The sequence below is a fragment of the Melanerpes formicivorus genome, unplaced genomic scaffold, assembly GCF_026170545.1.
Source record: "Melanerpes formicivorus ecotype bairdi unplaced genomic scaffold, bMelFor1.0.p_v2 SCAF_132, whole genome shotgun sequence".
Taxonomy (NCBI): Eukaryota; Metazoa; Chordata; class Aves; order Piciformes; family Picidae; genus Melanerpes; species Melanerpes formicivorus.
The window spans coordinates 1,101,043-1,160,459 of NW_027142484.1; the positions used below are offsets into that span (position 1 = coordinate 1,101,043).

The following is a 59,417-nucleotide window of genomic DNA, read 5'->3' on the forward strand; positions in this document are numbered from 1 at the left end:
CTTCTCCTGGTCTCTGACCAGGGAGGCTCTTGTGCTGTTTGTTAATTGTAAATCCCTGTAAATATTGTAAATCCCTGGGTATTTTTTACATATTAATTGCACTCCATTGTAGATTGCAGTCCTGCCTGTAAATACAGCTTCCATTTGCTTCCATACTGAATTGGTCTGGCAAAGTTAATGGGGAGAGGGAGAGGAGAAATTTCAACCCACCGCAGCTGGTAAGGGCCATGTCTCTATCCCTGAATCTACAACTTACTACAGAAGTGTTTCAAGAGCAGAGATCAGAGATTTTCCACATTTTCTTGGAAGTCTGGACAATGGAGAATCTATGGAGGACCAGCATCCTTTGCGCTGGCAACCACCTATGGGGAATTCAGGCAGAAGAACTCTACTGACGGTCACAGAAGCGTCATTCCCACTACAGGAACACAGCATAGGGAACTTGGTGGCTTGTGCCATATAGGAGCCCTTCTGAGAGCAGCTTCATCATCTCTTCTTTCCTGAAAGCGTCTGAGTGTCACAGAGGTCTGCAGGGGTAATACAGATTAGCTTTTATTCTCAATTTTCATTTAGATGTGTTCCAAGGCTATCAGTTGCCTTTCGCTTCCCTAGACTCTGTTGTTTAGTTCACCCTATTCATTACTCTGTCTGCCCAAGGAAGTACTGCTTTTGGCATGTTCACACTGCCAGATATCCTCTCCCTGGAGCTTTAGAAACAGACTAGAGGAGGTGTGTGTGTACTGTGCATGCCAGTGCTTGTGGCTGTGTGCCAGCTCAGATATTTATCAAAGCATGGGGGCAGAAAACACATGATCATAGATCCCAGGATGTCAGGGGTTGGAAGGGACCTCCAGAGATCATTGAGTCCAACCCCTCTGCCAGAGCAGGAGCAGAGAATCCAGCTCAGGTCACGCAGGAATGCATCCTGATGGGGCTGGAAAGGCTCCCGAGAAGGAGACTCCACAACCTCTCTGGGCAGCTTGTTCCAGGGCTCTGTGACCCTCATTGGGAAGAAGTTCCTCCTCATGTTGAGGTGGAACCTCCTGTGCTGGAGTTTCTATCCATTGCCTCTTGTCTTATCCCAGAGTGCAAGTGAGCAGAGCCTGTCCCTCCCCTCTGACCTCCAGCCCTCAGCTATTGATAAACATTTATTAAATCCCCTCCTAGTCTTGTGACTAAGCAGCCCCAGGGTTCGCAGTCTCTCCTCAAATGCAAGTTTGTGAAGTAGTGAGTGGTGTAGTAAATGCCCTGGAGCTGGGAAGCCAGAGAGGTAAACCTTTAAAAGTCAACTTTGTATAGTTTTATGGTCTCTGTGGGGGAAGATTTAAAAATTCCTATTCACAGAGGCCTTGGCTGGGTAGCTGCTGCAAATTATTGCTGTTTTCCTTTGATTGGGTATGGACTTTAGTGTTCAGATCAGTTACAGTCCCTGTTAGTATCTGGGAGGCACAACCTCTAGTTCAACATGGCAAGGTAGGATTTCATTACAGCTCTCATGTTGGGCAGTTATGAGGCACAGCTCTAAATGGCAGATGCCTTAATGCCGGTGTCAGGGTCTGCAGTGACAAATAGTCACCACTGCACAAACACATGTAATTTACTACAAGATGCTTTCCTGGGGAGGAGGCAGTGCCAGTCAGTAACCACAGGCCTGCTGCTGGCTGGGACAAGCATTTTCCATGGTTCTATGCACAAGGAGGCATTCCTTGCAGGAAGAAAGGCAGCAACAATTGACAGAAGTGTTCTACTTGGGATTAGGCAAAAGATGAGGGGCATGAAATGTGATGAGTACAAGACACATCCTGTGCTATACAATCATATTTTTGCCACCACATTTATTGGTAATTACCTGAAAGGTCATTTCTGCAGACATCTCCCTGTTTGTTTACACTAGAAAACACCAGAGGTGTAGAGTGCATGTCACACTGGCTACTTTCCCAATATGATGACTGTGACATGTAAACCTAGCTGAAAGATCAATAGCTAAAGCATAGCCACTGCTGTTAATTAAAATATATATTAATTTTAATTGTGCAAGTGAAAGGAAGGAAGAGGAGAGTGGAGAGAGAGACTTCTGTATCTAGCACTCAGGCTAATCACATCCCTTCTGTATATGGACTGGAAAAGAACTTGGGGCTCAGACTGTGGTGGTTGTAGCCAGGAAGGGGTTGGTCTCTTTTCCCAGGCAACCAGCACCAGAACAAGAGGACACAGTCTCAAGCTGTGCCAGGGGAGGTTTAGGCTGGAGGTGAGGAAGAAATTCTTCACAGACAGAGAGACAGTCCATTGGAATGGGCTGCCCGGGGAGGTGGTGGAGTCATTATCACTGGAGGTGTTTAGGAAGAGCCTGGATGAGGCACTTGGTGCCATGGTTGAGTTGATTAGAAGGTATTGGGTGATAGATTGGACTGCATGATCTGGAAGGTATTTTCCAAGCTGGTTATTTCTGTGATGCTGTGAAAATCACAGCTTAGTTCTCTGGGGCTCACAAAAGGTTTTTGTGAAAGCCATTGATCTTTGTGCAAAGCTGTGATGACAGTGGCTTGGAAGTGGAAGCTGTGAAAACACAGTGAAGGTAAAGGATGTAGACAGCTTCTTCCTCAGCAATACCACAGGGATTCTTCAAAAGAATACATCACAAACCCATGAAATGATTATCACGGAATGTTAGGGGTTGGAAGGGACCTCAAAAGCTCATCCAGTCCAACCCCCCTGCCAGAGCAGGAGCATCTAGAGCAGATCACACAGCAACACATCCAGGCAGGGCTTGAATATCTCCACAGAGGAAGACTCCACCACCCCTCTGAGCAGCCTCTTCCAGTGTTCTGTCACCCTCACAGGGAAAAAATTCTTCCTCCTGTTTTCATGGAACTTCCTCTGCCTCAGCTTCCACCACTGCCCCTTGTGCTGGCATTGGGCATCACCCAGCAGAGCCTGGCTCCAGCCTCTGGGCACTCACCCTGCACAGCTTTATCAACCGCAATGAGGTCACCTCTCAGGCTGCTCCTCTCCAAGCTACAGAGCCCTCAGCTCCCTCAGGCTCTCCTCCTAAGGAAGATGTTCCACTCCCCACATCATTATGTTAAATGATTGACTTTTATGCATAAATAATATTCAATGGTTTCACACTTCATTGCCAAATAGTGTTTTGGTCACCTGGTGTGAGCTCTCTGACAGTTTAATCAACCATTTGGTTATAGGTACATGCCAGTGGATGATTAAGATAAAGTTAATAACCAGCAGTCAGATGCAGGCATTACTTGGTCTTGGTGCTGCATTAATTCAGTTCTCAATTATTCTATGCACATGTGGGTTTAAAATGCAGAAACAACTGAAATGGGAATCTCTTGAGATATTGCTGTTGCCAAAAATTTAACTACAACATTCAAGCAATGCAATCATGTCCCAGCCCTGTGGAATCCCCTTTTCCTCATGAGAGTTTGTATTTTTCTCTACTGTCTAATGATTTCAAGGTTTGCTCCTTTTGTTTTCAGTACTCTTCTTCTGCCTTTGTGGCCATTGACTTTAGCTCCTGATTTTGAAGACATGTTGATTTGACCACGATCTGTGCTTTGCAGATTTTTGTGTGATTTGTGTTTTGTCCTTCTCCTTTTGCATTGTGGCAAGAAAAAAAAAAATGTTTCCACAAATCTACCTTTTTTTATCCCTTAAGAATTGTTGATTGTCTTTTCACAATTCATTCTTCTTGCCATTGCACAGAACCACAGAATTGTCAGGGTTAGAAGGGACCTCAAGCACCATCCAGTTCCAACCCCCCCTGCCATGGGCAGGGACACCTCACACTACAGCAGGTTGCTCACAGCCACATCCAGCCTGGCCTGAAAAACCTCCAGGCATGAGGCTTCCACCACCTCCCTGGGCAACCTGTGCCAGTCTCTCACCACCCCCATGGGGAAGAACTTCTTCCTAACATCCAATCTCAATCTCCCCATTTCTAGTTTTGCTCCACCCCCCCCCCCCAGTCCTGTCACTCCCTGACACCCTCAAAAGTCCCTCCCCAGCTTTCTTGTAGCCCCCTTCAGATCCTGGAAGGCCACAATTAGGTCTCCTAGGAGCCTTCTCCTCTCCAGACTGAACAGCCCCAACTCTCTCAGTCTGTCCCCATAGCAGAGCAGCTCCAGCCCCCTGCCTATCTTTGTGGGCCTTCCCTGGACACCTTACAGCACCTCCAGATCCTTCTTGTAATAATCTCCACTTAGTTTATGCTGGTACACTAGTTAGTGTATTGTGAGGCCCTTTTGTGCCCCTTACATGCTCTACATCTGCTGTCTCCTTCCAATCACTGAAATACAAATGAACTTGGTGGTAACCTAGTCTGTTGCCCACCTGGAAAATACCTCAGAAGTCATTGAAGCTTTATCTCCCATCAAATACAGAGATGAAGTGCTCAGGGGGCCATAATAGTGACACCAAATCTGTCATCTGTATTGTCTGAGAAATTTTCTGAGTGCTCTGTGGCCTTTTCAGAAAATAAAGATGGCTCTGTGGCTTCTCAACAGAGAAGCTTCTTCCTAATCTCTTTAGTTAAGTAGTGTGAGCCTTCAAACAATATCAGATGATAACCTATATCACCTTCAAAATGAATGAATTTTCTGTAACACCTGTGGAACTAGAGGAAATGTGAATAGAGAATCCCCAGGTATCTTTTCTACATGGTTCTCAAAAGGAAAATAGCTGCTGCTTTGGGAAACCAGAAGCCATTGAGATGAAGTCCTGCAGGAAGAAATCTGGTCTGTATTAAACAGCAATAACAACCTTGTATCATGTTGTGCTTGGAACCTCGTGCACAGCTGCTAAACGTTCAGGCTTTGAAGGTCATCCTGGTTTTTGGCTGTGTGTCATTTAAGGTGCATGCCTGGTTACCTGTGACTGTCAGTGCAAGAACTGCAGCAGTCTGCAGTGCACTCCTTCACCTCTCCTGCTCTGCTCTCAGGATCTGTTCTGCTACAGAAAGAGGCTAGGCTCTTACTCTTTGGCTCTGTCATTATCAATTCACACAGAAAATCTTCTGACCTCAGCTGGGTAGTGTACTCAGGTAAGAGTGGTTGGCATGGTTGGGGACATGTGTCCACATTCATGTTTTCACTGGATCAGAGGATGTTAGAGGTTGGAAGGGACCTCTGGAGATCTTTGAGTCCAAGCTCCCTGCCAGAGCAGGACCAGAGAATCCAGCACAGGTCACACAGGAACACATCCAGATGGGCTTGGAAAGTCTCCCGAGAAGGAGACTCCACAACCTCTCTGGGCAGCCTGTTCCAGTGCTCTGTGACCCTCCCAGTGAAGAATCACAGAATCACAGAATCAGCAAGGTTGGAAGAGACCTCAAAGATCATCAAGTCCAGCCTGTCACCACAGACCCCTTGACTAAACCATGGCAACAAGTACCATGTCCAATCCCCTCTTGAACACCTCCAGGGATGGTGACTCCACCACCTCCCTGGGCAGCACATTGCAATGGCGAATGACTCTCAGTGAAGAACTTTCTCCTCACCTGCAGCCTAAACTTCCCCTGGTGCAGCTTCAGACTGTGTCCTCCTCATGTGGAGGTGCAATATATGCAAAATATATCATGCTCATTTCCAAATATTTAAGAACTTAGTAACTTCTACCTGCTTATAAACTAAGATTCACTTGCTTGGAGTCTCCTGAAGGCTCACAAATATGTGCTTTAGAATACACTGGGAGCTAGATGCCATAAGATGATTTCCTGAACACATCTTGAGTATGTGGCACAAAGAGAATCTGCAAATTGGTGATCAGTTGCTTCAGATATTTGAAAGAAGTAAATGGGCATTAAAAAAAGAGAAAGGATTTATTTCAGAGAAACCAGGCAGACTATCAATAGAACAAGAGGACACAGTCTCAAACTGTGCCAGGGGAGGTTTAGGCTGGAGGTTAGGAAGAAATTCTTTACAGACAGAGAGATTGGCCATTGGAATGTGCTGCCCAGTGAGGTGGTGGAGTCACCATCACTGGAGGTGTTTAAGAGGAGACTGGATGAGGCACTTGGTGCCATGGTTTAGTTGATCAGATGGTCTTTTAACCAGGTCTTTTCCAACCTGGTCTGGTCTATTCTATTCTATTCTATTCTATTCTATTCTATTCTATTCTATTCTATTCTATTCTATTCTATTCTATTCTATTCTATTCTATTCTATTCTATTCTATTCTATTCTATTCTATTCTATTCTATTCTTCCCTCTCTGCCTGGAAAAAAACCCACCAAAACAAAGCAAAGCAAAGCAAAGCAAAGCACTATCACCTATAACAACAATTCCCCCCAAAAACTCACCCCAATATATCCCAACTCCCCACAAAAAAAACACAAAACAAACAAACAAACAAAAACCCCAAGAAGAAGAAAGACTTCAACTGCACTGATGTAACTGCTAGAATACTTGGAACAAAGTGTATTAATTATTATGGTGGGGTGGGTGTGTGTACTTGGTTGTTTAATTTGATAATTAGCCATTGAAGAAAAAGTTCTGAAGAGAGAAATGCAGTCTCTTCCACTTAGATAAAGGATCTATGGAAGAGCAATTTCAGCCCTGTGTCCTGAAGCTGGTGAGCAGACCAACATGTAGGCTATATTTAGACTTAGAGAAAATAGTGAGAAAATATTTCTGGCTGGCTTATAACACAACCTGCTGACCTGCACTGCCCTTGTTTGCCAACAACATTCGGGTATTACTGCAGCCTAATGAAAATATTTGGCTGGAAGTGCTAAGCATTACAATTCCTGCTTTGAAATATTATTATTGATCATTATCATAACTGAAAGATCAGAAGTAATTGTGCCCTGTTGTTGTTCTACCCCTGGTTCAGGAGCTGTTGGGTTATGAATGAAGGCAGGAACCCTGTTGCCATACAGCAATGAGATTCCAGAAATGCAGAGAGCAGAGGATCTCAGAAGTCCTCCCACAAGGCCTTTATTGCTGCCTTGTAGAATCCCCAACATTACAGAGTCTCAGAGTGTCCTTAACAGCACAAGTTCTGGAAGCCCTTAACAGACAAAGCAGCTAACAGAAGTCCTGAGCAGATCCCTAGCAGCATCCCTGCACCCAAACCCTAGCCAGAAGTAGCTAACTGACAGAAGCAGAAGTCCCTAGCAGCCCTAACTCCCCTAAGCTGTTCCTTACCTGAGCCATTAACCCAGGTAACTCTAGCTCAGAGTGGCTGTTTCTATACTCTCTGTTATCATAGAATCACAGAATTGTCAGGGTTGAAAGGGACCTCAAGAAGCATCCAGTTCCAACCCCCCTGCCATGGGCAGGGACACCTCACACTACAGCAGGTTGCTCACAGCCACATCCAGCCTAGCCTTCAAAACCTCCAGGCATGAGGCTTCCACCATTCATAACCTACAATTTTCTCATTTAAACACTGAGCTTTTTACTAGTCCAAAGCACACAGAGGCTCCCATGACCAGGCTATGGACCTATCAAATTAGAACTAATTAATTATTTGTAATTTAAAGTTTACATAGGTACTGCTGGTGCATTGCTGCAGCCACTGTGCTGAGGGCAGCTGCTGGCCACCTGCAGAGTGGAGGATTCCTTAGCTGACCAATTCCTTAGCACAATGCCTAGAGCAAAACAACCACATTCCATGGGTGCCAAGAGCAACAACCTCATTGTGGCAGCTTTGTATTGAAAGATGCTGCAGAAGCCACCTTCTTGACACACTGGAACCTCTCATTGGGAAAAGATTTTAGCTTAGAGATGTGGTTGGGTTTTTCTGGTTAAGGCATTGATAAGTGATTCAGATTGGATGTTAGGAAGAAGTTGTTCCCCATGAGGGTGGTGAGAGACTGGCACAGGTTGCCCAGGGAGGTGGTGGAAGTCTCATCCCTGGAGGTTTTGAAGGCCAGACTGGATGTGGCTGTGAGCAACCTGCTGTAGTGTGAGGTGTCCCTGCCCATGGCAGGGGAGTTGGAACTGGATGATCCTTGAGGTCTTTTCCAATCCTGAAAATTCTATGATTTCCTTTGGCCTTCCCCAGTATCAAAACTTTCCAGTCAGAGGTGTTACAGGGTACACCCCTGCTTAGTTCTGTTGGTGTCCGTTTACAGACATGCTGTCCATGAATGCATCTAATCCCTTTCTGAACATCCCAACAGTGTCTCACCTCCCAGAGTATGTTTTGTAATTGCTTACATCTGCTGGTGCATGCAGGATCAGCTCCCAAAGGACAGGCCAGTGAAGGGAAGCCTAGATAGAGAATCCTTCTTGGACAAACCATGAGAAGGGTCTCTGAGCTGCCAATAGCCATCAAGAAATGTGTAGGTTAGCACATGCTAATTAGCAGCAAGGCCATCAAGGGAGTATTGTGTCCAGTTCTGGGCCCCTCAGTTCAAGAAAGACACTGAGCTACTTGAAAGAGTCCAGTGCAGAGCCACGAGGATGATGAAGGGAGTGGAACATCTTCTTTAGGAGGGGAGCCTGAGGGAGCTGAGGGCTCTGTAGCTTGGAGAGGAGGAGCCTGAGAGGTGACCTCATTGCTGTTGATAAAGATGTGCAAGGTGAGTGCGCAGAGGCTGGAGCCAGGCTCTGCTGGGTGATGCCCAATGCCAGCACAAGGGGCAGTGGTGGAAGCTGAGGCAGAGGAAGTTCCATGAAAACAGGAGGAAGAATTTTTTCCCTACGAGGATGACAGAGCCTTGGAAGAGGCTGCCCAGGGGGATTGTGGAGTCTCCCTCTGTGGAGATATTCAAGCCCTGCCTAGATGTGTTGCTGTGTGATCTGCTCTAGGTGATCCTGCTCTGGCAGGGGGTTGGACTGGATGAGCTTTTGAGGTCCCTTCCAGTCCCTGAAATGCTGTGATTCCACGATTCCACAAGGCACTCATGTGACTGTGTCTAAATTCACAGTGCAAGTTTTCAGACCCTGCTGCAAAAGCACAGAGATATCTGAAAATCAAATGTGCCATAGTTTCCTTAAGGAAATTTCCAGAGGTATCTAAACATCATCTCCTGGGTGCACACAGAAATACCTCTCTGTCTGCACAGCAGAGCAGCCAGGTGCATCATTTTGGTCTGCTTCTGCCTGGCATATTGATAGGACTTAAAACAGATGGATACAGAACACACTCTCTAGACTGGGCCTTGAGCACATCTTCAGAGGCATTTTACATAGTGGCTCAGGATTTGCCACAATGCCATTATCCTTGGTGGGATGTAATTGGATGGAGCATTCAGTAGCCACACCCAAAAGGTGGCTGTCAATGGGTCCATGTCCAAGTGGAGGTCAGTGACAAGTGGAGTCCCTCAGGGATCAGCACTGGGACCAAGCTTGGTTAACAACATTGTTGGCCACATGGACAGTGGCATTGAGTGCACCCTCAGCAAGTTCAGCAATGACACCAAGCTGTGTGGTGCAGCTGATAGATGGAGGGAAGGGATCCATCCAGAGGGACCTGGACAGGCTGCAGAGCTGGGCCCATGACAACCTCATGAGGTTCAACAAGACCAAGTGAAAGGTCTTGCAGCTGGGTTGGGGCAATCCCAAGGACTAATATAGGCTGGGCAGGGACTAGCTTGAGAGCAGCACTGAAGAAAAGGCTTTGGGGGTACTGGTGGATGAGAAGCTCAACAGGAGCCAGCAGTGAGCACTTGCAGCCCAGAAAGCCAGCCAGAGCCTGGGCTGCAGCAAGAGAAGTGTGGCCAGCAGGGCCAGGGAGGGGATTCTCCCCCTCTGCTCCACTCTGCTGAGGCCACAGCTGGAGCTCTGTGTCCAGTTCTGGAGCCCCTAATACAGAAAAGATCTGGAGGTGCTGAAAGGTGTCCAGAGAAGGGCCATGAAGATGAGCAGAGGGCTGGAGCTGCTCTGCTGTGGAGATAGACTGAGGGAGTTGGGGCTGTTCAGTCTGGAGAAGAGGAGGCACTGAGGAGCCCTTCTTGTGGCCTTCCAGTATCTGAAGGGGGCTCCAAGAAAGCTGGGGAGGGACTTCTGAGGGTGTCAGGGAGTGATAGGACTGGGGGGGAATGGAAAAAACCTTGAAATAGGTAGATCGAGATTGGATGTTTGAAAGAAGTTGTTCCCCTTGAGGGTGGTGAGAGACTGGCACAGGTTGCCCAGGGAGGTGGTGGAAGCCTCATCCCTGGAGGTTTTTGAGGATGGATGTGGCTGTGAGCAACCTGCTGTAGTGTGAGGTGTCCCTGCCCATGGCAGGGGGGTTGGGACTGGATGCTCCTTGGGGTCCCTTCCAACCCTAACATTTCTATGATTCCATGATATTTGAATATCCTCTAATGTGGCACTACTGGGACAAAACTGATCCCACACATGTGACTGCCTCAGCAGCCTTAGCTCAGACTTTGGAGTATTTGCCTGATATGAGATAAACGAGGACAAACATATTCCTGCTCTGAATCAGGCAAGAGGGTGAAAGTCAATCACTGTCTCCTGTGTATTACTTGAATGCTTAAAATACAAGCCTAGAAATTTAGTCACAGATTCTCTTTAGAAGGGGATATCAGAACTAGGCATTCCAACTGAATTAGACTCCAATTACATCATCATTGGATAACAATTCTCTGTCAACCAGCTACACTGTAGATACCTCCCTGGAGATATTAAAAACCTCCCTGAATCTGGTCCTGTGTGTTCTGCTCTAGGTGATCCTGCTCTGGCAGGGATTTTGGATTTGATGAACTTTCAAGGTCCCTTCCAATCCCAAACATTCTGTGTTCTGTGATACTTGTCTGCATCCTCAGTCCTTGCTATCTCCTAGATCCAATTCATAGTTCCTGACAGTGCTTAAGTGGCTGTTTCACCACACATATTTGTTTTGGGCACTTACTTGTCATCTAAAGATTCTGCTGAGCAGCAGGACCTCCAAGAGTTACTCACTTAAATGTCCTTGAAATTCTCTAGCACAAGCCAGTTCCTATTTGACTCCCTTGCTCTTTTCTCAAGATCTCATTGATTTCCAGATCAAAAAACCAAACCAACCAAAAAAGCCCCAACCAGCCCACCAACCAACCCACAAAACTCCAACTCAACCCTACCCAAACTGAAAGAAAACAACCAGCCACCAATGAAGCAACCAAAAAAGAACCCCAACCCAAACCAAGGAAAAAAAAAACAACCACCAACCAACCAACCAAGAAAAACCCCAAGCCAAACCAAAGAAAATAAACAACAACCACCCAGCCAAAAAAGAATCCCAGCCCAACCCAAAGAAAGAAAACAACCAACCAAAAAAACCCCAACTCAACCCAAACCAAAGAAAACAAACAACAACCTCCAACCAACTCAAAACAGCCCCAACCCAAAACAGCCAGCCACCAACCAACCAACCAACCAACAAAACCCCACCCCAAACCTAAGAAAACTATCACCAACCAAAAAAGCCCCAACCAACCAAAAAAAACAAACCCCAACCCAACCCAACCCAAAGAAAACAACCAACCAATCAAAACCCACACAATCCAGTGCAAACAACCACCAACCAACCTAAAGGAAACAACCACCAACCACCCAAACAAAATAACCCCAGCCAAACCCAACCCACCCCAAGGAAAACAAAAAACAACCACCCAACCAAAAAACCCCAACCCAAAGAAAATAGACAAAAGCCAACCAACCAAGCAATCAAAAAGCCCCCCATTCCAATTCAAAGAAAACAACCACCCAACCAAAATAACCCCAACCCAAAGAAAACAACTACCAACCACCCAACCAAAATAACCCCAACCCAACCCAAAGAAAATAGATAAAGGCCAACCAACCAAGCAATCAAAAAATGCCCCAACCAGTCCAATGAAAACAACCAACCAAGCAATCAAAAAATGCCCCAACCAGTCCAACGAAAACAACCATCAACCACCCAACCATCCAACAAAAATCCCAACCAAACTCAACCCAAAGAAAACAACCACCAACCACCCAAACAAAATAACCCCAGCCCAACCCAAAGAAAATAACACCAACCAACCACCCAACCAACCAAAAAACCAACCCAAAGAAAATAGACAAAAGCCAACCAACTAAGCCAAAGAACCAAAAAGCCCCCCATCCCAATCCAAAGAAAACAACCACCCAACCAAAATAACCCCAACCCAAAGAAAATAGACAAAAGCCAACCAAACAAGCAATCAAAAAAGTTCCCAACCAATACAAAGAAAACAACCACCAACCACCCAACCATCCAACCAAAAATCCCAACCAAATCCAACCCAAAGAAAACAGCCACCAACCACCCAACCAAAATAACCCCAACCCAAAGAAAATAGATAAAGGCCAACCAACCAAGCAATCAAAACACCCCCTAACAAATCCAAAGTAAACAACCACCAAGCACCCAACCATCCCATCAAAAATCCCAACCAAACCCAACCCAAAGAAAACAACCACCAACCACCCAACCAAAATAACCCCAACCCAAAGAAAATAGATAAAAGCCAACCAAGCAAGCAATCAAAACACCCCCTAACCAATCCAAAGAAAACAACCACCAAGCACCCAAAGAAACAAAGAGAAAAAATAAAGGAAATGAAACACTATTTTCTATTATTATTATTATTATTATTATTATTATTATTATTATTATTATTATTATTATTATTATTATTAAAAAAAGATTCTTTGTGTTCTATTTAGAAAATCAAGAGAATATTCAGTGCAGAAGAACTCGCATGGTTCTTAGAGAAGGACTGCAGGAATCATTGTAGCCCTTGATACCTCAGGAGAGCCTGGCTGCCACACACAAAAGACCTCTGTAGAATATGCAGTGGATTGTAAGCTGGAGTGAAAGAAAGGTAGAAATTATTTCTCTGTAAAAAACCACAGAGCAGCTTTCATGGGTGGGCAGGGAGGGGTAAAAGGATTGATGGCACTAGATGGCTGGGAGTCGCTTGCAATTCTAAGCTCTAGTCCTTCAGCCCCAAGACATGGAGAAATTGCACCAGAGTGGGAACAGAGTCACCACAGTTCACAGGCTCACAGGATGTGTGAGTGCCAGGTTCTACACATTGGCCATAACAGCTCCAGACAGTGCTACAGGCTGGGGTCAGAGTGGCTGGAGAGCAGACAGATAGAAAGGGACTTGGGGGTGCTGGTTGGCAGAATGTGAGCCCGCAGTGTGCCCAGCTAGCCATGAAGGCAAATGGCATCCTGGCCTGGATCAGGAATAGTGTGACCAGCAGGAGCAGGGAAGTCATTGTGCCCTGTACTCAGCGCTGGTTAGGCCATACCTTGAGTCCTGTGTCCAGTTCTGGGCCCCTCAGTTTAAGAAGGACATCGAGACACTTGAACGTGTCCAGAGAAGGGCAATGAGGCTGTGGAGGAGTTTGGAGCACAGCCCTGTAAGGAGAGGCTGAGGGAGCTGGGGTTGCTTAGCCTGGAGAAGGGGAGGCTCAGGGGAGACCTTCTTGCTCTCTACAACTACCTGAAGGGAGGTTGTAGCCAGGAAAGGTTTGGTCTCTTCTCCCAGGCAACCAGCACCAGAACAAGAGGACACAGTCTCAAGCTGCACCAGGGGAGGTTTAGGCTGGATGTTAGGAAGAAATTCTTTGCAGAGTGATTTGCCATTGGAATGTGCTGCCCAGGGAGGTGGTGGAGTCACCATCACTGGAGGTATTTAAGAAAAGCCTGGATGAGGCACTTGGTGCCATGGTTGAGTTGATTAGAAGGTGCTGGGTGATAGGTTGGGCTGAATGATCTGCAAGGTCTTTTCCAAGCTGGTTATTTCTGTGATGCTATGAAAACCACCACTTACTTTTCTGGGGCTCACAAAAGGTTTTTGTGAAAGCCATTGATCTTTGTGCAAAGCTGTGATGACAGTGGCTTGGAAGTGGAAGCTGTGAAAACACAGTGAAGGTAAAGGATGTAGACAGCTCCTTCCTCAGCAATACCACAGGGATTCTTTCAAAGAACCTGGTTAATTCTGCATTCTGTAAGTTAGGGGTTGGAAGGGATCTCCAAAGATCATCAAGTCCAACTTCCCCCTGTCCCCACCAGAGCATGTCCATAGAATCTAGATCTGTCTGGTCTGCATACTGAAACCTTCCTGTGCCCAAGAGCCACACAAGTGCCTCTGGAGCAGAAACCAGCAGGAGAAGAGTGTACATTTGGGAAGGCTGGCATGTAGGAGCTGGCACTGGTTGCCCTGCACTCTCCCTGCTCCACTGTGCAACAAGAGGGGGCTGGGTGGCTGTGCTATTTGGACGATGTTGGCCGTGACAGCCTCCACTGGCTCACTCCCAGAGCCAGGGGCTTGGATTTCCCGGCAGTGCCAGCAGCCCCTTGTTGCCAATCAAGTGATAGTCTCTTTGGCATGGAAAGGTTGTCTGAATTGTGTACAAGCTGTTGGGTGACACAAGGGCAGTCTCTGCTGAGATGTAAACGCTAAAATGGTTCCTGCAGCCCTTCTCTAAGAACAATGCAAATTCTTCTGCACTGGACATTAGGAAATGCTTTTTCAGGGCAAGAGTGGTCAGGGATTGGAATGTGCTGCCCAGAGAGGTGGTGGAATCACCAAGCCTGGATGTGTTTAAAGGTGGCTTGGATATGGAGCTTGGGGCTACGGTTTAAGGGTGACCCTTGTAGACTAGGGCTGTGGGTTGGACTTGGTGATCCTGAGGGTCTCTCCCAACCTGACTGTTTCTGTGATTCTGTAGATTCTCTTGATTCCCTGAGCATTATTGAAAATATTCTGTACAGAATACAAAGAGTAATTTTAAAATAATAATAACAGGAGATACAAATCCATTTTATTTGTAGTCTCTTAGGAAAAAAAAAAACCAACAAAAAACCAAACCAGGAAGGCTTTCTCACCCATGTACTTGAGCCAGACTTTGTCAGGCTGAAGACCTGGGCAGGGAGAAATGGAATGACATTCAACAAGGGCAAGGGAAGAGCCTTGCACCTGGGAAAGAGCAGCCCCATGGAGCAGTACAGGTTGGGGACTGACCTGCTGGAGAGCAGTGAAGGGGAAAAGGACCTGGGGGTCCTGGTGGATGGGAGGTTGACCATGAGCCAGCAATGTGCTCTTGCAGCCAAGAAGGCCAATGGCATCCTGGGGTGGATTAGAAGGGCTGTGGTGAGTAGGTCAGGAGAGGTTCTCCTCCCCCTCTACTCTGCCCTGGTGAGGCCACATCTGGAGTATTGTGTCCAGCTGTGGACCCCTCAGCTTAGGAAGGACCTCAGGGAACTGCTTGAAAGAGTCCACCACAGAGTCACAAAAATGATTAGGGGAGCCTGAGCGAGCTGAGAGCCATGTAGCTTGGAGAAGAGTCTGAGAAGTGATCTCATTCATCCTGATAAAGATGTGCAGGGTGAGTGTAGTGAGTTGAAAATTACCCTCCAACTAATTTGGAGAAAACGCCCCCAAAATAAAATTGCCAGAGCCCTGGGGCTGCTTAGTCACAAGAGGAGAAGACTGAGATGGGATTTAATAAATGTTTATCAATAGCTGAGGACTGGGGGGCAAAAGGGAGGGGACAGGCTCTGCTCACTTGCACCCTGGGATAGGACAAGGGGCAATGGATAGAAACTCCAGCACAGGAGGTTCCACCTCAACATGAGGAGGAACTTCTTCACTGGGAGGGTGACAGAGCCCTGGAACAGGCTGCCCAGAGAGGTTGTGGAGTCTCCCTCTCTGGAGACTTTCCATCCCCATCTGGATGCCTTCCTGTGTGACCTGTGCTGGATTCTCTGCTCCTGCTCTGGCAGCGGGGTCGGATTCAGATGATTTTTGAAGGTCCCTTCTAACCCCTAACATCCTGTGAGCTGTGATGCTGTGGACAGGATTACCAATGCATGAATCAAAGTAAAAGTGGATAAATTTTGTTTATCTGTAACTATCCCCAGCTGGTAAGCAGATTCAGATAGCAGACTGTGGGACAGAGAGAGACATAGAGGTGTTAGTTCTCTTTCTGCTTTTCCCTGCATTAGTGTAAGTTGATCCTCCGTTCACATTCCACAGGTGTGATATCAAAATATTTGTTTATATATTTTGGTGAAAGAATTGGAGAGATAAGGTAGACCCCTAGCACTAACTTGAATCACAAAGGGTGTTGCCAGCTGTCCCAAGAGGTGTTTCCTGTATTTGTGGTTTTTTTTCCAGTGAGCTAGGGATGTTTAACAGGAAAGCTTATTTCAATGGATAGCTGCATGCAGGGCAAGAGTGTCCTGGATCTTGCAGTGCTTAGCTGGGGAGGGACTTTTTACAGTGTCAGGGAGTGATAGGACTGGGGGGAATGGATCCAAGCTAGAAGTGGGTAGATTCAGATTGGATGTTAGGAAGAAGTTGTTCCCCATGAGGGTGGTGAGAGACTGGCACAGGTTTCCCAGGGAGGTGGTGGCAGCCTCATCCCTGGAGGTTTTTCAGGGCAGGCTGGATGTGGCTGTGAGCAACCTGCTGTAGTGTGAGGTGTCCCTGCCCATGGCAGGGGGATTGGAACTGGATGATCCTTGGGGTCCCTTCCAACCCTAACAATTCTGTGATTCAAGGGTGGTGTTACAGTGTCCCAGATATGCTCTGCATGTTCTCTGGGACACACTTCTTGCTCAGCAGGCTTCGTGGAATGCAGCTGGGAATGGCAGAGCTTTGCTTGCATATTAGGTTTCCAGAACCCAAGCATTGTTTTTATATCATTCAGAACTCCATCTCCTGCAAAATATTTTGGGAACATCCTTGTGAAGCCTCCTTCAGCTCATTACTGACTGTAAAGAGTACTGGAGCGGTTTATTCATGGTGACAGTGAATAGCTGGGTGCAGCTGTCATCCTACAAAAAGATCACCCTGGTAACACCAACCAACAAGCAGAGTAAGATGATCCCAATCTAACTGAAACCTTCTAAATGTTGTCTTTCAACTTAAATACAGAGGCACAGCTTCATGGTGAACTCTGCCTGATGATGTGGGGTCTGGAAAAGCACCATGGATGTTCTTCAGTGTTGAAAAGCCATTGATCTTCAGTTTTCTTTGCAGAGTGGAATCTGAGAAAGGGCCTACACTATAAAGGAGCTGTGAGAATAAATAAATAAATAGAGTAATTAGTTCAGCATTGCTTGGGAAAACTTACTGGGAAAAGAGAATCACCATGCAGAACACCAAACACTGGATCCAACTTGCTGTCTTCAGCTGACATGGAACAACGACCAGTGTCAAATTTTATATCAGGATTTGTGACAGCAGTAGGGAGAACTTCTGGGTAGGAAGCCTCTTTGTCCTCACAATGGTGTGCAGTACACGTGCTGCAGACATGCCAGTGACACCACAGTTCACAGAATCATAGGGTTGGAAAGGACCTCAAGGATCATCCAGTTCCAACTGCCCTGCCATGGGCAGGGACACCTCACACTACAGCAGGTTCCTCACAGACACATCCAGCCTGACCTGAGAAACCTCCAGGCATGAGGCTTCCACCAACTCCCTGGGCAACCTGTGCCTCTCACTACCCTCATGGGGAAGAACTTCTTCCTAACATCCAATCTCAATCTACCCATTTATAATTTTGCTCCATTCCCCCCAGTCCTATCACTCCTTGACACCTTCAAAAGTCCCTCCCCAGCTTTCTTGTAGCCCCCTTCAGATACCAGAAGGCCACAATTATGTCTCCTGGGATCCTCCTCTTCTCCAATACTGAGCAACCCCAACTCCCTCAGTCAGTCCACATAGCAGAGCAGCTCCAGCCCTCTGCTCATCCTTGTGGCCCTTCTCTGGACACCTTCCAGCACCTCCAGATCCTTCCTGTACTTGGGGCTCCAGAACTGGACACAAAGGTCCCTCCCCAACTTTCTTGTAGCCCCCTTCATGTACTGGAAGGCCATAGCTCAGCTCAGCACAGAAGTAGGAGCACATTTGTGTCATACCTTGTAACCACAACCACACAGGGGACAGGGCAGAAAATGTATTCTGGGCAAGAGCCAGCACACACAAAAGAAAATGCATCTGGCATTCCATGATGTCATCTGGAAGTCAACTCACAGGGAAAGGGATAGTGAGAAGCTTTGAAGAGCAGCACACATCTTACCCAGGAATGATATGTGCCTGTGGATCATGCCTGCCATATCTGAATGCAGATGATCCATACTACTGTCTGCAATTTCTTCTAATTCAGCCACATACAGACAAGCAACACAGCATGAGAAAACAGAGGAAAACCTGGAGAACAATGCTGAGAGGACTTGGTCTTTTCAACACCATACACAGAACTGTGATGAAACAGTCATGGCAAAGGAGGGAAACATCTTCCTTATGAGGAGAGCCTGAGGGAGCAGAGGGCTCTGTAGCTTGGAGAGGAGGAGGTGGTGACCTCATTCATGTTGATGTGCAGGGTGAGTGCCCAGAGGCTGGAGCCAGGCTCTGCTGGGTGATGCCCAATGCCAGCACAAGGGGCAGTGGTGGAAGCTGAGGCAGAGGAAGTTTCATGGAAACAGGAGAAAATTTTTTTTTTCCTTATGAAGGTGACAGAACCCTGGAAGAGGCTGCCCAGGGGGCTGTGGAGTCTCCCTCTGTGGAGATATTAAAAACTCACCTGGATGTGTTCCTGTGTGACCTGCTCCACGTGATCCTGCTCTGGCACGGGGCTTGGACTGGATGAGCTTTCAAGGTCCCTTCCAGCCCCCAATATTCTTTGATTATCTTTGTGGCTCTGCACTGGACACTCCCCAGCAGCTTACCTTAGTATGAAAAGTGATGGATCCATTGCTTTTTGCTTCTTTGTCTTAGTACTGCCTAGGAGCACACTTTGTGTTGCAGCAGCACAGGGCTGGTGTCACGCAGTTTACTACAGGCTACTAAGATTTCCTCTCAGGTTATGAAGTTAAATTAATGACTAGATGCACATCTACAATAAAAGCACGAGTTTGAACAGACAGTTGTTTTTATCAGTTTCTTTAGCAGTACAAAAGCACTTTAAATGCAACATGAAGGTGTTGTTTTATTGCCTTTCTACTACTTCTGTAAACAGAATGGATCAGTTTTTAAGGGCTCTGACAGCAACCTCTTCTAATGATGTCCAACAGAACTGGATACAAAGGCTGTTCCTTCTATTCATGGAGATACACATCCCAAATAATCTAATGCAGCATGACCTAATTTCAACGCCAATTGTAATCATCTGTGTGTACTGCTCCACTTTTTTTTCTCATAGAATCACAGAATTGTCAGGGTTGGAAAGGACCTCAAGGAGCATCCATTTCCAAGTTCTGTGCCATGGGCAGGGACACCTCACACCACAGCAGGTTGCTCACAGCCACATCCAGCCTGACCTGAAAAACCTCCAGGCATGAGGCTTCCACCACCTCCCTGGGCAACCTGTGCCAGTCTCTCACCATCTGCTTGGGGAAAAACTTCTTCCTAACATCCAATCTCAATCTCCCCATTTCTAGGTTTGTTCCACCCCACCCCAGTCCTATCACTCCTTGATACCCTACAAAGTCCCTCCCCAGCTTTCTTGTAGCCCCCTTCAGATCCTGAAAGGCCACAATTAGGTCTCCTGGGATCCTTCTCTTCTACAGACTGAACAGCCCCAACTCTCTCAGTCTGTCTCCATAGCAGAGCAGCTCCAGCCCTCTGCTCATCCTTGTGGCCCTTCTCTGGACACCTTCCAGCACCTCCAGATCCTTCCTATACTTGGGGCTCCAGAACTGGACACAGTGCTCCAGGTGTGGTCTCAGCAGTTTCTGATTTGGATAGAGTACACTCTTGCTCTATTGGTAGCACCAAGAATCTGTGTAAAATGGAGTGGCAACATTAAAAATGAAAACAGTGTGCTGCTTTATATATATATAATATTCTTAAAATAGCAATTGCACAAACTCTGCTTGCCTCCAGCTCTCTGCTTCTGTTAGCAGCATAGCCTTAGGGGCCATGGTAGAAAGGAAGAAGGGATGGAAGACAAGTGACTGTGTGGAAATTCTTTCCTCCAGACTGAATAGGAGTCTGGGGGATCTCCTGATGTACAGATGCTCCCTTATCCCTGGAAATCATTGCCAGGCACATGAGAAAGTCTGTGAGCTCCTGCTGTATTTGCACTGAAAACCACTTCTTTGAGAGAATTGCTTGGAGACATTTATGAGTTTTGAGCAGTTTGTGATGAATATTGACTTATTCTGAAGGCAATATAGAATCATAGAATTGTTAGGTTTGGAAGGGACCTCAAGGACCATCCAGTTCCAACCCCCCTGCCATCGGCAGGGACACCTCACACTACAGCAGGTTGCTCACAGCCACCTCCAGAGATGAGGCTTACACCACCTCCCTGGGCAACCTATGCCAGTCTCTCACCACCCTCATGGTGAAGAACTTCTTCCTGACATCCAATCTCAATCCACCCATTTCTAGTTTTCTCCCCCCCCACCCCCCCGAGTCCTGTCATACCCTGACACGCTACGAAGTCCCTCCCCAGCTTTCTTGTAGCTCCCTTCAGATACTGGAAGGCTACAAGAAGGTCTCCTCAGAGCCTTCCCTTCTCCAGACTGAACAGCCCCAACTCTAAACCCTAAACCCTGATCCAAGATGTGGCAAGGTAGCATGTATCATATTACTCACATCAAATTGTGCAATAAACCACTCAAATCACTTTCTCGCTTTTCACTTTGCCTCTACAGGAACAAGAGTCACATTTTCTAGTGCCTTAATAAGTTGTTGAAAGTAGTATTTGACCACAGGCAAGTCTCCAAGGGCAGGATGTAGGAATCTTCATTGGCAAGGATTTTGTAGACCAGAAAACACTCGAGCACATTTGGAACTTTTGGAGTTCATCTGTAAGTTGCATAAGGCTTAGATTTTTCCCTCCCAACTGAATGACACACCTCCAGGAATTCCACCAGTGTGGCTCTGAGATTATACAAGATTATGACTCTATAATGTCAATTTATCACAGTGCTGCCTGCTTCTTGCTACCAAGTACAAACACAAATCATGAAAAACATCTGTAAGCCCCCAGAAGCGATTTGTCAGGATACTTTCAAGCCCATGTATAATAAATGAAGAACACATGTTTCATAGGCACCCAATGAAACCAGAGCTGCAGCGAATGCTTTGCCAGAGACTTGAACAGCTGTGGACATCACCTCTCCCTCTGCCTCCAGGCAGCTTTAAAAGGCATTGTTTTCTTTACAACATGACAGGTGATGTTTACAATACCGGCGCTCCTTCTGGGAGACAGAGTGCCCAAAATATCTCCGGAGATCGTCGCCATCTCCTTCGCTGCTGTCTTGATTTCCACCTTAGGTATGTGGCACTTTTTGTGAGTTGCAAAGGGTCCTCCCAGTGCCATCCTTGCCAGCTCCTATGAAGATCTCAAACACCTACTTGCTGTTTGCTCAGGAAATGCTATCAGGTTACACACTGCGCTGCATTTGCTGACAGGACAGCTCAGGGATGGAGAGCTTTGCCCACGTGCTGCTCTGCTCTCAATCACACACACAGGTGCATCTTCCAAGGTTTTATGGAATGGGATGGGATGGGATGGGATGGAATGGGATGGGATGGGATGGGATGGAATGGAATGGAATGGAATGGAATGGAATGGAATGGAATAGAATAGAATAGAATAGAATAGAATAGAATAGAATAGAATAGAATAGAATAGAATAGAATAGAATAGAATGGAATGGAATGGAATGGAATGGAATGGAATGGAATGGAATGGAATGGAATAGAATAGAATAGAATAGAATAGAATGGAATAGAACAGAACAGAACAGAACAGACTAGACTAGGCTAGACTAGACTAGGAGTTAACCAGATTGGAAAAGACGTCAGAGATCATCAAGTCCAACCTATCACCCAACACCATCTAATCAACTCAACCATGGCACCAAGTGCCTCATCCAGGCTCTTCCTAAACACCTCCAGGGATGGTGACTCCACCACCTCCCTGGGCAGCACATCCCCATGGCCAGTCTCTCTTTCTGGGAAGAATTTCTTCCACACCTCCAGCCTAAACCTCCCCTGGCACAGCTTGAGGCTGTGTCCTCTTGTTCTGGTGCTGGTTGCCTGGGAGAAGAGACCAACCCCCTCCTGGCTATAATCTCCCTTCAGGTAGTTGTAGACAGCAATAAGGTCTCCTCTGAGCCTCCTCTTCTCCAGGCTTTTAAAGAGGTTTATCTGACTGCCTTGAGTTTGATGCTTTGATCCATAGATTTCTTCTGTCTAAGCAGAGTGTAAGAAAGCAGCTCCAAAGGCTCTTTGCCATTATATTTTGCATCTCAGATTAAGGTCACAGCTTTAATATTATTCAGAATTGTATATTTCTTTAAACTGAAAAAAAAAAACCTTAACAACCAACCTTTCCCCCTTGCCAACACTCAGGAAGCAGCAAGAGGCTACAAGAAAGCTGGGGAAGGACTTTTGAGGGTGTCAGGGAGTGATAGGACTGGGGGGAATGGAGCAAAACTAGAAATGGGGAGATTGAGATTGGATGTTAGGAAGAAATTCTTCGCCATGAGGGTGGTGAGAGACTGGCACAGGTTGCCCAGGGAGGTGGTGGAAACCTCATCCCTGGAGGTTTTGAAGTCCAGGCTGGATGTGGCTGTGAGCAATCTGATGTACTGTTAGGTGTCTAGTTCTGGGCCCCTCAGTTTAAGAAGGACATTGAGACACTTGAACGTGTCCAGAGAAGGGCAATGAGGCTGGGGAGAGGCCTTGAACACAAGCCCTATGAGGAGAGGCTGAGGGAGCTGGGGTTGCTTAGCCTGGAGAAGAGGAGGCTCAGGGGAGACCTTATTGCTCTCTACAACTACCTGAAGGGAGGTTGTAGCCAGGAAGGGTTTGGTCTCTTCTCCCAGGCAAGCAGCACCAGAACAAGAGGACACAGCCTCAAGCTGTGCCAGGAGAGGTTTAGGCTGGAGATGAGGAGAAAGTTCTTCCCAGAAAGAGAGACTGGCCATTGGAATGTGCTGCCCAGGGAGGAGGTGGAGTCACCATCCCTGGAGGTGTTCAAGAGGGGATTGGATGTGGCACTTGGTGCCATGGTCTAGTCATGAGGTCTGTGGTGACAGGTTGGACTTAATGATCCTGGAGATCTCTTCCACCCTTGGTGATTCTGTGATTCTGTGTCCCTGCCTGTGGTAGGGGGTTTGGAACTGGATGATCCTTGAGGTCCCTTCCAACCCTGACAGTTCTATGGTTAACAACTCTGTGTTATGAAATACATTGTCAGTCAATTTGGAGTACCCTTTCCAAACACAGAGCAGTGTTATACTGGAGAAGTGTGAATTCAAGTTATAAACATTCTATTGCTCAAGTCAATCCAACAGGCCTTGTAACCTGCAATAAATTTATAGTGTTGCTTCATTTTATCTTCATGAAAAACTAGCAGGAATGTAGATGTACTTTCTTCAGCCCTCAACATGTGCCATCACCGTTGTGGATTGAAAAACAACACACTCCAAACAACCAGCTGATTATAGAAGAGCTTAAAGAGCCCCAAGTGTCCCTACAGAGCTACTGTGTGCTGTGTAAAAGCTGAATAAGCCTGCCCATGTCAGAAGGTGACTCTTCAGCTGTTCAGGATCATGAGCTGCTATGTTGCCACTCATGAAAACAAAGAAGATTCAAGCCACAAGAAGGTGCAGTTAGGTAAAGGTCACTGTGATGGCCTTGGAATTACTCTGCAAGCGCTGACAACACTGAAACCAATCTAGCAAGGAGGATTCAAGGAACTGCAGCTTTTACTCAAAGCCAAAGCACAAAACCCCACAGCAATGTCACACCAAAATAAATTCAAGGGGAATACAAATGTTGTGGGTTTGGGTTGTTTTTTTACATATTTGGCTCACTTTTTTTCTTCTTTTACAAAGTTAAGCAGGAAAAAGGAAAAAAAAAGGGACTATGTTGAAGCACACTTTCTATCTCAAGCCATACCAAATGCAAGTGTTTCTGTAACACCAGAAGGGTGGTCTGTGCAACAAAGGACTCCAAATCACCATTGCTCAGTGATCTGAATGAGATGCTTGAAGGTGTATGAAGGCACATTGATAGAAGAAAAGAGATCTTAGTCCTCTGCCTTTGTTTTAGTCATCAAAATAGGGGAATTCACTTTGGCCCCTGCGCTTAGAAAAATAGGATTTTGACTTTCAAAAGCTCAGTATCTGTGTTATTTAGCCTCAGCATTTACATGGTGGTTTCTTCCCATTCCAGCTCCACATCACCTAAAAAAAATAAAAATAAATACAGAATTAACCAGCTTGGAAAAGACCTTCGAGATCATTGAGGCCAACCTGTCACCCAGCATCATCTAGTCAACTAAATTATGGCACCAAGTGCCCCATCCAGTCTCTTCCTAAACACCTCCAGTCATGGTGACTCCACCACCTCCCTGGGCAGCACATTCCAATGGCCAGTCTCTCTGTCTGGGAAGAATTTCTTCCTAACATCCAGCCTAAACTTCCCCTGGTGCAGCTTGAGACTGTGTCCTCTTGTTCTGGTGCTGGTTGCCTGGGAGAAGAGACCAACCCCCACCTGGCTACAACCTCCCTTCAGGGAGTTGTAGATAGCAAGAAGGTCTCTCCTCTTCTCCAGGCTAAACAACCCCAGCTCCCTCAGCCTCTCCTCACAGGGCTGTGCTCCAAACCCCTCCCCAGCTTTGTTGCCCTTCTCTGGACACCTTCCAGCATCTCAACATCTTTCCTAAACTAAAGGGCCCAGAACTGGACACAGGACTCAAGGTGTGGCCTAACCAAAAGAAACAACAAAACCTACAAAAGAAACAGACACATTATATTAACCTATAGCTTGTAAACACATCATAACTGCAGGCAGGTCACTATTTGGGCTGCATTTAAAAGTTCTTGTGGGGAGGAAAGTGGAAAACTTCATCATTGCCTGTTACTGTAAAGGAGACTAAAGAGCAGCAACATGCTGGACGTTTACACTTGTGTGGTAGTTTTAGGCTATGCCTTTACAATTTTTCACAGATCTTGAGCAGAAAAGTAGTAAAATGGAAATAAATCACTCTTGGGTGTGAAAAGGAAAACAAAGGTAATTCTAAACAGCCCCATTGGAGAGACATCTACCAAAGGATTGGTTGTACCAAAACAATTCCTCTTCTCTTCTCACTTCTTCACTTTGGAGAGATGCTAACTTGCTTCTGCTTGACCTTGGCTGCATTGCTTTGGTTAAGTTCAACAGCAACTGTCTCTGCTCCATTCTCCATTTTTGTACAGGGGAGTGGGGAAGGGGGCGGAAAAGGATAAGCTGATAGCTTCCCCTGGTCTTTGACCAGGGAGGTCCTTGTGCTGTTTGTTAATTGCAAATCCCTTTAAATATTGTAACTCCTGGATATTTTGTACACATTCATTGCATTCCATTGTAGATTGGAGTTCTGCCTGTGAACACAGCTTCCATTGGCTTACAACTGAGCTGGTCTGGCAAAGTTAATGTGTGTGTGTGGGGGTGGGGGTGGGGCAGGGTGGCAGGGTGGGAAATTTCAACCCACCACAAGTTGTAAAGCAAAAATGTGCATCTCAAAGTAATGATTTACTGCTGCTTAGTCTGCACAAGTCAATGCACCTGCTCTGAAGAGAGAATTTTGTGACAGTGTGTATCTCCTTACCTTCCATGGCATCCAGAGAGTCCATCTTCTGCAGTGCTGAGTAATTTACAAAACATATGGGCTGACTGCTTCCCCTGCTTGCCAACAGATCCAACACACATTGATGCAAAAATATATACTGTGCCTGCAGAGTGTGAAATGAGAGATGTTTGATCAGAGGAAAAAAGTTCTTCTGATATCAAAAACTTTCTGGGTTTGGTTTCTGTTTGTTTGTTTGTTTGTTTGTTTGTTTTTTAACATAGCATCTAGATGTTCTCCAAACAATTGCAGTTGAACTCAGCAATCTCAATACTTCAATGACTATGTCATATACATCTGATCTGATTTCAAGTTCTCCATGGGACAACAATGTGCCCTGGTGGCCAAGAGGGCCAATGAGATCCTGGTGTGAGGATTAAGAGGAGCGTGTCATAGAATCATAGAATTATCAGGGTTGGAAGGGACCTCAAGGATCATCCAGTTCCAACCTCCCTGCCATGGCCAGGGACACCTCACACTACAGCAGGTTGCTCACAGCCACATCCAGCCTGGCTGCAAAAACCTCCAGGCATGAGGCTTCCACCACCTCCCTGGGCAACCTGTGCCAGTGTCTCACCACCCACATGGGGAACAACTTCTTCCTAACACCCAATCTGAATCTCCCCATTTCTAGTTTTGCTCCATTCCCCCCAGTCCTATCACTCCCTGACACCCTCAAAAGTCCCTCCCCAGCTTTCTTGTAGCCCCCTTCAGATTTTGGAAGGCCACAAGAAGGTCTCCTGGGAGCCTTCCCCTCTCCAGACTGTACCCAGTTCTGGGCTCCTCAGTTCAGGAGGGACAGGGATCTCCTGGAGAGAGTCCAATGGAGGGCTGTGAGGATGCTGGACTGGAGCACTGAATGCTGAGGAGATGCTGAGAGCCCTGGGGCTCTCACAAGATGAGAAGACTGAGAGGGATATCTGAGGGATGGGAGTCAGGAGGGAGGGGACAGACTCTGACCAATTGTACCCTGTGACAGGACAAGGGGCAATGAATAGAAACTGCAGCACAGGAGGTTCCACCTCAGCATGAGGAGGAACTTGTTCACTGGGAGGGTCACAGAGCCCTGGAGCAGGCTGCCCAAGGAGGTTGTGGAGTCTCCTTCTCTGGAGACTTTCAAGCCCCATCTGGATTTATTCCTGTGTGATCTGTGCTGGATTCTTTGGTCCTGCTCAGGCAGGGAGGTTAGACTCATTGATCTCTGGAAGTCCCTTTCAACCCCTAACATCCTGTGACCCTGTGGTTATGAGGTATTACATGTTAATGATTGTGAAAATGTCTAAGATATATGAAATCAGAGTCATCAGACCTGAGCCTAATAGGCTGTCACAAAATTTTCTGTAAAGATGTGTTCTGTGAAAAGATTTATTGATTACTTTTTTTATTACTATATTCAGACTGAAGAAACTGAACTACACAAATGGGATATTTAGAGAAGAATATTTCCCTCTTTCTAGCTTCAAGAAAACCAGCAGGGTGCACTCAAATGCAAAAGTTCAAGTAAATCTCAATCTACATGTTCTAGGAGAATGCAATATTGCTAAGAGCAAAATAAACCCCCCACATTATTTTCTCCCTTATGAGGAGAGCCTGAGGGCTCTGCAGCTTGGAGAGGAGGAGCCTGAGAGGTGACCTCATTGCTGTTGATAAAGATGTGCAGGGTGAGTGCCCAGCAGCTGGAGCCAGGCTCTGCTGGGTGATGCCCAATGCCAGCACAAGGAGCAGTGGTGGAAGTTGAGGCAGAGGAAGTTCCATGTGAACAGGAGGAAGAATTTTTTTCCCTGTGAGGGTGACAGAACACTGGAAGAGGCTGCCCAGGGGGGTTGTGGAGTCTCCCTCTGTGGAGAGATTCAAGACCTGCCTGGATGTGTTCCTGTGTGATCTGCTCTAGGTGACCTGCTCTGGCAGGGGGATTGGACTGGATGAGCTTTCCAGGTCCCTTCCAGCCCCTAATCTTCTGTGATTTTTAGTAATACTTCTTGAGCTGTAGCATCACTTTTAACATACTATAATGCAAAGAGTGGGCAACTGAAGGTAATTTGACACTTTCAAGGACAACTTTGGGTAGTGATTGCTGAAAAAGGAAACCCAAAATAAGGCAATGTAAAACAATAAAAGAAAGAATGAAATGAATCAATGAAACCAGGTAGAAAGAAACCAAAGTGATGAAGTACCTGAAGAGAGGTTGTAGGCAGGCAGGGGCTGGTCTCTTCTCCCAGGCAACCAGCACCAGAACAAGAGAACACAGTCTCAAGCTGTGCCAGGGGAGGTTTAGGCTGGATTTTTAGGAAGAAATTCTACAGAGAGAGAGTGATTGCCCATTGGAATGTGCTGCCAAGGGAGGTGGTGGATTTACCATCACTGGAGGTGTTCAGGAAGAGACTTGATAGGGTGCTTGGTTGCATGGTTTAGTTGATTAGGTGGTGTTGGATGATAGGTTGGATGTGATGATCTTGGAGGTCTCTTCCAACCTGGTCTATTATTCTATCCTATCCTATCCTATTCCACTCCACTCCATTCTAAGTGTATCTCCACACAGCAGAAGTACTGTGTTTGATTAGATGCAGACAATGAACCAGATCATAGTATCACAGACTTGTTCAGACTGGGAGATGACCCTGGTGCAATCCTCCACTGCTCAAGGAGGGTCAGCTAAAGCATGTTGCCTGGGACCTTGTCCAGGTGGGGTTTGGATACGTCCACAGAAGGAAACAGCCAAAACAACTTTTGCTCCTTTGACTTTTGCAGGAGTATATAGATTCCTGTCTTTCCCCCCCTCCCCTGCCCAATAACTGCTATTTTGTTTCAGAACTGCCCTAAATTTTCAGCAGTTCAAGTGTCTCAGATACAGAAGAGACATTTGCTTACGTGGATATGTAATGGTCACAGCTCCAGAGCCCTGGGGAGTTAGAACAAACTTAGACAGACCCCTAAGCAAGAGCATGGCATTACAAACTGTGTCTGTACTAGGCTTGGGGACATGATAAACTTTGACATCCACTGCACAAAGATGAATTTCCAGAATGAAAGTCTTAAGTTTCAATGGACTTTAGACTGCTCATTCCAATCCAGAAGGCACATTTTGAAGGCTCAAAACCCTCTTGCATTCATACAGCTACTTGTGAGCCCGTAGCAGTGAAAACCTTTTGTGGTTTTCCAGGGGAGAAAGAAGAAGGGTACTTAGAATCAAAGAATGGTCAGGGCTGGAAGTGACCTCAAGGATCATCCTGTGGCTGAGCAACCCTGACAATTCTGTGATTCTATCACATTCTGCTGTCACTGCTTTACATAAACCCAGATCACTAGATCACAGCACAGGTCTTCTTTACCAGCAGGTCATCACCAGCTTACATCCGTACTCCATAAGTCTACCAGAAGGGCACTTTTTAAGACCTCAAAACCACCACTGCCTTGATTTTGCAAACTCTGAAGTCTGTGCTTGATTCCACTCCTATTTGTTGGTTTATTGGAAGCAATTATAAAAGAATCAATGAAGTATCAATGAGGCTAAAGGTAAATGAATATTTAAAACTTGGAAGGACTATGCTACACATATGCACACACACACAAAAAATACAGTTAAGTACTAAATAAAGTCAACTTAATTAGTGCATAAGCCATCTTTTGTTTAACAAGTGTTCTTCACTCACAGAGTCACAGAATCAACCAGGTTGGAAAAGACCTCAGAGATCACCAAGTCCAACCTAATACCTAATACCTAATACCTAATACCTAATACCTAATACCTAATACCTAATACCTAACACCTCCTGACAACTAAACCATGGCTCCAAGTGCCACATCCAAGCCTTTTTTGAACACCTCCGGTGGTGGTGATTCCACTACCTCCCTGGGCAGCACATTCCAATGGCAAATTACTCTTGCTGGGAAAAACTTTCTCCTCACCTCCAGCCTAAATCTCCCATGGTGCAGCTGGAGACTGTGTCCTCTCCTTCTGTCACTAGTTGCCTGGGAGAAGAGACCTACCTGGCTACAACTTCCTTTCAGGTATTTGTAGAGAGCAATAAGGTCTCCCCTGAGCCTCCTCTTCTCCAGAATAGCCTCAAAGCCTCCAAACTTGAAATTAACTTTCTCAGTGGTTGAGAAATCATAATTTAGGTTCTAATAATTAAATATCTCACCACTCTTTTCAGCACTTGTCAAGCACTGGCCCAATACACACAAATAGATACACACCATACATTTACACAACACCATAAATGCAGATCCAAGCAGGATTTGGTAGCAAATGCATTAGAAAGCTGATTATTCTAGCTTTTGTTCTCTTTTTTTTAGAGACCTTTTGTCCTAGTTTTGAGCCATGAGCTGCCCAGGGCAAAAGGACAGAATAGATATTTTACCCCTTCCCAAGGAGTAAGATAAAAATGCTCCACACTGGATTGGAAGTTCAAATAGAAATTCTATTTACAAATATATACAAAAGGCAGTTAGGTAAGAGGAATACATTCACAAATGAGGCTCAGTGCTTCCCCTGGGTTTACCAGCCCAAACCCCTTCAGAGCCTTCTGGAAACCTCCACCTCACTCAGCCTCAGCAGCCCCAAGTGCAGCCAAACTGCTTCCCCCTTAGACCCAGGCTCAGTGGTGCAGCTGGAAATTCCCTGCCAGCCAAGGGCAGGAGAAAGCCTCTCCTCCACACACCATCAAGACAAGGCACACATGACAGAAACAAAGAGAAGAGAGAGTTGTGGCTGTACACCCCCTTAAATATATAGAGGAAAACAGAATGAAATAACAGACGACAATATCTTGGAATGAGCTGCCTGCCCCCCTGGGACTTCCTAGCCTCTGGAGGACTTTTTCCTTGTGGTTATACCAATTAACTCTGGATTCCCCTCAACCTACAACAGCTTTCTAGTCTTGCTTTGCAGGAGATCAGGTGATCAGAGGACCGACTCCCCAACAGCAGGAAAACACAACAGGTAGCTATTGAAACCTTACCAGGTTCTGCACCATGCACATTCTTTCACTTCTTAGCTCTGCTACAAGTCCATAGATGTCCACAAAATCATGGTCATTTACATGCTGGGTTAAATGGTCAAGTGCAATATACACCCCTGTTCTTCCAACACCAGCACTGCAAGATGGAAAGGGAAGTTTTCATGTTAATGAATTCTTTATTTAATTTGTATTAGTAGTAAATATTCCCTCAGAATACTCTGGTTGCATTCAGCTTATTGTGAACAGGAAACTGCAGAAAAAAATGACCTTCCCTCCCACCCACCCCTGCCACTTAGTATATATTTTTGTGTTTCTGTTTCTGTGCGCCCTGGCTGAATGGGATCAAGTGATATCAGAGCTGCATTCTCTGGATGAGGGGTTTGAGTCCATCATCAGTAAGTTTGCAGATGACACCAAGCTGGGGGCAGGAGTTGATCTGTTAGAGGGTAGCAGAGCTCTGCAGAGGGACTTTGACAGGCTGGACAGATGTGCAGAGTTCAAGGGCATGAGATTTAACACATCTAAGTGCCAGGTTCTACATGTTGGCCACAACAACCCCATGCAGTGATACAGGCTGGGATCAGAGTGGCTGGAGAGCGGCCAGGCAGAGAGGGACCTGGGGGTACTGATTGACAGTAGGCTGAACATGAGCCAGAGTGTGCCCTGGTGGCCAAGAAGGCCAAGAGCATCCTGGCCTGCATCATGAATAGTGTGGCCAGCAGGAGCAGGGAAGTCATTGTGCCCCTGTACACTGCACTGGTTAGGCCAAACCTTCAGTCCTGTGTCCAGTTCTGGGCCCCTCAGTTTAAGAAGGACATTGAGACACTTGAACGTGTCCAGAGAAGGGCAACGAGGCTGGGGAGGGGTCTGGAGCACAGCCCTGTGAGGAGAGGCTGAGGGAGCTGGGGTTGTTTAGCCTGGAGAAGGGGAGGCTCAGGGGAGACCTTATTGCTCTCTACAACTACCTGAAGGGAGGTTGTAGCCACGTGGGGGTTGGTCTCTCCTCCCAGGCACCCAGCACCAGAACAAGAGGACACAGCCTCAAGCTGTGCCAGAGGAGGTTTAGGCTGGATGTTAGGAAGAAGTTCTTCCCAGCAAGAGAGATTGGCCATTGGAATGTGTTGCCCAGGGAGGTGGTGGAGTGACCATCCCTGGAGGTGTTTAGGAAGAACCTGGATGAGGCACTTGGTGCCATGGTTTAGTTGATCAGATAGTGTTGGGTGATAGGTTGGACTCGATGATCACAAAGGTCTCTTCCAACCTGGTTAATTCTATTCTATTCTATTCTATTCTATTCTATTCTATTCTATTCTATTCTATTCTATTCTATTACCCAAACAAACCTATAGAAGTGGAAAACTGGTCCTACAGCTTTTCTAGAGCTCAGAAAATTCAAATGAAATAAAATAATCTCAAGGGTTTTGTAAAATTACAGCTGGATTCTGTGATTATTTTGGTATTTGGGACCAAAAAAATTCCCCAAACCTTTGGATCTAGCAAAACACATAAAAGAAAATACATTGAAAAGGAGAATGAGTGTTCAAGACATGCTGGTAACTAGTGATGCTTTATTTAAAAGTTTGAAAATTAACAGGATTTTATCAAAATCAGTTGGTGTGATAAATGCAGAGGTTATAGCTGCAAATAATCACAGAATGTTAGGGGCTGGAAGGGACCCGAAAGACTCATCCAAGTCCAATGCCCCTGCCAGAGCAGGATCACCTAGAGCAGATCACACAGGAACACATCCAGGCAGGTCTTGAATCTCTCCACAGAGGGAGACTCCACAACCCCCTTGGGCAGCCTCTTCCAGGGTTCTGTCACCCTCACAGGGAAAAAATTCTTCCTCCTGTTTCCATGGCACTTCCTCTGCCTCAGCTTCCACCACTGCCCCTTGTGCTGGCATTGGGCATCACCCAGCAGAGCCTGGCTCCAGCCTCTGGGCACTCACCCTGCACACCTTGATCACCATGAATGAGGTCACCTCTCAGGCTCCTCCTCTCCAAGCTACAGAGCCCTCAGCTCCCTCAGGCTCTCCTGATAAGGAAGATCTTCCACTCCCCTAATCATCTTTGTGGCTCTGTGCTGGACTTTCTCAAGCAGTTCCCTGAGGTCCTTCCTGAACTGAGGCGCCCAGAACTGGACACAATACTCCAGATGTGGCCTCATTAGGGCAGAGTAGAGAGGGAGGAGAACCTCTCTTGACCTACTCACCATAGCCCTTCTAATCCACCCCAGGATGCCATTGGCCTTCTTGGCCACCAGAGCACATTGCTGGCTCATGGTATGAGTGAGATTATGTCCATTGCTCCTCATCACCAGGTATCACTGAAAAAGACTGGCTCCATCCTCCTGGCAGCCATCCTTCAGATATTTGTAGACAGCCTTCTCCTCTCCAGAATAAACAGCCCCAGGTCTCTCAGTCTTTCCTCCTAAGAGAGATATTCCTGTCCCTTAACCATCCTTGTAGGTCTCTGTGGAACTCTTTCAAGCAGTTCCCTGTCCCTCTTGAACTCGGGAGCCCCAGACTGTTTTAGTGCTCTACTGACAGCTTCCCTGGAGCACTAAGAAGTGCTTGATATTGCACTAAATGATGACTTGGTGACCATGCTCACCTGCAGTGAACCACCATGGGTGTATTATCGTGTGCTCGACTTGCGCGGATGAGCTTCACAAAATGGATAATTGGTGCAGTGGTTTCAGGCACTCCGTGTTCTGGCCAAGAAGTGAAGTTGCATTGCCTCACCATCATGCAGTCCCCGTGCTGGAAAACAAAAAGTGAGGCAGTGTTCACCAAAGAAACTTGACAGGAGAACCAGCAAACTGCATGCAACCTCCTCAGCAAGTTCTTGTCAAAAACCAGGCAAAACCAGAGAATCACAGAATCTGTCTGCCTGGGAGAGGCCTCAAAGCTCATTGAGTGCAACCCTCGACCTAGCACTGAAGGGTCAACACTAAACCATGTCTCTAAGTGCCAGGTCCACAGGCTAATTGAGCACCCCCAGGGAGGGTGACTCCACCACTGCCCTGCACAGAGCATTCCAAAGTTTGAGAATCCTTTCAGTGAAGAAATATTTCCTAATATCCAGCCTGAACCTCCCCTGGTGCAGCTTGGAACCCATCAAGATCAACGTGTAGCAAGAAAACATTTTGCTGTGCACAGACCTTATAGTAGGCCAAAAGAAGTGAATCACAGAATCATAGAATTAACCAGGTTGGAAAGGAACTTTGAGATCATTGAGTCCAACCTATCACCCAACACCATCTAATCAACTAAACCATGGCACCAAATGCCTCATCCAGTCTTTTCCTAAACACCTCCAGTGAAGGTGACTCTACCACCTCCCTGGGCAGCACATTCCAATGGCCAATCTCTCTTCCTGTGAAGAGTTTCTTCCTAACATTCAGCCTAAACTTCCCCTGGTGCAGCTTGAGACTGTGTCCTCTTGTTCTGGTGCTGGTTGCCTGGGAGAAGAGACCAACCCCCATTTGGCTACAAACTCCTTTCAGAGAGTTGTAGATAGCAAGAAGGTCTCCCCTGAGCCTCCTCTTCTCCAGGCTAAGCAACCCCAGCTCCCTCACCTGCTCCTCATAGAATCATAGAATCAGTCATAGAAAGGTCCAGGCTGGAAGGGACCTCCAAAGCTCATCCAGTCTGACCTCCCCAGAATCAGAGAATCACAGAATCATAGAATTGTTAGGGCTGGAAGGGACCTCAAGGAGCATTCAGTTCCAACCTCCCTGCCATGGACAGGGACACCTCACACTGCAGCAGGTTGCTCACAGCCACATCCAGCTTGGCCTTCAAAACCTCCAGGGATGAGGCTTCCACCACCTCCCTGGGCAACCTGTGCCAGTCTCTCACCACCCTCATGGGGAACAACTTCTTAGTAATATCCAATCTCAATCTACCCACTTCTAGTTTTGCTCCATCCCCCCACTCTTATCCCTCCCTGCTACCCTCAAAAGTCCCTCCCCAGCTTTCTTGTAGTCCTCTGCAGATCCTGGAAGCTCCAGCCCTTTGATCATCCTCATGGCCCTTCTCTGGACACATTCCAGCACCTCCAGATCCTTCCTGTAACAGGGGCTCCAGAACTGGATGCAGTAATCCAGGTGGGGTCTCAGCAGAGCGGAACAGAGGGGGAGAATCTCCTCCCTGGCCCTGCTGGCTATGCCTCTCTTGCTGCAGCCCAGGCTCTGGTTGGCTTTCTGGGCTGCAAGTGCACACTGCTGGCTCCTGTTGAGCTTCTCCTTCACCAGCACCCCCAAGGCCTTTACTTCAGGGCTGCTCTCAAGCCAGTCCCTGCCCAGCCTATATCTGTGCCTGGGATTGCCCTGACCCAGATGCAGGACCTTGCCCTTGGTCTTGTTGAACCTAATGAGGTTGGCTTGGGCCCAGCTCTACAGCCTCTCCAGGTCCCTCTGGATGGCATTCCCTCCCCCCAGCTGCCAGCTGCACCACACAGCTTGGTGTCATCAGCAAACCTCCTGAGGGTGCATAACCTTATGGGGTCACCACTGACACAGTTCCCTCACTGCTGGGTTCCTTTTGTCATGGGCACATGCCACAGGATGGCAATGGATGTATTTGGCAGCTGAGACCAGGCCCTGGGATCTGGCTGCATACATACAACACAGGTCAGTTGTGGGAGTGCCAAAGAAAGCTGACTTCATCTTGGGTTGCGGTGCCCAGTTTGCTTTCTGAGTCTACCTGCTGGTCTGACTTAATGCTGGGTACTATGTTTTCCAATGAGTGGAAACTACAGTTGTGGATCATGACAAAGATGAAGATCTATGCTGTACCTCCCACCTTCCTCCCCAGCACAAAGAGTGGGTATACTACTGATGATTCTCATTTATATTGGGTGAATCTCCTGGGGGTGGAGGCCACTTCAGCTGGTGGTACAATGCAAAACAGCTGCCCTGCACCAGAGAATCTTGCCCTTTAATCTGAGAGGGATACATTCAGAGGGATTTGTCTGATCCCAGAATGGTTAGGATTACTCCTTTCTGGAAGAGGCAACTGAGGTGTCCAAATAGAAACTTCACCTCCCACCAGACCAGAGGCTCAGTAACCTCAGTGTATGAGCTCTTTGTGACCAAAACTAGAGAAAATTCTCTGGGAAAAAACCCAACCCAACCCAACCAACCTCAAACAGGAATGAAAATAAAATACAGAAAAAAACAGGTGGTACAGTGCATACATACTGAAAGATGAAAAGAAGAACACTGAAGGGTAGTTGGGTGGGATGGAGCACAGCAGATGTTTTTTTGAGGCTTCAGATGGGTTTTATTCAGTCAGCTTCCAGTTCTGGCTTACCCTTTCAATTTTTAAATCTCTGATGGTCCAGTCTATTTGAATCTCCTCCATCAGTTTAGTAATCACTATATCCCCAAACACAGTCACTGGTTTGTTATCTTCGGGCCAGTACTGATGACATCTTATCTGCAGGGAGATGATTACTAATTAACAATGACCAGGTTATAACACTGACAGAAGCTTCCTATGGAATTTCCAGTGCTATCAGGTGCTGTTAATGAGCCCCCTGGTCACTTACCCGTCCTTTCTCAAAGCACTGTGTCAGCATCACAAGTGTTTTTGCTCTTGTCTCCCACACCATCCTCCAGAAATCCCCCACCGTTCCTGGTAATGGACCCTGAGTTGCAATAAACTCATTTGGACATAGGTAACCCTAAGAAAAAGAAAACAGTTGATACATAATGCTTGGCAAGGGAAAAAAAAGGGGTTGCATCTGACTCCTAGTGCTGCTGGTATCTACTGTGCCTGAGGCTAAAACTTTGTCAGGCTTACTAAACACATTGGCACAGACCTGACTAATCAGTGCATGGCAGATGGCCTTGGAAACCTAAGGATGGTGTGACATTTCTCCCACTGTGCGGATCAGTCAAGAACCAAGTTTGGGAAATGCCATCCTAACAGAAATGCATTAGGAGAGAAATTACAGGGGTGTCAGGTCAGCAGCTCCCAGTTAAAAAGACTTAGGCCTTCATGATACCCTTTACAGAATTACAGAATTAACCAGGTTGGAAAAGACCTTGAAGATCAAGCCCAACCTATCACCCAGCACCACCTAATCAACTGAAACATGGCACCAAGTGCCTCATCCAGTTTCTTTTTAAGCACCTCCAGGGATGGTGACTCCACCACCTCCCTGGGCAGCACATTCCAATGGCCAATTACTCTGTCTGTGAAGATTGTAGATCCAGATGGAGAACACCAAGAAGGATGTCACAGAGTGGCCAGCAAAGTAGAATTAAATAGTGCTAAGAAGCAGCGAGCCAGGAAAACAGCTAAGGAGAGGTCTGAGAGCTAGTGCAAGCTGTACAACACGCTGATGACCTGGACCTTCCAGTGATGGTCAGGGATCTGATGGCATCCTGGCCTGCATCAGGAACAGTGTGGCCAGCAGGAACAGGAAAGTAATTCTGCCCTGGACTCAGCACTGGTTAGGCCACACCTTGAGGACTATGTCCAGTTCTGGGCTCCTCAGGTTAAGAAAGATGCTGAGTTGCTGGAATGTGTCCAGAGAAGGGCAATGAGGCTGGTGAGGGGTTTGGAGCACAGCCCTATGAGGAGAGGCTGAGGGAGCTGGGGTTGTTTAGCCTGGAGAAGAGGCTCAGGGGAGACCTTCTCTACAACTACCTGAAGGGAGGTTGTAGCCAGGTGGGGGTTGGTCTCTTCTCCCAGGCAAGCAGCACCAGAACAAGAAGACAGTCTCAAGCTGCACCAGGGGAAAGTGGAGAAAGTTCTTCCCAGAAAGAGTAATTGACTACTGGAATGTGCTGCCCAGGGAGGTGGTGGAGTCCCCATCCCTGGAGGTGTTCAAAAACGGATTGGATGTGGCACTTGATGCCATGGTTTAGTTAGCCATGAGGTGTTGGGTGATACCTTGGACTTGATGATCTCTGAGGTCTTTTCCAACCTTATTGATTCTATGATTCTATTCTATGACTTAGGGATGGAGCATACTCAAATAAATGACCTCTGATAAAAAGCCTTCAAGAAATCCACTACAGAAGGTAAGTTTTGTTTTAGTGCTGCCTTGTGGTGCTTGGTTAATTTACAAATCGATGCCAAGATGGGCAAGACGCAAGTCTGTCTTAATGCTGTTTCCTCTAAACATTGTCAGGGCCTGGGTTCTCCTGGATCTGTTTTCTCAGAGAAACCAACTCCACCCTACAGGAATGTTTCTGTTCTTCAGACAGTCTAAAATAACAGCAGCAGCAATAAATTTATGCTGCAGAGCTCGCAGTCTGCAATAGCAGAGATCTCTGCTTACGGCACAAAGCAACTGACAGAGCTGCTTTATAGCGCCGCCGAAGCTCCTTGTTGGAATTATAGCCCTATAATTCACAGCTGCCTGGTACTTACTCCATCTGTAATATACAGAACAGGTGGCAGTGGGAAACTATGTTAATGCTCCCTAGCTTCAGAGTGAAGTGAAAAACTCTAATTCAGGGATGTAAAGCTTGCAGTTCAGTTTGACTTTCTCTTGTTTAACCGGTGAGAACAAAAGTAGCAGCCAAGCTCCCATTGGCTACAGGTGCATAACAAGTCCCCTTCTTCTCTCTCTTTATCTGTATATACACCTAGACAGGTATCTCAATACCTGCACAGGCACATATTGTACATTTACAGCTGTGTGTGCTTAGGCATTTACACACCCATAAACAGGAAAAGTGGGAGCACACAGAGGGTGAAGCTTTAGCCTCAAGTAATGGTAACACTATGGTTGTCTGCTCACTGGTGAATGGTGACCTAAAGTGAGACGTCTGTATGCAGCAAACACAAGCAAAATCTCACCAGGGAACACTCTCTGCAGCTGTCTTTCCCTGCAGCTTTTTGGAAGTAACCAGTGAAGGGCCACCAGGATAGGCAGAGGGCTGGAGCTGCTCTGCTATGGAGACAGACTGAGATTGTTGGGGTTGTTCAGTCTGGAGAAGAGAAGGCTCCCAGGAGACCTAATTGTGGCCTTCCAAAATCTGAAGGGGGCTACAAGAAAGCTGGGGAGGCACTTTTGAGGGTGTCAGGGAGTGATAGGACTGGGGGGAATGGAGCAAGACTAGAAGTGGGGAGATTGAGATCGGATGTTAGGGAGCAGTTGTTCCCCATGAGGGTGGTGAGAGACTGGCACAGGTTGCCCAGGGAGGTGGTGGAAGCCTCATGCCTGGAGGATTTTCAGGCCAGGCTGGATGTGGTTGTGAGCAACCTGCTGTAGTGTGAGGTGTCCCTGCCTATGGCAGGGGGGGTTGGAACTGGATGATCCTTGAGGTCCCTTCCAACCCTGACAATTCTGTGATTCTAATGTCAATTAGTTGCCTGGAAATAACTATTTTTCTAGTTACCACTGTGTTATCTGTTTAGACTGCAGTCTGCATATCTTGCTCTGTGTTTCAATAGTGCTTAGTGCGAAGCAAGTGTTGGGCTCACATCAGACTACCAGACACTGTTGCAAGTTAAATACATAAGTAACAGGTTGAGCTTTGACAGGAAAAAAGCCAAGATAAAAATATAGATAAAAATTGTGTTCTGAGAACACAGTTAGAAAATATAAGGTCTAGGAAGAAACCTGAGGATGAGAAATACAGTATTAGTTTATTCTCAGTATCACAGAAACATTCAAGTTGGAATAGACCCTCAGGATCACCAAGTCCAACCCAGAATCCTACTCTACAAGGTTCACCCCTAAACAATAGCCCCAAGCACCACGTTCAAACCACCTTTAAAGACATCCAGGCTTGGTGCCTCCACCACCTCCCTGGGCAGCACATTCCAATCCCTGACTACTCTTGCCCTGAAAAAATGTTTCCTACTGTCCAGTCTAAGCCTACCCAGTGGCAGCTTGAGGCCATTCCCTCTTGTTCTGTCACTAATGACCTGTGAGAAGAGACCAGCAGCAGCCTCTCCATGAGGTCCTTTCAGGCCTCTCCCTGAAGCCTATTTGCATTTGTCTCCCTCACATCTTTCATAAGATAGTAAGGGACATACCAGTCCCACTCACCAAAATTATTAGCTATGTCCATGAAACTTTTCAGTTCAGTTATCTTTACATTTTCCTGTTCATATACAATAGTTCCTACTCCTGAAGCAAAGAACCAGATAATGTCTGTCTCAGCAATTGTTCTCAGTGGAGTTTCACTGTTGCCTTTAATGATAATGGTAGGAGGCTGATTATAGAAAGTAATTTGCTGGACATAGCTTTGATTATTACTGGATGCCATTGCTGAGCAATGAAATTGGGATAATATATATTTTTAACATTCAATGGACATCCAACAGGAGTCACTTGAATAATGCCACAGCAAGAGCAGATGTAGTAAATGGAAGAAAAATTAGAATCCTGTTCTTCTTGCAAGTTATTTTCTGACTCTCTCATGTAGCAGAAAACAAATATAGCAAAAGTGTGAGAGACTTTGTACTTACAGACACGTAGCTGGCATTAATGTAGTCAGATCCAGGAATACCAGCATCAGGCATCAGCTTTACTCTGTTGTTGTTATCTACCAGAGAAAGAAAGTCCAGTTTACTGAAAGAGCTGTTCAGAAACCATTGGTGCTTGTAACAAGTGTGCCTGGAGTGCTGAGGAATCAAAAGCACTGTTTCTGTCTCTTATCTGACAATACTTGACACAACACAACTATGATTACAGAGGCTATTTGTCCAGCATGAGTCACCAGTGGGCACTTGCAGCTCGGAAAGCCAACCAGAGCCTGGGCTGCATCAAGAGAGGCAGAGCCAGCAGGGTCAAGGAGGTGATTTCCCCCTTTGCTGCACTCTGGTGAGACCCTACCTAGAGCAGGTTACAGGAAGGATCTGGAGGTGCTGGAAGGTGTCCAGAGAAGGGCCACGAGGAGGAGCAGAGGGCTGGAGCTGCTCTGCTATGGAGACAGACTGAGAGAGTTGGGGCTGTTCAGTCTGGAGAAGAGAAGGTTTCAGGAGACCTAATTATGGCCTTCTAGGATCTGAAGTGGGCTACAAGAAAGTTGGGGAGGGACTTTTGAGGGTGTCAAGGAGTGATAAGAGTGGGAGGAATGGAGCAAAACTAGAAATGGGTAGATTGAGATTGGATGTGAGGAAGAAGTTGTTCCCCATGAGGGTGGTGAGAGACTGGCACAGGTTGCCCAGGGAGGTGGTGGAAGCCTCATGCCTGGAGATTTTTCAGGTCAGGCTGGATGTGGGGTGAGCAACCTTCTGGTGTTTGAGGTGTAGTTTGAGGATTCAGGCTGGATGTGAAGAGGAAGTTCTTCACCATGAGAGTGGTGAAGCCCTGGAATGGGTTGTCCAGGGAGGTGGTTGGGGCGCCATCCCTGGTGGTGTTTAAGACCAGGCTGGCTGAGGCTCTGGCCAGCCTGCTCTAGTGTGGGGTGTCCCTGGCCATGGCAGGGGGGTTGGAACTGGATGATCCTTGTGGCCGCTTCCAAACCTGACAATTCTATGATTCTATAATTTCCATTGCCTTTAGCTATCTGTTATAGGTTGAATTATATTATCCTCCCCCCAGTAATTTATCTTTTGGTAAATCTGCCCCCAGACAGCAAATCTACCACACTCAGAATCTGGAAGTAAAAGTGTAATTGCATTTGCAAAAGGAACTAAATAGAACAGTATCAAAATGCAATAAACATGTACAAAATGTATTTACATATATTTACACAGTTTAACAGGTTGCACAAGTTTCCCTTGCCACCCCTCCCCCTTAGCGACAAAGGGCCCCAAGAAAAGCTTGGCCTCCCCCTTCCCCTTGTACCTCTTACAGAAACCAAACAGATAGGGCCCAAGGTCAGCAGGAAGATAGCACAGCCTGAACCCTACAAGTGAAGGCAGCAAGATCCAGCAGCCAAGAGCCCAGAGAGAGCAAAATAACTCTGCTGCAAGACACAAGGCTTTCAATACTCCAATGGGAATTATATTAACTTACTGTTATCACTCCAGATCCAATCTCTTCATTATTTTTCTTGCATTCAGAAGCCTCTAGAAATTCCTAGTGACAAGTTGGGGACTAGCTCCAAACTGCCACACCATCCTTTAACATTCCAGAGATATTTTAATGTAATAGTTTTTAAGTAAAGTGGTGAATGTGCCAGAGCCTCCAATTTGCTGTGTGGTTGAGAGGATCCTCTGCTTAAAAGTGGCTGTGTACTTGAAGCCATACAACAGACAACCTCTGTGTGAGTTCAGACAGCAGGGTCACAGGTCTGGAAGGCTTTCCTACAGCCTTGCTGCCTAGGTCAGAGATCTGAGCCAGATCAAGGCACTTTTCCATACTTTTACTTCTTTTACATAAAGTAAGCTCATTATCACAGAGAAGACAACAATAAATTGAGGGTTTCCAGTGTGGGCCCATGGTACATATCCAGACATGACAAAAGCCAGGGAAGATGTCATATGTGAATAAGTATATGCTGGAAGCAAAAATTACCAATTTGGATGTTTGGTCCTCAACTTGGTAAAAAAAAAAAAATAATTGAAAAGAATAGAATCATAGAACTGTCAGGTTTGGAAGGCACCTCAAGAATCATCCAGTTCCAAAACCCCTGCCATGGGCAGGGACACCTCACTCTACAGCAGGTTGCTCACAGCCACATCCAGCCTGAATCTCCCCACTTCTAGTTTTGCTCCATTGCCCCCAGTCCTATCACTCCCTGACACCCTCAAAAGTCCCTCCCCAGCTTTCTTGTTGCCCCCTTCAGGTCCTGGAAGGTCACAATTAGGTCTCCTGGGAGCCTTCTCTTCTCCAGACTGAACAGCCCCAGCTCCCTCAGTCTGCCCTCATATGTATAAATAATCAGATGACAAGTTCAAGATTTATGAAACTTATCTTTATATTTCACTGTGTGTCACGAATGTCAGTTTTTAGTGGCTGTGAGTTAAAGTATGTCTTGAGAAAGGCAGCAGATAGCAGGAACAGCTGCTCTGAAAAGTTAATAGCACAGAATGTAGCATTATTAAGCACGGAATGCCACGCTCCCAGCTCACATCACAGCTAATGCCTAAAATAATAATGACGTTTCTTGTCTTATTAACTGAAAAATGAAGCAGTGTTGACTACAGAGAGACAGACTTCTGTCTCCTGTGATAAAATCTGCCCTTGGCTTAGAAGTTATCATACAGTCACTCTGATCTTCTGTGGAACCTTTGCGGCACATCTGTACACAGCCAGCAGAAAGTCCACCCAGGCTCCTGAGGTAGCTGACTACACAAACATATGGATTTTGGATGTTTTAAAAAATAAGATAAAATAACTTCTCACTAAAGGGGAGAAAAAGGAGGAAGAATGTTAAAGAGTTTGCTGCATGGCTTGAACAAAAGAGCTAAGAAACTGCCGAGGTTAACGACTCCTTGCACCTGCATACTAAAGCTTGCGAGAGCGCCAGCGGAAAGCTATGTGCAACAAAACTGGCTCCAAAAGAAAACAAAACTAAAAAATAGACTACTTGACAGAAAATTATTTCATAATATAGGCATGCTGTGCTGCCAGCTTGTGGTGGGTTGAAATTTGCCCCCCCCCCCCCCGGTAAACTTTGCCAAACCAGCTCAGTATGGAAGCAAATGAAAGCTGTGTTTACAGGCAAAACAACAATCTACAGGGAAGTGTGATGATGTACTAAATACACAATATTTACAGGTACTTACAATTAATAAACAGCACATCTCCCCCACCCCCACCCCCCCACTCCATAAGCCAGCCAAAAAACCAGGAAAAGCTACTGGCTTCTCATTTTCTGCCCCTCCCTTACCACCCTGCACAAAGAAGGGAGAAAGGAGCAGAGAAAGTTGCTGTTAGGCTTAACCAAAGCAAGGCAGCCAAGGTCAAGCAGAAGTAAGTTAGTATTCCTCCACAGTGAAGAAGAGGGAAGGGAAGGGAAGGGAAGGGAAGGGAAGGGAAGGGAAGGGAAGGGAAGGGAAGGGAAGGGAAGGGAAGGGAAGGGAAGGGAAGGGAAGGGAAGGGAAGGGAAGGGAAGGGAAGGGAAGGGAAGGGAAGGGAAGGGAAGGGAAGGGAAGGGAAGGGAAGGGAAGGGAAGGGAAGGGAAGGGAAGGGAAGGGAAGGGAAGGGAAGGGAAGGGAAGGGAAGGGAAGGGAAGGGTTCAGAGAGGTTCAGAGAGGAGAGGAGAGAATTGTTTTGGTACAACCAATCTTCTGGTAGATATCTCTCCAATGGGATTGTCTCTATTTACCTTTTCACACCCACTAGTGATTTATTTCCATCTTACTACTTTTCTGCTCAAGATCTGTGAAAAATTTTAAAGGCATAGCCTAGAACTACCACACAGCTCAGAGGCAGATCAAACAGAAAAGCAGTTGCATTCTGTGGTGGGTTTAGAAATTACCCCTACCCTCCCTCCCACCCCCCTCCCCCTTCACAAACAACGTGAATTTGGAGAATTACCCCCAAAATAAATCACTGGACTAGGTTAGGAGGATTTGGAAACAGACTAAACTATATTTACAAGCAAACTAAAATCTAGAAATATGAGATGCAATGGATGTGTACAGAAGAGAATATATATTTACAGTTTATCATAGTATCAGTCAGGGTTGGAAGGGACCACAAGGATCATCTAGTTCCAACCCCCCTGCCATGGGCAGGGACACCTCACACTACATCAGGCTGGCCACAGCCTCATCTAGCCTGGTCTTAAACACCTCCAGGGATGGCACGCCAACCACCTCCCTGGACAACCCATTCCAGGACTTCACCACTCTCATGGTGAAGAACTTCCTCCTCACATCCAGCCTGAATCTCCCCACCTCCAGCTTCATTCCATTCTCCCTAGTCCTATCACTACCTGATCTCCTGAGAAGTCCCTCCCCAGCCTTCCTGTGTTATAAACAACACAAAGCCCCTCTGGAGAAAGCCAGGGGGCTACAACTGCCTCTTTCTGCTCCCCATCCCCCTTAGTTCCCCCCGCAACCTTCACAAGAGAAAGAGGAGAAGAGGAGAAAGGAGTTAGTATAGCCTGCTAGTACTAAGCCACAAGAAGGAACACAGCCAAAGTCAGCAAAGCCAAGCAGCACATAGCAGCTAGAGTGAAGAAGCTGAAAAGAGAAAGAATTGTTTATGCAACAAGCTTTTGTGCCAGTTAGCAATCCAAAGGAATTATTTAGACCTTATCATTATCTTTCTTTTACACTCAATGGTAATATTATTTACTTTCTACTAGTTTCTACTAAAGGTCTCTGGAAATTTCCTAGGCATCAGCCTGTAAGTGTGACACATTCCAAATGTATGTTGCACTATTGAGGGCAGAGAGCACAACGGAGGAAGTGAACAGGAAACACACATACATGGCTTTATGTTTGGGAAACGATTCTTAGACCTGTTCCAGGGCAGATCAGCATCAGTTGAAGCAAGGTCTTCAAGAAACTTGGGGAGCTCCTGCAGAGAAATAAATGTTTATTGGCAAACCTTTGCATTTCACCTTCACTGAATACAAAACAATGACACAATCATCAGGTAAGAGGAAGAACTCTTGAGTTCTACACCATAGTGCATTTCTAAGGACAGCTGGAAGCATTACAGAGCAACCCACCCCACTGCCAACCCCCAGGCACACCAGCAGTGCTAGATGCAGCCCTGCAGACATTGCTGTCAAGTTGAACCATTACACCTGGCATGAACCTTCACCTTTACAAGGCTGGATGAAGCCAGCCTATCACCTCCAAACTGGTGACACATGGGTTTGATGGGTGGACCACTAGATGGATAAGGAACTGGCTTGATGGCCGCACCCAAAGAGTGGCTGTCAATGGCTCCATGTCCCAGTGGAGGCCAGTGACAAGCGGAGTCCCTCAGGGATCAGTCCTGGGACCTGTCTTATTCAACATCTTTGTGGGGGACATGGACAGTGGCATTGAGTGCACCCTCAGCAAGTTTGCTGATGACACCAAGCTGTGTGGTGCAGCAGACACGCTGGAGGGAAGGGAGGCCATCCAGAGGGACCTGGACAGGCTGGAGAGGTGGGCACAAGCCAACCTCATGAAGTTCAATAAGAGCAAGTGCAGGGTCCTGCATCTGGGTCGAGGCAATCCCAGGCACAAATACAGGCTGGGCAGTGACTGGCTGGAAAGTAGCCCTGAAGAGAGAGACTTGGGGGTGCTGGTGGACAAAAAGCTCAACATGAGCTCTCAATGTGCACTTGCAGCCCGCAAAGCCAATCAGATCCTGGGCTGCATCAGGAGAAGTGTGGCTAGCAGGTCGAGGGAGGTGATCCTCCCCCTCTACTCAGCCCTGGTGAGACCCCACCTGGAGTACTGTGTCCAGTTCTGGAGCCCCTATTACAAGAGGGATGTGGAGGTGCTGGAACGTGTCCAGAGAAGGGCCACAAGGATGATCAGAGGGCTGGAGCACCTCTCCTATGAGGACAGACTGAAGGAGTTGGGGCTGTTCAGTCTGCAGAAGAGAAGGCTCCGAGGTGACCTAATTGTCGCATTCCAGTATCTGAAAGGGGCCTACAGGAAGGCTGGGGAAGGACTTCTCAGGATCTCAGGTAGTGATAGGACTAGGGGGAATGGAATGAAGCTGGAGGTGGGGAGATTCAGGCTAGATGTGAGGAGGAGGTTCTTCACGATGAGAGTGGTGAGACCCTGGAATGGGTTGTCCAGGGAGGTGGTCGAGGCCCCGTCCCTGGGGGTGTTTAAGAGCAGGCTGGATGAGGCTCTGTCCAGCCTGATGTAGTGTGGGGTGTCCCTGCCCATGGCAGGGGGGTTGGAACTAGATGATCCTTGTGGTCCCTTCCAACCCTGAATGAAACTATGAAACTATGAAACCTTTTGTGGGTCTCTTCTGTCTTTTCATGAAATCATGTCTTTGGTTCCCATGCCCTGGTGACTCAGTCTCACTCCTGAATAATGCCTTTTCCTGACTCTTGTAGCTTGGGAGAGTTCTTGCCACAGCATGAGAATTAATGAGAATTTAATTAAGTTGAGACAACTGGCAAATAGCTATTGTTCACAGGACTGACTGTGAAAGAGGGTGGGAAGAGTTATTTTGGGCTGTAGTGCTGTTTCATAAGTGGTTATCAGTTCTGTTACTAAAAGGCAGATATAGAATAGAATAGAATAGACCAGGTTGGAAGAGACCTTCAAGATCATCGCATCCAACCTATCATCCAGCACCACCTAATCAACTAAACCATGCAACCAAGCATCCTATCAAGTCTCCTCCTGAACACCTCCAGTGATGGTGACTGCACCACCTCCCTGGGCAGCCCATTCCAATGGGCAATCACTCTCTCTGTGTAAAACTTCCTCCTAACCTCCAGCCTAAACCTCCCCTGGCACAGCCTGAGACTGTGTCCTCTTGTTCTGGTACTGGTAGCCTGGGAGAAGAGACCAACCTCTGCCCGCCTGCAACCCCCCTTATGGATAAATCATTCATATGGAGGAACTTATTCATGGACACAAATGGGGATCACTTCCAAAGCTGAGTGAAGCTCAATTTCACAGCTTTTTAATGGAGAAAATGTATGAATGTGATGATCTCATAGGAAGGATAAGAGAATAGAAAACTCAGAAAGCATAGAATTTACCCAGAATTTCTGAGTTAATAACTACATTTACTGCAATAGATTTCCCCTTGGTTTGACATTATGGAAGGTTATATAGAGAATCATAGAATGGTTTGGATGGAGTGACCTCCAATTGTCATCTAATCCAACACCCCTTACAGTGAGCAGGGACATCCTCCGCTAGATGAGGTTTTGCCCAGGGCCTTGTCGAGCCTGATCTTGAATATCTCCAGGGATGGGGACTCAACCCCCTCCCTGGGCAACCTGTTCCAGTGTTCCACCACCCTCACGGTGCAGAACTTGTTCCTAACATCCAACCTAAATCTACTCCTCTATAATTTTAATTTCCAAACATCTACTCCTCTCTAATTTCAAACCATTGCCCCTCAGCCTATCACTGTAGGCTTTTGCAGTCTCTCTGCAGCCTTCTTGCAAGCCCCCTTCAGGTACTGGCAGGCTGCTATTAGTTCTCCCTGGACCCTTCTCTTCTCCAGACTCAACACCCCCAGCTCCCTCAGACTGTCCTCATAGCAGAGGTGTTTCAGCTCCCCCAACCATCTTAGTGGCCCTCCTCTGGACCCTCTCCATCAGGTCCCTGTCCTTCAGGTGAGGTCTTACCAGAGCAAAGTGGCAGAATCACATTTTACAATCTGCATGTCTAATTCCATATAGAATCATAGAATCAATAAGGTTGGAAAAGACCTGAAAGATCATCAGTTCCAACCTGTCACCTAAGACATCATGACTGCTAAACCGTGGCTCCAAGTGCCATGTCCAATCTCAGACATGTTAAATCTCATGCCCTCAGAGTCTGCCCATCTGTCCAGCCTGTCAAGCAGAGCTCCCCTACTCTTGATCCCAATTTGGTGTCATCTGCAAATTTATTAATGGTGGACCCGATCCCCCTGTCCAGATCATCAATAAAGATATCGAACAGGATGGGGCCCAACACTGATCCCTGGGGGACATCACCAGTGACAGGCTGCCAGGTGGATACTAGAGATATACGCTACATTAGGGTCTAGATCTACCTTTTAATTCTGCCTGCCCTTCGACAAGTCATCTGAAATGCTGAAATGTGGAATCTGAAGCTCAGAGAAAGGAAAAAAAAGGAAGCCAAAATGACATCTAAACCTGTTGACTATAAGTCAAACAAGGCCTCAGCTACTTCTAGTTGATTGCCAAGATTTTGATTTGCTAAAACATTATTGCTTAAGGCATGACAATGCAGTAAGGCTTATCCAGTGTGGGTCACACCTACAGAAAGTAACACTAGAAACTTCCAGTGATAAATGTTAATATGTGAAAATGTTATTGCCAGTAAAACTTTTCATCTGCTCAGTCATGCCTAATGCAATGGTAATCACTCTTGCTCAAGTGAAATAACTCTCTGCTCTTGGGAACAAAAAAAAAAGAAAGAAGTTCTCCTTTCTTTATTGCTCAGAGAATTTTATGGTGCTTCTCATTATTAAACCCAGACCAATTTTGCCTAAGGAGCATAACAAAAAAGCTGTAGGAAGTACCATTAATCTTTTCACACTCTTGATGGTTTTTCCCTTGGAGACTGAAATATGGTAATGTATCAGAAGAAAAGCCAATTGTTGAGTCCTCATTTTTGCCAGTCCAACTGGTAAGCAATTTGTGGTTACTCTATGCATCCAAAAAGATATTAAGTCACTGGAGACTGACAAACTGGTTGGTTTGTTGTGTTTTTTTGTTGTGAGGGAAAGTGGCTGTATGTGCTGAAAAGATGATGATGATTCTGGAATAGTGAGATAGGGAAAACCTGATAGCTGGAAAAATGTTACTTGATAGGAGCAAAGAGAGAGAAAAAAAAAGAGATTTAAGTTTGAAAGGATATGTGCATTATGTGTAATGCATGTTTTGTGAGCTGCTCTCTGTTCAGAAAGAAAGACAGGCTTGCTGCACTCATCTAGCCTTATGAGGAGAGGCTGAGGGACCTGGGGCTTTTTAGTCTGGAGAGGAGGACTGAGAGGGGATTTAATAACTGTTTATAAATACCTGAGGGCTGGGGGTCAGGAGGGAGGGGACAGGCTCTGCTCACTTGCTCCCTGTGATAGGGCAAGGAGCAACGGGTGTAAGCTGCAGCCCAGGAAGTTCCACCTCAACACAAGGGGAAACTGCTTTACTGTAAGGGTCTCAGAGCACTGGAAGAGGTTGCCCAGAGAGGCTGTGGAATCTCCTTCTCTGGAGACTTCCAAGGCCTGTCTGGATGCATTGCTCTATGACCTCAGCTAGATTCTATGGTCCTGCTCTGGCACAGGGGTTGGACTTGATCTCTGTGCGTCCCTTCCAACCTCTGACATCCTGTGAGCCTGTGATCTACTCACATAAGAGGATGCAAGCTGTTCACAAAAAGCATGTTAAGTACTACCTGGTATATGTAAAGGAACAAAAACCAAAGTACTGTGCTCAAAATTTTACTTTCCACATGGCAATCTCTGAAAAAAACAAAAGTGCCCTGTTTCTGAGTCCCATGGCAATGTGAATGGGGCCTGGGTATTTCACAGAATAAAAGTCAGCTGTGTTGTTGAGGGTTGTTATCACTCAGGAGAAGGCACTTAAAGCACCTAAATACACCTGTACCTAGGTTAGAAAACTGTTTCTGACACAGCTGTCCTCAGCTAAACTACTTCTGCATTGCTCCACATGTAAAAACAGGAATACTATGGGCATGCTTGTGAAGACTGCCAGCTAAAGTTTGTCTTTTGCTGGCACTTTGGTGAATAACTCTGCTGGCACTTCGATGAACAACTCTGCTGATACTTTGGTGAACAACTCTGCTGACACTTCGGTGAATAATCCTGATCAGGCTTGCAGCGTGGACTGCAGAATCCAAATCAGGGTAATATTACTTTCTAAACAATCGAGCTGGTAATTGGGTATTGATTATCAAGGCCAGAGTCCTTCACGGCCTTGCCTGCTTAAAATGGACATGAAATGTGACACATGAAACGACCACAGGTCTTGCCATGTTGTGACAACTGCTCGCAACATACCGAAAATTCTTCCTGAAACTTTAGGTTGTTGTTTGTGCAAAGCTCTTCAACGTGCTGCAGGAAGGATTTCTTGCTGATGGGCCTGAAAGGAATGACAGGAGAATTAGAAACCTAGAGGGAATGTCTTTGTCCTTTCTTTTTTTTTTTTTTTTTTGTTATGTTTTGTTTTGTTTTTGTTTGCTTTGAATTCTTGTGTAATTGGAGTTTATTAATAAGCTCTTGATTTTCAGCTGAGGAGAAACCGATGCTTGTAGGTAGGCAAGGACAAAGTCCTCACTGCAGGCTTATTTGGTTTGTTTTCAGTCATTTTGAACAAAAAACATTTCCTCCACTTCACCAATTCTTTTTGTGTTGCTAATAACAGCAGGGTTTTATTGAATTTGGTAGGGGACAGCATTCCGAGGCAAGGTTTGACACTAATGCAAAGTTTGTGAAGTTAACGTGGTAGTGCTCGAGGCACAGAATCCTTCTTGGCCGCACGGAAAACATTGCAGACATTGCAAGGTTTTAGAGAGGTAAAATATTGCGGTGACCTCATCCTCATAATGACATGGTTTTTAAACCCCAAGGAGTTTAAATATCCCTGTATTACTTCCCAAGCTAAAACACAGACATGCAGGCTTCACCCCAGAGAGAGAGAAAGCATTTCTCCTGTTACCATGCAATTAGTCATGCTTTTATGATTTATACGCAGCTCGGAGTCCTTCTCTAATAAACAGAGGGGAGGGAACCACACATTGAGACTCACCAATGACCACAACATACAAAAAGAAACTTTCATCAACTTACTTGATGGATTTCCTATAACTAAGTAACCTGCAACAGAGATTTTTTTGTTAAATGTAGCAAGCTGAGAGCTGACCAATATTGTGCATCTCAATAGGCTTTAGATTAAGTACTCAAGAAACTAAAGGACCAAATTTATTTGTCTCATGGATTCAAATATTATTATATATCAGATCAGAGTGATTGTTTTGCTTAGTTTTCATCTCAGGCATTGGCAGATATAGTAGTTACAGCTTCTATCATTCCCTTCAGATGATTTCCCAGTGCTCTGGGTTCATGTGGCCCTGGGAAATGCCTGCTTTCAGCACACCACTTCACATACATTGACAGCTTTGCTTTACGCTATGTACTTGATATCATTCTTCTGAGGGTCATTTCACAGCAGAAGGATAGGATTCATCTCTCTGAATGTAGACACCTATTCCTGAGGCAGTCACTTGAGATTCCATTTCCAACCAAAGAAGACAAATAGGTGTGATTTCATCTCATTTGAAGGAGATGCATAAAATAAATCACAGATGAATCATGCTACCGGTGTGCCTCTACAGAAGCTGAAAAGCTCTGGCTCTTTTCTAAAGGTTTTAGAAATGACTGCCTGTTCTCATGTTCATTTCTACATGCTCCCTGCTCCTTCTGCTGCATAACAATTTTTAAAACTGTGCTGCATATTACATCTTTAACTTGATCCCACAGCAGGTTTGATGAAGATATTAGATGAGCACCTATGCTCAAAGGACTTCGAGATGGCCCTGAAAGCTTGGTCATCATAATTGTCTCCAAACTCATTTTAAGGAGGTCTTTAGCAGCCAAACTTTGGTCACTCAGACTCACAGAAGTTGTCTGAAAGACCAAGCCAAAGAGTTTGAGGTAATACAGTTTAAAAAATAGTTCTAAGTATACCTTTTATATGTCTCTCTCTTCAAAACAAATCATACATCCTTTACATACATATAACACAAAAACTGCTCTGGAAAGCAAATGTCTACTGCTGCCATCAGTTCAGTAGAAACTACAACTATTTGCTTTCAAAATACTTTGGTTAATGAAGTGATCTTATTTTAAATTAGGCAATAAAATGAGATGAATACAAATGTTGAATCATTGATGATTACTCACTGGAGAACTCAGTTTCAAAGCTACTGAAGGTGCCTTTGTGGTACAGATTTTGTTACGACAGTTCTCTTCAAACAAAGAAAAAAAATTGCCTATGAAAGCCACAGGTCAATGCCACTGTAGTAAAAAGAAGTGTAAGAATTCACAGCAAAAGGCTCCAATTTGAAGTGCTTGCTAGAACAACTCAAAGGAGAGCTTTAGAGTGAAAAAGAAAGCAGTAAGACAGCAAGGCATGCAATTCATGCTCAGACCACAAGCTAGTGCTTATTGTATCACTGATGTTGTTTGCATGATGTGATAGGTCAAACTGCCTTCCAGTGACTTGGGCACCATTACAGAGCCAAAGTTTCCTGAAGAAAAGTCATTCTCAATAGCTGTGCTGATCTACTGCTTGTAGAAAGTAAACTTGGTTTAGGCCTTTTTTTCAGGACAATATTCCCAGGAGTCTCTGAAAAGAAACTACATTTGCTTCTCATTTGAATTCCCCTACCTTCACTAAAGAACAACAGAAAAGAAGACATCTCCCAGATGACATCTAGTATTGCCTTTCCTCCTCTAGAATTCATAGTAATTAGGGACTTGCTGCACCCAATTTATAGTAAGCAAACACGGTTTGGTCCTTAGGGTATAAAAATTGCATCTATGCTGTACAGATGCAACCAGAGTGTGCCACTTAGAGCTCCAGTGATGAAGGGACATGAATCCAACAGCAAAGAAGGTAAGAGAAAAGCAGCACCTAATTGTCACCTTCCAGTATCTGAAGGAAGCCTACAAGAAGGCTGGGGAGGGACTTCTTAGGATATCAGGCAGTGATAGGACTAGGGAGAATGGAATGAAGCTGGAGGTGGGGAGATTCAAGCTGGACGTGAGGAGGAAGTTCTTCACCATGAGAGTGGTGAAGCCCTGGAATGGGTTGTCCAGGGAGGTGGTTGAGGCCCCATGCCTGGAGGTGTTTAAGCCCAGGCTAGATGAGGCTCTGGCCAGCCTGCTGTAGTGTGGGGTGTCCCTGCCCATGGCAGGGGGGTTGGAACTAGATGATCCTTGTGGTCCCTTCCAACCCTGACTGATACTATGATTCTATGATTCTAAACTGAGGGTCCCAGAACTGGACACAGGACTCAAGGTGTGGACTGACCAGTGCTGAGTCCAGGGGCAGAATGACCACCCTGTTACTGCTGGCCACACTATTCCTGATACAGGCCAGGATAGCATATGTTGCATTCTAATCAATTTTGACTATTAATAAAGGGTGCATTTTGTTTTAGGGTGTAATCATAGATTAGCTTTCACAAGCAGCAACATTTTTAAAGAAGGCACACACAGATTGGGCTCTTTCACCTATGGGTGGGAATTGAAGAACTTGATTTTTAGAGCTGCTGACCTCTTATGGTTTGGGGTTTTTTTTGGTAGCAAAAGTACATTACAGTAGTATAGCAACTGGGCTCCCCAGTTCAAGAGGGACAGGGATCTGCTGGAGAGAGGTCCGAGGGAGGGATACAAGGATGCTGAAGGGACTGGAGCACTGCCTGATGAGGAGAGGCTGAGAGCCCTGGGGCTGTTCAATCTGGAAAAGAGAAGACTTAGAGGAGATTTAATAAATATCTGTAAATATCTGAGGGCTGGGGGTCAAGAGGGAGGGCACAGGCTCTGCTCACTTGTACCCTGGGATAGGACAAGGGCAATGGATGGAAACCCCAGCACAGGAGGTTCCACCTCAATGTGAGGAGCAACTTCTTCACAGGGAGGGTCACAGAGCACTGGGGCAGGCTGCCCAGAAAGGTTGTGGAGCCTTTCAAGCCCCATCTGGATGCATTCCTGTGTGACCTGTGCTGGATTCTCTGGTCCTGCTCTGGCAAGGGGGTTGGACTGGATGATCTCTGGAGGTCCTTTCCAACCCCTTACATCCTGTGAGCCAGTGAACTCAAAAAATCAGATTCTTTAATTGTTTATATATGAGGATTAATGCCTAACTTGAAGACTGTTGGTTTTCTTTGTGTAAGAACCTTCAGAAGAGATTAATTTTGTGTGCTCACTAAATGCTTGCAGCAGTCCTCAGTTTTAGCATCCTCAGGCTTCAAAAATTAGTTATTTCTTTCCAAGTTTCTTGACTTGGAATGTGCAATAATAATAATAATAACAATCTTACAGGATTTCACCAGTGGAAAAAACAACGGCAAACCATCTACCTGTAACCTTGTTCTCCACATTTCTCAGTCTTTTGCATGCAACACAAGAATATAGCTATCACTAGATCTTGATGAGCACAATTTGGACTCAAACTATGAAGCTGGAAATTTCCTGATTGCAGATGGGCAATTGCAGATTCCCACTTGCCTGACTTTGAGACTAGGAAAGAAAAACATTCTCTAAGAGAAAGAATGCTTTATTGCCTTAAATCTGATTTTCTTTTAAAACAGTGTATTGTTTCATGTGTGGGATTTTCTCTCTTTTTTTTTTGGATTTGTTTTTTTTTTTGGTGAAGCCTATCAAAAATCTGAATCCCACTCAGATTACTCATGATAGAGCTAGAAAGAAGCCATTTATTTGTGTTGGCAGTGGTAACCCAAGACCGTATTGTCACACAGACTCGCCTTTCTCTCTGGGTCAATCATCTGAAATCCAGAGGGAATTTAAACTTCATCCACATGGTAAAAAAAACAGGAATGAGTGTGTAGGCAAAAGGCTTAACTCATAAGCACTGCTGACACTTCCTAGGACCAATGGAGGAACTAATTTTTAGCAAGTTAATTTAAAGCTGTATGGAGCTTAACCCTCTGCCAATATTGAAGGCCTAAGGAAAGGGAACACATGGTCATTCCATCCCTTGTACCAGGACATGTACACTTGTAAACCTCCTACTCCTGTGACACAAAGCTCAGGAAGCCTGCTTTTAGTAGGTGATGAATAAAGGGAACCTTATTGAAGGAAAAGGCAAGGCAGGCGCCGTGCCTATCCCTACTGAAAGAAAGAAGAAACAGGCTGATCTGGAGAAGTAATGTCTGTGCTATATATTGACTTGAATACAGACACCTGTCACATGCAGAAGATAAAGGAAAGCTGAGATCGGACACTAATTTTCACAGAATCACAGAATAGCAGGGGCTGAAAGGGACCTCTAAACCTCATCCAGTCCAAGCTCTCTGCCAGAGCGGGATCACCTAGAGCAGATCACCCAGGAACACATCCAGGCAGGTCTTGAATATCTCCAGAGAGGGAAACTCCACAACCCGCCCTGGGCAGCCTCCTCTTCCAGTGCTCTCTCACCCTCATAGGGAAAAGATTCTTCCTCATGCTCACATGGAACTTTCATGTTTTATATACCTTACTTTCCCATTGTGGTAGTTTTAGGCTATGCCTTTAAAATGTCTCACAGACATTGAACAGAAAGTAATAAAATGCAAATAAATCACTTGGGTGTGAAAAGGAAAATAAAGATAGTTCGAAACAGTCTTATTGGAAGAGATAAGTGACTAAAACTGGTTGTACCAAAACAATCTCTTTCTCTTATTGCTTCTTTGCTCTGGGAGAGATACTAACTCATTTCTGCTTGACCTTGGCTATATTGTTTTGGTTCAGTCTAACACTTCTCTGCTCCTTTCTCTTTTCCCTTTTGTACAGGGGGATAAGAGGGGGCAGAGAGGGAGAAGCGACTAGCTTCCCACCCCCTCTGCTACTACGCTCTGCTCTGCTACTAAGTATGAAAGACAGTCTGAAGAGGCATTGTAAGAGAGTCAAGGAGGATCTGTTGGAGCAGGCTTTAGAATAGAACAGAATAGAATAGAAATAGAAATAGAAATAGAAATAGAATAGAATAGGAATAGACTAGACTAGACTAGACTAGACTAGACTAGACTAGAATAGAATAGAATAGAATAGAATAGAATAGAATAGAATTAACCAGCTTGGAAAAGACCTCAGAGATAATCAAGTCCAACCTATCACCCAATACCATCTAATCAACTAAACCATGGCACCAAGTGCCTCATCCAGGCTCTTCTTAACCACCACCAGTGGTGGTGAATCCACCACAGTGACTCCACCACCTCCCTGGACAGCACATTCCAATGGCCAATCTCTCTTCCTGTGAAGAACTTCTTCCTAACCTCCAGCCTAAACCTCCCCTGGTGCAACTTGAGACTGTGTCCTCTTGTTCTGGTGCTGCTTGCCTGGGAGAAGAGACCAACCCCCACCTGGCTACAGCCCCCCTTCAGGTAGTTGTAGACAGCAATAAGGTCTCCCCTGAGCCTCCTCTTCTCCAGGCTAAACAACCCTAGCTCCCTCAGCCTCTCCTCACAGGGCTGTGCTCCAGACCCCTCCCCAGCTTTGTTGTCCTTCTCTGGACACCTTCCAGCATCTCAGCATCTTTCCTAAATTGAGGGGCCCAGAGCTGGATACAGTCCTCAAGGTGTGGCCTAACCAGTGCTGAGCATAGGGCACAATGACTTCCCTGCTCCTGCCTGCCACCTATTCTTATCCAGGCCAGGATGGCATTGGCTTTCTTGGCCAGCTGGGCACCCTGCTGGCTCACGTTCAGCTGGCTGTCAACCAAAACCAGGCAGTAAAAAAAGGCAGTAAAAATATTCTAGACATTAGGCTTTGCAGTAAGCTGCCTTGGTGCATGCTGCCAGCCTTCTGCCAGCTTCTTGCTAGAGCTCTATGAAAGGTAGCATCAGAGGACATTGAAATGTCTTTTTTCAGTCCATGAGACCATCAGAGCAGAACATGACACATATTGAAACATTGTGGAAAGCTTAAAAACATGACAAAAAATAACAACACACAAAAAACAAACAAACAAAAAGAGCCAAAATAAACTAAAACATTCTGAACAGATAAAGAATATCTTTGTCTCTCATTAGAGTATTATCTGTAAGGGATCCACAGAACATTTAATGACTCCTACGGGAAAAGATGGCATGAATCCATTCCCAAGGAGCTCTCACGTGGTGCCTGCACTTCAAACTTCAGTCATTTGTAGTAATGACCAACAAAGGACCTGTGCAAGCAGCCTGCTGTAGTTTCAGCACTGCCACTGTCCAAGAAAACCCCAGTAATCCTGAATTTAACAGCTGCACCATGCACCTTATGACAAATAGAGGAGAAGAAAATCTTTGCTTAGGGTCATTAAAGAAATGAGGAAGGAGGAAAGAGAAAAATGCAGGTGGAAGGACATGACCAAAACTAGAAATGGGGAGATTCAGACTACTACCTTTTCCACTGCTCTCCCTTTGCTAGGTCGAATCCAAATTATTTCTGCTTTCCAGCTCTTCTAGTGAGAGAGTTAGTCCCTCCCCACTGTCTTATAAGTAGTGCTTCTTTTAAACTGCTATGGAGACAGACTGAGGGAGTTGGGGCTGCTCAGTCTGGTGAAGAGGAGGCTGCAAGGAAACCTTCTTGTGGCCTTCCAGGATCTGAAGGGCACTACAAGAAAGCTGGGGAGGGACTTTTGAGGGTGTCAGGGAGTGATAGGACTGGGGGGAATGGAGCAAAACTAGAAATGGGGAGATTGAGATTGGATCTTAGTAAGAAGTTGTTTCCCATGAAGGTGGTGAGAGACTGGCACAGGTTTCCCAGAGAGGTGGTGGAAGCCTCATGCCTGGAGGTTTTTGCAGCCAGGCTGGATGTGTCTGTGAGCAACCTGCTGTAGTGTGAGGTGTCCCTGCCCACGGCAGGGGAATTGGAGCTGGATGATCCTTGAGGTCCCTTGCAACCCTTACAACTTTAGGATTCTGTGACAAATTGCAAGTTCAAACGTGAGACCATGTCATTAAAATAAGGGTTCATGAAATGGCTAAAACACTGTTCAGTAAAGACCTTGATGTGCATTAAGCACATAATCAAATGCATAATATTTTGTAATAAGTATGAAGTATTAGTTTGCAATTGCTCTGTAGATTTTAACACAGTAAAAATCTAAACTATACATAGCTGAGACAGAAAAGTGGCAGAAGAGTACTCTAGAAACTGATAAAGGATTTGGCTGTGTGGCTGAGATTGTAGTGACATAGCATGAAACAGCTTCATTGGAAATGACTGAAAAAGGCAGTAAGAGAAGGAAATTGGGAAGGGGAAAGGGAGGGGAGGAGAGGGAAAAGGAGGGGGAGGAGAGGGAAAGGGAGGGGAGGAGAGGGAAAGGGAGGGGAGAGGTTCAGAGAGGTTGGAAGAGGAGAGGGAGAGGAGAGGAGAGGACTTCTTTGTGCATACATTCTAAGTGCCAAGGGAAAGAAATAGCACATTTGCTATATGTCACATTTGCTTCAAGGACAGGCTGTCCTGTGTCAGTGCTGTGTGGCCATAATCTGTTACAATTAACATCTGAAAAAAAAATTGCCCTGATTTATTGCAGAAGAGTCAGAGAACTGTTTGTACCTTGCTATTAGAGACTCAAACGTGATTTCATGATGACAAACAGCAGGGTTTGCCATTAGCATAGCTGTAAAGATTGACACTTCACTTCAATCAACTGTATTACTCAACAGAGCATGGGAGCACACAAGTTAGAAGAGCAGAGTGGGAAACACACCGTGGTTGCTTCAGGAATACAAAAGACTTACTGGATGACAAATATCTCCTTGCGTCTAAAGAAAAGTGAAGAGTATCTGGAAGCAAAATCCATTAACACTTTAGTATATCAACAAAGTCAGTACTGTTCTTATTCAGCTAACAGCTTGGCAACAAGAATCATTTCCAGGAGTCACAGCTATCAGAGTGCATCCATTGGCAATGCTTCTGCTTTCAGCCACCGTTTCCTGCTATTAGTGGGCACCAACCGCCGCTAGCGGAGTGACATCTGCCACACACAGAGCATACCACATCCATCACCTCGATGATTTCCAGATGATTCCCAGTATGTTTTCTCATCTGTTACAAGCAGCCATTCCCCTGTGCACTATTTTGAACAGGTTTGTACATGCAGCTTACTCTCTACCTCACATAGACATGTGCACACTCACACATCACAAACAGGTCAACAGCCACAACCTTTCATCTTCCAGCTATTCCTAGCCTGCAACAGTAGGATGCCTGACTGCTAGGGGAAGACTATTTAGACTTCTCCTCTTTAAGGAGGACTGCCTACCACAGTGTTTCATCTGGGACACAGTGGGGAAAATGCAGGCAGGTAAAGAATGTTCATCAAACATTTCTAACTCATCGGGATGCCATCTATTATTGAGAATCATCACGGTGAATAATATCCACATCATGGCAATCAGAAAGAGCAGTTTTCCTTCTGATAAATATCTGCGGCAAATTCTTTGTGGGACAGAAAAAAAGCATGAATAGCCTGGAAATTGCTATATGCACCTGAAAGGAGTAGATGCCAGGATAGCCAAGTGTGCTGAGCTCCACAGAAACACAGATGTTATGCAAATCCCTTTGTGGAAAATGAACAAACCAAACAAATGCTTTCTAAATGTCAGCTGGACTATGACAGATTTCTTCTTGAATGAGTTA

The 59,417-nt window shown here is 46.0% G+C and overlaps 1 protein-coding gene across 1 annotated transcript; it reads right to left on the reverse strand.

The window, feature by feature from the left end:
• Nucleotides 1–23,628: 23,628 nt before the first annotated feature.
• Nucleotides 23,629–50,594, reverse strand: LOC137456591 (phosphatidylinositol phosphatase PTPRQ-like). The gene is made up of 9 exons (XM_068168109.1): nucleotides 50,064–50,594; nucleotides 44,822–44,912; nucleotides 39,959–40,035; nucleotides 36,072–36,206; nucleotides 35,834–35,959; nucleotides 33,129–33,277; nucleotides 30,514–30,649; nucleotides 25,535–25,658; nucleotides 23,629–24,131 (listed from the first exon to the last, which is right to left on the reverse strand). Exons 3-9 carry the CDS (start codon nucleotides 40,010–40,012, stop codon nucleotides 24,094–24,096), a joined length of 762 nt encoding a protein of 253 aa, XP_068024210.1. The 5' UTR covers nucleotides 40,013–40,035; nucleotides 44,822–44,912; nucleotides 50,064–50,594; the 3' UTR covers nucleotides 23,629–24,093.
• Between the last annotated feature and the right edge of the window lie 8,823 nt (nucleotides 50,595–59,417).

Excerpts from the sequence above, each read along its gene's own strand:
- LOC137456591 (XM_068168109.1), bottom strand. The coding sequence starts at position 40,012 with ATGCCTGATGCTGGTATTCCTGGATCTGACTACATTAATGCCAGCTAC. Across the intron at positions 33,278-35,833 it reads GAGATTTAAAAATTGAAAGG|CACGGGGACTGCATGATGGT; the intron begins GTAAGCCAGAAC and ends TTTGTTTTCCAG. Across the intron at positions 24,132-25,534 it reads CTCTCTGGATGCCATGGAAG|GTGATGTGGAGCTGGAATGG; the intron begins GTAAGGAGATAC and ends TATTTTTTTTAG.